Source organism: Hipposideros armiger, unplaced genomic scaffold (genome assembly GCF_001890085.2).
Source record: "Hipposideros armiger isolate ML-2016 unplaced genomic scaffold, ASM189008v1 scaffold_10, whole genome shotgun sequence".
Classification (NCBI taxonomy): Eukaryota; Metazoa; Chordata; class Mammalia; order Chiroptera; family Hipposideridae; genus Hipposideros; species Hipposideros armiger.
Window position 1 is genome coordinate 7,891,203 of NW_017731360.1, and position 58,384 is coordinate 7,949,586.

Below are 58,384 nucleotides of genomic sequence, written 5' to 3' on the forward strand. Positions count from 1 at the left end.
TCTGAGGGTTGGCTGACCTGGTCAGAGTTATCCCAGCCCTGCCACTGGCCACTGGGCGACTTTGGAAAAGTTACTCAACATCTCAGATACTCAGTTTCCCCATCTGTAAAATGGGCTGATGAAGTCCGGTCTGTGATTAGTGCCGGGCTGCAGTGGGACTCACTGAGAGTACTCACCTCGCAGCGTGGCCCTTGGCACATGGCAGGAGGGCAAATATGTCAGCTCCCCGTACCCTGCCATCTGCTTCTGGGCTTGGGGGATAAGCAGGATTTCTCCAGATGGAGAAGACATGGAAAGGCATTCCTGGTGAAGGGAACAGCCTGTGCAAAGGCCTGAGAATAACATGGAGAGCAGCACGTAGTGTTCTTGGAGTGTCGGGATGTGGAGTAAAGCTGCAGGCATGGTCTGAGGGGTAGTGGAACCCTGGATGACACCGTCCAAGAGGGTGGGATGGGGGTGCTGGCAGCCGTGGCAGGCAGAGGCGGTCTCCTGAAAAGACACCCCACCCTCCTTTGGCACCCGGCCTCTGCCTGGGGACAGAGGGCAGCCACCCGGCCTCCTGGGGCCCCACTGGCCAGGCAGGGGTAGGAAAGTCAAACAAACTAAGACATGTCAGGAACAATCATCAGGAAAGATGAGATCTGCTCGCTCCCGGCCAACACCCAGCCTTAACCACATGGACCGACTTGATGGTGAAACCCAGCACCGGAACATTGGAGTAATTTAGGAGGATCTGGCAAGGTTTTACTCTGACATCAAGAGCTGGATTTTATTAAGTCCTCTTCAAACGTCAACTGGGGGAATAAAGAGGCCAAGTCTCCTGACGAGCCTGGGCCAAAGCCCTGGCCATGGCAGATCTGGGAGAGCAGCCAGGGGCGCGCTGTGGGGGCCTGGTGTCTGGGCTAGAATCTCAGTTCTGCCCCCATGAGCTGTGTGACGTGGGGCAAGTTAACTAACCTCTCTGCCCCTCCTGGATGCAGTGAGGTTGATGACGGAGCAGTAGTGCAGATTGAAGGAGACAGTGCAGGAAGACCTCTGCTTCCTCGCGCCTGCATGTGTCCCTCTGTCTTCCATTCCTCAGGGGTCCATTCATTCCTGTTCTCTCATTCACGCCCATCCATTCAGGGTCAGTGCAGTCGCCCAGTCAGGCATGGATTTATCTGCCGTCAGTTCTCCTGCTCCTTTTCTTCAGTGTATTCATTCATTTGTGCGTCAGCCTGGCTCCACCCCCTCCATCCAGTCCTTCCCCAGCGCGTGGACAGATGCCCCGGCCCTGTGGGTGACTCTGGTCTCAGCTGTGAACAGCCACAGTCCCTCCTGTGCCCGTGAAGAGGACAGGAGACTTTAAAGAGCTTGGTGTGACTCACTGGGATCTCATGTCCCCAGGTTCCCGCTTGCCTCCCCGCCCACCGTCACTCAGGGACTGGACATTCATGGGTGGACCGTGGAGGGCAGGTCAGCGCGGCCCACCTGGAGGAGCGCCCACTGCCCTCAGGGATTCTGTGAGACCTGGGCCAGACCGCCTGCCTCGCTCTGTCCTGGGATGTCCCTTCACCTCTGGGGAGGGTGTCTGGGCACCCACGAGCTCTGGGCAGGGAAGTGCTGCCTCTTGTGCATTTGCAAAGACCAGAGGCCATCATCCGTCCTGCTACTCATGAGCCCAGCTTAATGGTGTAAGAACACAGGTGGTGAAAGTACAGAGATACAGAGAGTAATGATAAACACGGACTCATGTCCCCTGAGTCCCTCCTTCTGACCAGGAGAGAGGCACGTGGGGAGGGAAGGGCAAGGAAGGGGTCTGCAGTGCCCCAGTGCTGGTCTCAGCCAGGTGGGCTCTGCTGTCCCCGCCCCCGCCCCCTCCCCTCTACCCCCCAGCAATGAGAGAGACCATTTCAGATCCATTTTCTGTGTTACTGTGCTCTAGGGCATCTTACAGCTAAACACACAGTTGGCTTCTTTAATTAATCAATGTTCTTGTGCTTTTGTTTTTTGGGCCAAAAAGCAACAGCACATAAGGCCTCTGGAACCAAGGTTGAACCCAAAGCCTGGTGAGCATCACCAGGATTGGGCCGATTTCTCTGCTCACCTTTTCTGTTGAAATCCTGTCCTGTTCCCAGGGTGCAGGAGAGTAGGGGAGAGGAGCAGGGGCCTTAGCACCAGCCAGACCTGGGTTCAAATCCCAGCCCCACCTCTTACTGCTGTGTGATCTTGGGGAGTCCTTTCACCTCTCAGTGCCTGTGTCCCCATCTGTGCAGTGGGGATGATAATAGTGTGGCCTGTGCAGGGCTCGGGGGCCCAAGGAAGCAGGCGCTCAATACACAGAACTCACATCGTTGCTGTTAGAAGCAGCCCCTAAATCACGCATTTCTGAGGTGGTGGGGAGAAGAGAGCGTCGCTCTGGGCTTTGCAGCCCTGGCCGGGAGTGTGTTCCTTGAAAGGAGGAGGCTGCAATGTCCCCTAATAAATGGCAGCTGCTCCTCAATAGAGTCCTCGCCCCCTCTTCCTGTCTGATACGGCCTGTTTTATGTGTGACCTTTGCAGAACGCAGCCATTCCTCTGGGGGATAATAAAAAAATGAAATTTGATCAGCCTGGAAAGTTTATTCTATATAATGAATGCACGGTGTGGCTGTGTAAAAATTCGCCAAATTCTTCAGAAATTATGTTAGGAGGAGTGGGGCTGAGGTGGGAGGGGTGGGGCTGGGGGCTGGAGGCTCCTGGATAAAGGATTCATTCAAAGGTTCTTAGAATCTTAGCTCTGAATTGGGTGCAGCTTACAGAGTGTGCCTGCCTTTGCAGGGAGGGGGCTGGCATTTACTGAGCGCCTACTGTGTGCAGGGGCTGTGTTTATGCTGAACCCCATCACCCTCGCTCTGCCCCCAGGAGGGCACTGCTGCTCCCACTTTTCTGGAGGGGAGCCTGGGGCTCTGAGGGGTGAATTGACTTGTCCCAGGTCACTCAGCTTGTCAGTGGCAGGAGGGGAGGTGAGCCCAGGCCTGGCTGACCCAGAGACTCTGCTCTTTCCCTGGCCCCATGCAGGAGGGACATGGGGATTTGTACATCAGGGGAGCTGGGCCTCCAGACATTGGTGGTGGGACTTGTGCCGACCCAAATGGGGCTGAGTCCACCTTCAGTTCAGCTGACGTGGAGCATTTTCCTGTGAAGCAAAGGCTAGATCTTTTGGGGGAGGCCAGGTAAGGCAGGTCCAGCCCTCCGGGGATGTGCATCTGTGTGTGTGTGTGTGTGTGTGTGTATGGTGGGGACTCCGAGGAAGCAAGCATTGAACAGAGGCACACAGAGATACTCTGGGGATGTGCATGCTTTGGAAAGCCTCCCTGCAGAGGCAGGCTGTGGGTGTAGAAGGTACTCAGCAGAAAGGAGTGTGAAGGCATCAGGCAGGGGACCCATGTAAGCAAAGGTGTGTTCCTTTAACAACATGTATTTATTCTTATTACAGACACCGTTTTAGTTCTTTGCTTCTAACTGCCTCGTATAACAATAACGTGAGTTCTGTGTATCTCCTGCTTTGTTGGGCCCCCCAGCCCTGCACAGTGGAGAGTGTTAACATCCCCCCTGCACAGTGGGGACATAAGGCACTGAAAGGTGACAGGATGACTCCACCTGAGATGACACAGAGACGACTCCTGCCCTGAGTTCCTTGAGCTCTAGTTGGGGAGCCAGACAAGGAAACAGATTGCATTAGTCCTCTCTTGCCTTGTAACATGTTGCCCAAAACTTAGCTGTTTAAGCCAACCCACGTTGACTAGCTCATAGAATCCAGCCATGGTTTCACTGGGCCTTTGGGCTCACAGTCCCACACAGGCTGCAATCAGCATCACCCAGGACTGCGGTCTCACCTGAAGGCTTGACTGGTGAGGGACCTGGGTCCAAGCTCACGCGGTTATTGGCAGGACTCAATTTTCATGGACTGTTGACGAGAGGGCCTCAAGGCCTTGTTTTCTTGCTGACTGTTGGTGAGAGGCCACCCTCGGTGACTTGCCATGTGGGCCTCTCCAATGTGACTGCTCACTTCATCAAATCACGAAAGCCAAGAAGCCGCTATAGAGAGAATATCAGCAGGCAGATATTAGGGTCCTTTGTAGCCTAATTTCAGAAGCAATGCCTCATTGTTTTTGCCATATCCTGTTCATTAGAAACACATTACTAGGTCCTGCCCACATTCAAGGGGTGAGGGTTACACAAGGGTATGAATACAGGAAGCAGGGGCCATTAGAGACCATGTCACAAGCTACCTACCACATAGATATTTACAAAACATGAGGAGGTGGGAGCGCCACTGCTCCTTGGCTGTGTGGCTCAGGCAAGTTACATCACCTCTCTGAGCCTAGTTTCCTTATCTGTACGGTAGAGATAACGATAACCTCTGCCCCACTGGGTGGTGGTGAGGATGATGTGAGATGATGCATGTAACGGGGGCGCATGGAGCCTGGCATGTGTGACACGCCCAGGACATGTTTCTACGAGCTGCTCTGTGCAGAGGGGAAGGAGCCATTTGTTCTGCCTATAAAAGGCTTCACTAGGGAGATGAATGCTGGGCTTTGAAGGATGGATAGGAGTTCCTCAGAGGGAGAAGGAAAGTCCTGGCGGGGTGAGGGTGGGTTAGGGCCCTGGGAGCACAAGTGAACCCACTTGCCTGGAGTTTCCTGGAGGGGAGGGATGGGCAGGGTGGCAGGTGGTAAAGCTGCCGAGTAGGGAGGCATGATGGCTTGAGGCAGCTGACAGCAGGAGCCTCAGCAGGTCCCAGAGCAGTGACGCGTGTGATGTGGAGGGTGGCTATTCTGCCCGGTGACTGTCAGTATCCCACAGGGGAAGGGGGAGAACAGGAGCTGGAGCCTGTGCTTCAGGACTCATGGCAGAGCACCAGGAATCCTGGCCACAGGGCTCCGGGGAGGGCGGGAGGGCAGGGCCCAGCACACAGTAGGGCTCATCGAGTGTGAGCCCTTTTCCTTTGTTTAAGCCCCTCACTTCACATATAGGGGAACAGAAGCTCAGAGAGGGCAAGTGACTTCCTCAGGGACACACAGCAGGCCTTGCTCTGGGACCCTAGAGGCTGCCTTGGCCTTGGGGAGAAAGAAAGAGGGAGGAGGAGGGAGAGTCAAGGGAGCAGGGACAGGGGTCCGGGGGGCCTTTGGGGAACCTGTGTCAATGACAATGAGTTTACTCCCAAGGAGGAAATGAAATTAGCACAAAGGGGGAAGTCTTTGAACAGATCATTCCCTCCACCTGAACACATTCCTCCTCCCCCTCCTCCTCCCCTCATTTCCTTTTCTCCTCCTCTTCCTCTCCCTCCCTGTGGGACTAGAACATGGCCTTGGATTAGCTGGGGGCCTGCCCTTTGGAATACCCCCACCCATGTGCTGCCCACCCATTGTCCACATAGAGCTTCCTGCCACTTCTCCTCCTCCCCACCTCAGACAAATGTGAATGGAAAACTTCCTTCAGGACGGAGACCTGCTGAACCTCTGGTGTTGGGTAGCACCTCCTACCAGCCCAGGCCCTGTGTACAGTGAGCACAGCCTCTCTGAGGCGCTGAGGCACCTGGCTGTTTCCCGACAGTCCATCTTCTATTTCTGCCCCCAGACTCCCCATGTCCCCAAATCCAGGGCTGTTTTGCTATGGTGTTTACTTGGAACCCAGGGAGCAAATGTTTCTGTGCCAGAGATTCAGAGATGGGGCGCTGAGGCCCCAGCTGGAGGTCCCACAGAGCTGTTCAGTGTCAGAGCCAGAATCCAAATCCATCAACTAACTGGTTAGTTCATGTGGGAGAAACTAATTGAGGTCCTACTCTGCGCTGGATCCTGGAACTCCCCAACTTTGGTAAAACCAACGTCATCTAAGGGCACGGGACAGATGCTGGTCCCTGTGGCCTCAGTGCCCGCCATGCCAGGCCACTGCTGGCTTTCTTACTGCCACGATTTCACAGTAGCCTCAACAATGTGGGGGGAGGGGCATTAACCCACTTGGCAGAGGATGAAACTGAGGCCCAGAGAGAGACAAGGCCACCAGCTAACTAGGGTGGGGCTAATGGGCCCAGCCCTGAACTACTGGTCAGCTGTGAGGAGAAGGCGAATCCTATGGGGGGCGGGGTGGGAAAGAAAGACCCCAGGCTGGAATGTACAGGAGAAGAGGGTGAAATGGGAATTGCCGACATCTCTGCTCCTCTATCCCACCCCCTCCACGTCTGGGTGCTCACTGAGAATTGTCACTCTGCCTCAGAAACGTCCCGTGACCTAGTCCAGCTTTGGACATGGCACTGCCTCTCAGTATCTGGTGACCTTGAGCACGGCTCTGTGTCCCTCTGACAATTAGAGGTTCTCATACTGTCCACCTGAGGGGACTGGAAATTCTGTTGAGGAGCAGGTGAGAGCACACAGTAGGTGCTCAGCTCTCTCCTTCTACCCATGCATCCCGCCTGTTGCCCCTGATGGCATCTCTCTCCTCCGCAGAACCTGCCTGGGGCCACTTGCACCTTCCACCCGACCATCACACATCCTTGTACCCAATCTCCTGCCTCAGGGTCCCCTCCCATCCACCCCTACTGAGCATTCACACTACAGCACACACACACCTTGTGCTCCACTGTGAGAAATACACAGAGACAAAAGATCCCCAGCCCTTGGTGGCTTTCTTGCTTTCCGTCACAACCGGAACTCCTGCTCTTGGCATGTGATGTCCTTCCAGGTTCACCTCCACTGCTCCTCCATCCATTTTCTGCTGCTCCCTCAAAGTGCCCCTTCCTCCCAGCTCACCTCTGGGAGGGAGGAGATCACCTCATCAAGGTTGGGTTGGTTAGAGAATGTGGGCAGAGTGAAAACAGGAGCGCTACCAGGGAGCACGTCCTCCCCTCCAAGACCCAGAGCCTCCGGTCGTCCTGGTGGTGGGGGCCAGGATGGCTCCAGCCCACATCGTGGGGTCTCCCCAACTCTGCCTCCAGACTCACCCTCCCTCTCTTAGCTTGGAACCCCTCCTTTCTTCCAAATTCTTGCTTTGCCTGGTGGGGTATCTATTACTTCATGACTGGCCTCCCAGTGTCTCCCATGTTAAAGCTCCTTAAAAAGAAATCCACACCCTGGAATAATTCCTGTGTTCCAGAGGGCAGGGAAGCATTAATGACCACCAGCGCCTCCCCTGTCTTCGTGAAACCCTCAGCACTGTGATGAGGAATTAGGGCCTGATTAAAGGAAGGCAACACAATACGAGATCACATTTCCCTGTCCTCAAGAGATGACAAGCAGCAAGGGAGGATGAGGAGGAAAAGGAGAGAGAGGGGGAGTGGGGATGGGGAGAAGGAGAGACATGGAAAAAAACAGAACAGAAGGGAGGCCGCTATAGGGGTTTGCGCTGGGCGGAAGCACAGGGCTTTGGGAACTCAGCCAGGCCTCGGGGAGCCCCAGGAGGGACAGCTGGTGAGTGCGGGTGAGACCAATAAAACCTGCAGAATCAGATATTCGCTTTTCCATCTCTGATGTTCTGGACACAGTGAAATCTCCGTGCTGCCTGGCTGTAGCAGAAAGTGGATTTGTTTAGAGAAAATACAATGTGCCACCATGTCCTGGGTACAAATGGAGGTGGGTGGAGTGTGGCGGGTCACCCAGCTGCTGCTGTGCCCCTTGCAGGCTCTGAGAGCTCCAGGCTGGAGTGGTGCTTGTGGACAGCTGGGTGAGAAGTACTGGAGGCTTTCTATCAACATGGGCCCCTGGAGATGCTGACTCTGTGTTAGGCCACCTGATGGGGGATAAGGGTGAGGATGTTGGGGAGACTGTGCACCCCAGGCTGAGTGGCCACAGTCTGTCAATATCCTTGGGTCTCACCAGCTATGGATGGACAAATGAGGCATCTAAAAAGTAAACTTGAATTCTGCCAGCTCTGAGTCCCTCCTGCACCCGAGTGAACTGTAGTTCCTTGCAATCCCCTCTCTTGATTTGAGGGCCCCTTGGGTGTCTCACGTGGGCTCAAAAGCCAACCCAGAAAAAGCTACAGTCACCAGGTGGAGATACTCTGTGTTCCCTCCTGCTGTCGCTGATCTCTGCTCGGGAAGCTCCTAGAGGTGCCCATAGGCTGCCATGTCACAAGTGTCCCAGGGGGGATGATGATACCAGTGTCAATGCCAAGGGCACTGGGTCCTTACACATCCTGGGCGGCCTGTGCTCTAGTTACCAGAGTAGGGCTGGGTTTCTAATGGAAGCAGAGAAAATTTCCCCTTCCTCGCTCCATGATGAACTTTGTCTCCTGGTTCTTGTGCCATCTGCTCCTGACAATGACACTAAAGATTTCAGTGTTCTTGGCCTGCCCTTTGGGAATACATCTTGGGGGGACACGGGCAGCAAACCAGGAGAGTGTCAGGGACACAGGCTCAGCTGCTCCCCAGGATGGGCGTGATCACGCCTCAGAGTCCCTTAATGGTTCAAGCCCTGGTCAGTTGATTGCCGATCTCTTGCTAACACTCACATCTAGCTGTGTGGGTGAGTAGACAATAAATAAATCACAATTTAGTGGAGATAAGGACTTAAATGGAGGGAGTTAAATAGTTCAGAAACAATAGAGAAAAAAAGATGATTTGCAGGGACTGGGAAATGGCAGGAAGGAGGGCTCTAATCTGGGTTTTGATGGATGAATAGGAGCTTGTCAAATGGATGAAATATAGAGAAAGGCGTCTTGGAAAGAACAGAATGAACAGCAAATGCCAAATGGCAGAGGCAAGAAAAAGCATGAAGTGTCCAGGAAGGCCTGCATAGTTCAGGGGTCAGGGTGAGCCTCGGCTGAGTGGACAAGGGCCTTGAATGCCAGGTTAAGGGATCTCTGGCTCTGTCCACTCCCTAGAGCTACCCTGGCGGTAATCCCGAGTGTGGCTCGGGGTTAATTTTCACTGCCAGAAGCGGTAACCCTGAGCCACACTCGGGATTACACTGCAGTATCCCAGAGAAGTCCCTTACCTGCTCGCTGCGATCCTGTGGTGTCCTCCTGTGATCGCCGACGAGAACACCGGCCGATGACAAATTGCAGTGTTTTTGATTTGATTACATTATTGAATAAAATTATATTATTTTTTATAATTATTTATTATATTATAATGTATGATTTTGTGTTTCAAACTTTATCATACCTGTGATGCCTACTAGACTCTTGTTTGAACAGATTTAAGTGAATAATTCCTAAGAATTACAGGCCTACAATATAAGACAACAAATTTCCATGCAAAACAATGTACCGCTTTGGGTACAAAATTACTGGCATAATCAGACCGCCAGGGAGGATAGTTACCTGGGGGGGCCTCTTTCTACCCATGCCTGACTCCTGCTCTTTTACGCTCAGCTTGGGACATCTGCCCAGTTCCATCAGCCCACCTGCATGGACTGGCCAGGGTTTCTTAGGCTGAATCCAAGCCTGATTGGTCTGGCCTGGGTCAGGTGTCCAGTCCTGATCCAATCAATTAAGGCTGGAGACAGAGTGGTCCCATCCCTGGCTGAGGGTGGGGGAGACAGGAGATTGCTGAGAGCTGGGAGGGCCCCAGAAGAGGTCAGCCACAGAGAGGCCAGAGGGGGCCCCACTGAGTGAGGTGCTGAGGAGCAACCAGGAGCTGGTGGGGTGCACAGGGGGAGGGGGATGTGCCCGTAGGCCACGTGGGACTGTGCGATGGTCACCAGGGAGTTCAGGGCCATACAGATGCTGGTGTGGTGTGTCGTGTTTTTCCCTCCTCACACTAAGGAGAAAGATCCTCCTAGAAAGAGCATCATTCTCTTTTACTGCGCCCTATTTTCCCTTTGCCGTCCTTGTCCCAGCTGTAATGGTTTAATTCATGTGTCTGATGCCTTGATGGTCGTTGGGAATGTCAGTCCCAGAAAGCAGGAGCCCCATCTGTCCCCTTCCCTGCTGTCATCCCTGTGGGAGTGGGGAAGTGTTGCTGGGCCATGGAAGGTGCCCAGTTCATGTGTGGAATGAATGAATGAATGAATGAATGAATGCTAATGGGGAGCAGAAGTCTCAAAACAGAAGGAAGTAACAACCCTGATTTTATATTTTATTCAAGCAGTTGTTATAAGCATACTCATTTGCACACTTAGTACCTGCGGGGCCCTGTGCTGACAGCTTCTCACCTGTATTCTTATTTGACCTCCAACCACAACCTTCGAGGAGGTGGAGTTGCTCTCACGTTTTACAGAGGAGAGAAGGAGACCCTCATGCAAAATGCCCGGGTCACACAGCTGGTAAAGGGCAAAGCTGGCACTTGTGGCCCCGCCCTTCTGCCTCCAGGTCCCTGCTCAGAGCCACATGCCATCTGCCCTACTGCACGCAAACCCTGTGCTGGGTGCCGCGGCCTGGGGCTCACAATCAGGAAGGGCTCACAAATCAGGAAGGGCTCACAATGACTCAGGAAGATAGATGTATAAACAGTTAAAACCCAAAGGGTGTAGTTGATCAGGTGAATGCACTGGCCGGTTGCAGGGGGTGGGGTGTGGGCCTCGCTGCCCAAAGCCAGTCCCCAGGCTCTAGGTTTAAACATTAGAGTTAAGACACCATTTTACAGCTCATGCAGCTCCTACCTGGGTGTGTGCAAGAGATTGCCCTTGGGGTTTGTCCCCGATCCCGATGAGACCTTGGGCACAAGTCTCCCTTCTAGAGTATTCTAGCAGATGCCAGGGAAGCCACACTGTGGGGTGAGTCAGGGCACACACTCGACACACACAGACCTGGCCCATGTTCTAACTCTGCCTTCCCACAGGTTATGTGACGGCGGGGCACTTGTCCTTTTAGGGCCTCAGTTTCATCTTCTGTAAAATAAGGATGATAGTAATCCTGCTTCCCAGAGTGGCCGTGAGGGTTAAAAGAGACAGGAGTGGGAGCTCTTAGCACAGAGCTGGCTCATAGAGAGCATGAAGGACTATGATTTACTTCTGTCATCATCATGATGCTTGTCCGGGGGCCAGGGACAAGCCTGGTCTATCGCTGCTGCGTCCCGGGGGCCTGCACTGGCTTGGCACATAGTAGGTGCTCAGAATCCACTGCTAGTGCCGGGGGTCTCCTCTGGACAGCTGGTTGAGGCCTCCTGATGCCTCTTCTGCCAAAAGGACAGCAGCAGAACAACATAACTCACAAAGAAGGAGCGATTTTGTAGCCTTCTCAGCCTCTCTTTTCCCCGTTCAGTCCGGATCTATTTCCTTATTGACTTCAGTGACATAACCTGCCAGCTTGTCTCTGGCAGAGCTGGTGGCAAAATGACAGAGAGCCATGGTCTCGATGCCCTTTGCTTTGGCTTTTATCTGCCTGATTTCATGCAGCTGGAGACCCGGCCACCACTCAGCTGGTGAAATGATATTAAATCACAGGATGCAGGAAGGTGACAGGAGAGTACTTGTCACCCACCTGTGCCTGTCCTCTGGCTCCCTAACCCTGGGAGGGGAGGGACTGTCCTTGCCTGTCTCACTGTGTTCTGAGGACCTGGCTCCTTTCCCCAGTCCTCCTGCAGAATCACGCTGTGGCCCCGGATGCGATTTTCTCAGGATGAGAGTGGATGTGGCTGGGGGTGCTCACCCACAGCTGGTCCAGCAGCCTCTCACCATAGCAGTGCATAGAGCCCAGGGGACTAGACACAGCACAGGCAGCTGCTGGGCCAAGGCTAGTTTTCCTTTTTAATCTTCGTTAGTATTTATTTTTTATTTTGAGAGTGTCTTGTGTCTTAGCTCAGACTGCCATAACAAATAGCATAGACTGGGTAACTTAAACAACAGTAATTTGTTTCTCACAGTCTCACGGTTTTGGAGGCTGGAAGCCTGAGATCAGGATGCCAGCATGGTTGGGTTGAGCGCCAGCACTCTTGTATCTCTTATGGGCACTAACCTCCTTGTGAGGGCCCGCCCTCACGACCTTATGTAACCCTAAATATCCCTCGAAGGCCTCATCTCCAGATACCATCACTTTGGGGTTAGAGCTTCAACATATGAATTTTGGGGGACACAATTCAGTCCACTGTAGAGAATAGCACAATCTCACATGTTAAACATTCAAAGAAACCATCGGAGTGTATAAAGAGTCAAAGTGCACTGTTCCCCTCCCTTAGTCCCAAATCCATGTCCCAGATGAAACAAACCCTGGGAAAACTAATGATAATGATGGTTCATGTCTTCTGTGAAAAGCCTTTTGGCTATTTTACCTCAATTAAGCCTCACATCAACCGCACGAGGTAGACATGGTGGACACTCTTGTTTAAAGGATGGGTAAACTGAGGCTCAGAGCAATGGCATGAACCCCATAGCTCACTACTGACAGCTAGCAGACAGACTGACACCCAGGTCTGTGCACTTCCAAAGCCCCACTCTTTCCACTATGGCTTGTATTTTTCTACGCATAGTCTTAATTTTTTTTTTCTTCTCAAAATAGGAATACTTGGCACGCACTAATTTGTAATTTGCTTTTCATTTGAGAATATCTCCCCACGTAAGTTTGCTCTCTAATGGCTTCCTGGTGTTTTGTTGTGACAGACAAATCATTTATTTTAGTCAGTTCCCTTTAGATGGATTTGTATTTAGGTGGCTTTTTTTTTTCCTCTATTACAAGCAACACTGCCTGCCATTTTATTTCCCCTCATTCATTTGAAATTAGTTCTCTTATTGTTATATATTCAAGCAGGCCATATAAAGAAAAGAACGTCTGTTTCACCTTCCTCTCCAAACTTCACCCCACAGTAACCACTGATATTAGAGCTCTATGCAGCCCTATACATTTATACACACACATATATATGCATGCTTAGCTATATATGTTCTGTATGTTTTAAAACAGATAAAAAGTATCATGTATGTATTTGTGCATCTAGCTTTTTAATCATTTAACAATAGCATCCACATCTTTCTATGTCAGTACATATAGAGGGACCTCATTTGTTTTAATGAAGTAATTTATCTCAAATGTTTGGATACTTCTCCTTTCTTCCTCCCCTCCACTCTCCCTCTCCTTCTCCCTCTCCCTCTCCTTCTCCCTCTCCTTCTCTCTCTCTCCCCCTTGCTTTCATTCTTTCTTTCACCAGTCCCCATTTCCCTACGAATGGGTATTGGGGTTGTTTCCATTTTGTTCCCTAGGTAAACATCCGTACACTGTCATAAACATCCTGTGTGTATCTCACTGTGTGCACACGGGAGCATTTCTCTAGTATCGATACCTAGACCTGGAATTTGCTGGGTTGAAGGGTTTGCCAGGCCAGGTCTTGTCTGAGGCCCCAAGAGGCTTGGGAAGGTCAGGAGTGTGAGTCCCAGGTGGAAGTTTGCTGCAGGCAGCACGAGGCGAGATCTGCCCTTTACCTACTAGTGTACTGTCTGAGGCCATGTTCTTGGGCAGCTCCTGGGGGGGGGCACTGCCAGCTCTGTGCTATAGGTCTGTTTTTATACAAGGTAAGATCTCCCGGCTGTGTAGCCATTGGACAGAGTGCTGCCCATAAGCCTTTTAGCTCCTTCCCTGGAATTTTCTCCTGGAGCTATTGGGAGGAGCTTCTGATTGCCTTTGGGATTATGAGGTTGGAAACAGCTTCGGGCTGCTTTCTGTCCTCATGAGGGCATGGCTTGGGTACAGTGAGAGAAATGGAGACCACTTTGCAGAAAGAGGTGGAGACAAGCAGATATGATTGCTGAGTATGGAATCCTGATGCTGGGAGACCCTGATTCTGGCTGTTCCTCCTTCTGCCCCAAGAGCTCCCGAGCCTGTTCTCCATTCCTGGAGCCAACCATTCTTCTTCTAAAGGCCCCCGCTTCTGACCTGGAGTCTGTCACTGCAGCCCAGAGTCCTGATGGATACCGGGAGTGGGCTCATGTGGTCATGAGGACTTTGGATGGACAGGAAGTGGGTTCCCTCTGACCTGACTTGCTTCCTGACTTCAGGGTCTCCTCCTGTGGCATGCCCTTCAATATGCCCACTTTGTCTTTTAAAGCACAGGTCTGGCTTGGTCACACCCTTGCTTACCCCTCTGTAGTTGCTCCTTGCTCTTAGGGTCAAGGGCATATTCTTCAGCCTGGTGTGTGGTGTCCTGGGGGGGTGGGGCTGGCTCCTGACTGCCTCATTTCTCACTCCTCATGCCTGCAAACCTTACACTCTGGCTGGAACAATCTTCCATCAGTTCCATGGTGGCTATTCTCTCCTCCAAGCCTTGACACATCCTGTGTCCTCAGCCTGTGCACTTTTCTTCCTCTTTTCTACCTCACCCCCACCCCCAATTTCTGGATGCCTTCTCTTTCAGGCTTGAAATCAAATGCCCCTTCCTCCAGGAAACTGCTTTGCTCCCCTCCTGTGTGCTCAGCATCCTATGTCGTAAAGCATCATCCCGCTGTGTGATGATGTGGACCCTCTGGTAGGCTGGCTCTCCATGAAGACAAGCTTTGTGTCCACCAGGCACGTCACTGTGCCCCTCGCTCCTGGCACAGCGCTCAGTAAGTACCCCTGTCGTCAGTCAATGAATGAGTCCGGTCAACAGACACAGGGCAGGTTGAAACACCGCAGCTTTGGAAATAAGACAGACCCGGGATCAAAACTTGACACCGAACTAAATATGTCATGCAGGTCACTTTCTTTTCAGTACGAATGTGAACATTATTACTCACTTCTCTTGGGGAAAAGATAATGAGTGAGAGTGTTTGGCAAATCCATTATGCAAATATTAATCTTTAAAGTAATACTGCTTTGGTAAGATTCAATGTGCATAAATTGTTCTGACAAACCTGATAGTGTTTTTTTTGGATGAAAATGCAAACATCTCAGGTATAGGGCAGGGGAAAACAGAAATACACATTTAATGAAATGCTACCATGTGCCAAGCTCATATCGGGCATATCCTAGTATTGATTTTCTACGTAAAGAACTTCACAACTTTGGTTAGGTTTATTATTTATCTTAGAAAGTTTGCAAAAAAAAATTTCTATTGTTCATGGCACCTTTATCTCTGTATATTGATTTCGAGCCCAGCAAACGTGTTAAACTCTTTTATTATCTGCAGGCTCTTGTGGGTTTTCTAAAGAGGCAAGCACAGCATATGCAAATAAAGACAGTTTTTCCTCTTCCTTTCCAATCTGTATACCTTTTATTTCTTTTTTCTTGTTAAGTGCTCTAGAAACGACCTCCCATGTTGAATAGTAATGGTGTTAGCAGCCATCCTTATCTTGTTCCTCATCGTAAAGGAAAAGCTTTCAACGTTTTACCACAAAATATGTTTCCTGTAGGCTGTATTTTTTTTTGGTGGAATCTCTTTTATTCCTTTCATTCCTACTTTGCTAAGAGTTTTATCAAATGAATAGATGTCAACTTTTTTCAAATGCTTTTTCTGCAACTATTCAGATGATCACATGCTTTTAAAAGATATCTTAATGTGATGGAATTGCATTAATTTATATAGTAATACTTAAACTAACATCATATTTCCTAGGAAAAACCGAACTTGGTCATAATATATTATCTAATTTATTTGTTGCTACAATTTTCGTGATAATTTAAAAAAACCACTTTTCTCATACATTTTTGAGTGAGTATCTTTCATAATTTTCAATCTTTGGTCTGACTTTGGACTCGAAGTTTTATTTGTCTCATAAATGGAAGTATTAGTGTAAAACTGGAATAATCTCTGTCTTAAATGTTTGTGAGAACTCACTTATAAAACCACATAGGTAAAGTGTTTTATTTGTGGGAAGATGTTTACTATCACTTAATTTCATTAATGGTTACAAAATTATGGAAAATTTATAAATTTCTTTTTGGGTCAGCGTAGATAGTTCTATTTTTCTAGAAATATATTCAATTAACCTAAAATGTCAAATTTGTTAGCATAAAGTTATTCAGACAATTTCCCGTGTATTATATCTCTACAATTTCTGTAGTCATTTCCTTTTTCCATTGTTATATAAATTGCCTGTGACCTCACTCTCTATTTTTGTCCAATTTTGCCAGTCTTCTTTTTAAAAAAATTTTTTCAGAGAGCGAACTTTTGGCTTTGTCAATCCTATTATACGTAGGATTTAACCTCTCTGTGCCTCAGATTCTTCATGTGACTCTGGGAGATACAGTCCTCAAGGTAAATATAAAAAAAAAAAAGAATTTAGGAGGCCAGAGGATGGTTGGAGGTTGGCCATGGCTGTCTACCAGGGCAGCGATGGAGGAGGGTACAGGGAAGGGCAGCTTGTGCTCCTAGGTGGTGACCAGAGGGGAGAGGAATTCTCTGTGTACCGTGTAGCTGTGGCCTGAATGTTCATGTCCCCCTCAAATTCATGTGTTAAAATCTAATCCTCAATGTGATAATATCAGGAGGTGGGGGCCTTTGGAAAGTGATTAGGTTAGCAGAGTGGAACCCTCATGAATTGGATGGGTTTCCTTTTAAAAGATACCCCAGAGAGCTCCCTCACTCCTTCCACCATGTGAGGACACAGCAAGAAGATGATTGTTCATGAGCCAGGAAGCGGGCTCTCACCAGACACCAAATCTGCCGGCACTTTGACCTTGGACTCCCCAGTCCCTAGAACTGTGAGAAGTAAACGTCTGTTGATTATAAGCCACCCAGTCGATGATACTTTTTGTTATAGCAGCACCCATGGACCGAGACACACATGGAGCCACAGATATTTACTGAGCCTCTAGCAATTTTATTGGGAGCCCTTCTTGGAAGGAGGGGATCCCAGTACTGCGGAGGACTCAACAAGGAGGACATTTGGGGTTGGGATGGGGCACAAAAGGTATGCCAGAGAGAGCATACCCTTTACCAGGGAACTGCATGGTTCCTAAACATACCTACTAGTGCCGCAGGAAAAAGCTGGCATGCATGTGCCCCCCATGACCAGGACCCCCACGGCTAGGGGAGGACCACAAACAGCACCAGCCAAGTAAAAAATGGCTCCCCCTTTCCTTAAAGGGTTCCCTTCTTCTACCAGGACCCTGGAGGGGAAGGAAGAGGGGATGAGCAGACCATGCACCCCACCTCCCCCATCCCTTCCCAGCTGGGGTCCCTGATCCCTGGTGAGACCTGAGCTGAAGAGAGGGAACCTTGTTGGGCCTTAAACCTCAAAGCCGCTGTTGTGGCTGGTGGTGAGTGCAAGGTTAACACAATTGCCTGTGATGTCCTTTGGTAAACAGGGGCGCAGATGGAGCCTATTTAAATGTAACACTAGGGGAATAGATTGTTTCCTATTTCCTATCTCTGAGCTTCAGTTTCTTCCTTCATTGCCTGCCAGATCCCCCTGGTGCCAGCCAACCCCATGACACAGACCCTGTACTTACTCATGTGTGCTGGGAGCAGACCCGATCTGCCTCCCAGGAAAGCTGCAATCCAGCCTACCCATCACTAGCCTGTTGTGTGTCCTTGGGCTGGTGTCTCTCCCTCTCAGGGCCTTGGTTTCTCTATTTGTCCAATGAGGGGATTCTACTCAGTGGTCTCCCCAGCATCCCCCTTCCCCTCTCCCTAGCTTTTCGATTCTCTGATTCTCAAATGCCCATCTCGGCAGACAAACACCGCCCCCGTGGTACCACCTCACTGCAGGAAGAGGCCACTGCAGGAGCGGTGGCATTGAAAGCCTGGGCACATCGCAGTTCGTGGTTAATTATTCTGGCTTCTGTTTACTGCCTCCCCAATTCCCCAAGCAGACATCTCCATTACTAGAAGTAATTTACTTGGCACCAGCTTCCACTGTGAAGAGTGGAAGCTTCGAGACGTGCCCCCACTCTGGCCCCCACAACCTGGAGGGGGGTGAAGAGTGTCCCAGTACTTTGAGGCTCTCAGGCCTGGCCCTTTCAATTCACAGCACACCCCAACCTCTTCTGGGACTCCTCAGACTGTCTGACACTGAGCATTACCTCAGCAGCCCATGGACCTGGGCTGGTCACGCACTGGCCCTCACTCCCTGTGTGACCTCAGGCAGGACATGCACACTCCCCATGCACATCAGAGCTCAATCTTCAGCCCCAACTACTCACACCACACAGCTCTCCAGGCCCCACAGGGAAGGGGAGCTAGAAATGAAATCCACTTCGGGCTCCCTGCCTAGAAGAGGTGCAGCCTTAAGCCTTCTGGTTTTGCAAAAGTGATGGGACTTTGAGGCAAAGTCCTGGGCAACCTCAGACAAGTGCTTGTTTCTGAGCAAAGAACCCTGCCTGCGGGCAAGGCTCTGGGACAGGGTGGCCTCTCTTCGCACTCTCCCTTGGAATTTCCCTTGGCAGCTGAGACAGCACTGGTCACCTGGGTTGGAGTTTTCCTGCTGCCATTGCCCTCTGGGCCTGGCCCCGGGGGGCCCTCATGCTCCCTGGGCCCTGGATAGAACCCGGGTCTGGGGAGATGGCGCCTCGGCCAGCCCAGCATGAGCCCAGGAGAGGCCTCTGACTCACGAACCGCTGGATTTGGGTGGATTTAGTAACTGGGTTTCCAATTGATTTCCAGACAGAGGGGGCATGGAACTATAAGCTCCTAAAACAGCTTACAGCCTTGCTGCCGATCTGCACCAGGCAGTGGGCAGGATGTTATCGGCGTGACCCAGGACCCAGAAAGAAAAAGCTAATGAGGGTAAGAAAAATCCATCTGTGTGGCGTTTTTCCTGGGCCCTTGAAGATGTAGCTTCCTCTTCTGATGCACATGCGCAGCTTTGCATATGCCTTGGGGAGCTGGTAGAGAGTATGTGGGCTCCTCCCCCTCTCCCAGCTCATGGAGGAGGCTCTGGCATTGCAAAGAATTAAAGTCTGCAAAGTTCCTGGCAGGCAAAGTTCAGAACTTGGCAATCTCCAGAGACCTGGGGGCTGGCTGCCCTGGTTGTCGTCCCTACAGGCCCCAGCTGGCCCCTGTCTCTGCAGTCCCCTCCCCTCTGCTGGGCCCGTTGGTCCCACTGCAGACTCAGAACAAGGAAGGGAGGAGGGAACCTCCTTTGCTGTGAGTTTGGGAACAGGGAGCCCTGGGTGTGAAGTCTATGGGATTCTTTCACTTACTGGCCTTGGGACCTTGGGTCAGATCCTTACGCACCTCAGTTTCCCCGCCTGTGAAATGGGAAATGAGGAGATTTTCCTCCTAGGACAGCTGTGGGACGAGATGAGGTGTAAAGGGAGCAGCACACTGCTTGGCACATGGTGGGTGGCACACGGGTCCGGACATGAGGGATCCGAGGTAAAGAGCTGACTCCATTGTCTGTGTGACCTTGGACACGTGCCGCAGCATCTCTGAGCCTCAGTGTGCTCATCTGTTAAATGGGGAGGATGGAAAGCTGTCAGACATGACTGAGAGACTGTCACAGGCCAGGCACTGTTCTACATGCGTTACCACAGTCTACAAGGTCGAGATCATTGTTAGCCCCATTTTACAGGCAAGGGAACTGAGGCTCAAATAGGGGACATAACTTGCTCAAGGTCAACTAGGAAGTGGTGGAGGAAGGATTTGAACCAGGGATTCTGGCTCCAGAGCTCACATTCTTGCCTGCTTCTTGGGGTCCTGAGGGTTCCCTAAAAAAAGGGTGTGAACAGGCTCTGCACACTTGAAAGTGCTGTAGAAACGTCAGACAAGGTCACCTTCTATGGGAGAGAGAATTTGAGCCTAGCAGCTGTGGCTGTGCTCTGTACGCTGTTAAGTGTGGTGATAACCATGGCCAGCATTTCTTGAGCACCATCTAAATGCCAGGCATTGTGATAACACTTGACATTCAGCATTTCATCAAATCTGCTGTGAGGTGTAAATCATGACCCTTACCTCATAGATGAGGAAACTGAGGCTGAGTTGGTAACAGTTTGGCCAAGATCATGCAGCAAACTGGATATGAACCCAGGTCTCTCTGACTCCAGGGTCCAAGTTCTTACCTGTGAGAAAGGGCCACTACTCACATTATTTCTAAACATTAGCACACAGTTCAGGCCATTCTGCAGAGACCACCTGCTGTTTAGGGAGAAGATGGGCTGAGATCAGAGGTGGGGTGATGGGGGACCTGGAGCAATCAGGGGAGACTTCCTGGATGGGGGGGCACGACCCACTGATGGTGGAGAGATGGGCAGAACTGACTGGCCTCTGGTCCAGAGAAGGTGTTGGGGAGACCCGAGCTCAGAGAGCACATAGGGTGGGGCCAGGACGAGGGTCTACCCCAGGGTTCACATTGGGGTGCAGGTGGAGCTTCGGGGAATCACTTATGTGGCTAGAAAATGCCCAGACCACACCACAGGCTCTGATGTCCCCCGAGTGTCATTCGTGATCACATTAGCTGGTTTCTGCCTCTTTTGTTAAGGAGTTGCATGTTTTCTCATAATTCAATGTCATTATTTTATCAATTCGGTGTCTCTGACCCTATAATCAGGGGGTGAGTTGTGGCTTTTTTCCGCTGTGCTTTCACGGTTCTATTGACTTGTTCTTCCTCATTATTCAGCTAGTAATTCTTTTCATGAGCTTCTATCGATTTCCATATTGAAATATTTCTTGATGCCCTTTTAAGCAAGAATCCTGTTCCATGTGTCCTAGCATCAGAGTTAGAGCATTTTTACTTTGTACGTGTTTTCTTGTAGAAACAACATCAGTACCTCACTGGGGACGCCCGTGTACCCTTCTCCTGGGCACACTTGCTTTGTCTCTCCAGACTGTGTTTTTTTTGCCTTTTAGCATGCCATGCAATTTACTGTTGATAGCCAGGCCTGATGTGTCAGGTCAAAGGAACTCAGGTAAACCGGTGTTTATGTGAGGTTTTATATTTATCTGGCTAAGAGTTAGGCTGTGTTTATGTTCGCCATAGTTGTGCTTTCAGAGGCTAATATTTCCTCCTGTGTCCTTGTTTTTGTCACCCCTGTGGTCTTGGGCTTTCCTAGAGATTCCTTAAATAGGGCCTGAGGCCACAATTCTTTTGGCTGTACTGTTATTCCAGGCAGCAATACTGAAATGGTGGTGAGGTGTGGGGGATGGGGGCGCAGTCTACCGTCCTATGATTAGGTCTGTCTTTCAGGGAGCCTGAGTTGGGTATTTCTCTTTCCCCCAGGTAGTTAGACTCTGGTAAAATAGTTTCCCTTGAAACAGGCCTTGATAAGAAGAACAGACTGCTCTGGGCATATTTCAAAATGGTTATTCCCCCACTCCCCCACTGGAAGCAGGAGGGGCTTTTTCTTCTGTCTTCACACTGAGAACATGGGGCTCCAGGACATAAAACTTAGAAAAGTGTGAGGACCCCTTAAGACTTGGCTACCTGGAGTTTTTAAACTCTCAAGCTAGTCTACACTGAGCTCCCAGCAAATCATCACTTTACAGTTTGTGGATGGAAAAGGGACCACAGGTTAAACCTGACAAGCTCAGGAGACTGAAAATAAGATGGTGTGAACACACACACACACACATACACAAATTTTTTAACTAAGTGGGCCATGGCGGGAAGTCACATCTCCAGCTTCCTCATAAAGTTAATCTGTGCCTTTTCAGTGGGCCTGTTTGTTGTCTTTTTGTACCTAAGGTAACATATTTAATATTTTTTCCAGACCAGAGCTGGAAACTGCAAAATTCCTCATTATTATGCTTGTCTCCTGATTGCCATCTCTGTGTGCTGTAAAGAGTGAACTGTTAGCTATCCTGCACCCACGTACGTAAAAGACGTAGCTGTCTCTCCAATTTACTTTTCTCCAACCCCAGAGATCTCCCCACTTTGCTTTCTCCCACCCCCTTAATCTATCACGAATGGATTTCATGTAACCTTTCTTTGATTTTATGTATAAAATAAGCTGCAAACCGCCATTTCGCGGAGCAATTTTCTCAATCCGTTGAGACTTTGCTTCCTGGCAATTGTCGACAGTTTGGCTCAAATAAACTCTTATACGTTTTCTCTTAGGCTGGATGTTTTTCGTCAAGTTTATAGTGTTCCTACAGATGCTGCCTCAGCCATGGGCTTCTGTTCCTAGGTATCTACTTGTCATTCCAAGTTTCTGGGCACCAGTTCTTTGGTGGCCTCGATTCTCTGATGGATCTAAGAAGATAATAGTTGATTTTTAGTTTCTTCGGCTTTTTTTTTCTTACTGTGAGAATGGGAATGATAACTTCTAAGCTCTTTACAGTCATTTTCAGCATACAGATTTTGCATGTGTTTTGTTAAGGGCATAGCTAAATATTCTATTTCCTTTGGAGAGTGTAAATGTCATTGCGTTTTAAACTTCAGTTTCCACATGTTCATTGTTAGTTTCTAGAAATACCATTAATTTTGTATGTTGATCTTGTTAACCTAAAAGTAAAGAGTCAGAACGAGAGGCAACAAGTGTTTATTTGAGATCAAAGAATTGCAATTCTGGAAGATCCAGGAAGATAAGTCTAGATAGGTTTCCCCCCTCCCCTGCAGGAAAGGGGCTTAGAGTTTTTTTATGGGGAAACAAAGGGAGAAAGATGAGGTAAATGGTATTAAAGGAGACTTCATTGGTGCTAGATGAGGTACGGTTAGCTTTGTACTTCATGGAGGGGCTTGAGATTCAATCATCAGGCAAAAGGCTGGACTTGTACTTTAATTGATTGGTCAGTGATTCCATCATCGGAAAAAGTCCAATTTCCTCAGTCTTTACAAACAGAATAGTCTCGTTTTTACTGCCTTCTTGTAATATGGGCAATTTTGTCCAGTTCCGAAAGTAAAGAAAACCAAGGCACACAGGGCAGTTCCTTTGAAACGGCTACTCTATTTTAATATGGCTCTACTCATGTCGTCTTTCACGATTTTTTATCCTGTGACCTTGCTGAACTCATTATTTAGTCCTAGGAAGTTTTGTTTTGTTTTGTTTTGTAGATTCCTTGTGATTTCCTCTGAAGAGAATCATTCCATTTCCAAATAGAGAACAGTTTCATTTCAAATCTACATGCCTTTTATTTATTTTTCTTGCCTTATTGCAGTAGCTATATCGCCCAGGAATAGTAATATGAGTGGTGAGAGTGGACACGCTGACTTGTTCCTCATCTTAGGGAGCAAGCACTCAGTCTTTCACTGCTAAGTGTGATGTTAGCTGTGGAATTTTGTAGTTGCTCTTTATCAAGTTCAGGAAGTTCCCTTCTATTTCTATTTTTCTAAGAGGTTTTGCCATGAATGGGTACTAAATAATGCCAAGTTGTTTCTCTGTGTCAGTGCGTATGATCATGTGGTTTTTCTTCTTTAGCCTGTTAATATTTTGGATTATGTTGATAGAATTTTGAATGTTGAATCAGTTTGTACACCTGTGGTAAATTCCACTTGGTCATCGTGTTTAGTTCTTTTTATACATTGTTAGATATATATTTTTTTGAGGGTTTTGGGTTCATGAGAGATACTGGCCTGTCCTTTTTCTTTTTTTTCTACTCTTTGGTAACAAGCTAATGCTGGTTTTCATATATTACATTGGAAAAGGTTCTCTCCTCTTCTATTTTCTAGAAGAGATTGTGTGTAATTGGTGTTAATTCTCTTTAAAATTTGTAAAATTCTTTAATAAAACTATCTAAGCCTGGAAATTTCTTTCTGGGAAGTGTGTAAATGAACTCAGTTTTATTAATGGTTTTAGGGCTATTCTGATTACTTGTTTCATCTTGGTTGAGTTTGGTAATTTGGAATTTTCAAGGAATTGGTCCATTTCTTCTAAGTTGTCAAATTTATGAGGGTAAAGTTGTGAGTAATATTTTCTTAAATCATTTTAATGGCTGCAGGATTTGTAGTGATACCCTCTAAGTCACTCCTGGAATTGGCATTTGTCTCTTTTCTTATTTTTGTCAGTCTTGCTAGAGGTTTGTCATTTTTATGGAGTTTTTTGAAGGGTAGTTTTTTGTTTTATTGGTTTTTCTCTATTATTTTCTTATTTTCAATTTCATCAATTTTTGCTCTAATTTATATAATTCCCTTTTTCATGCTTGCTTTGGGTTTATTTTGCAGATCTTTTTCCTAGTTTCTTGAGGTAAGAGCTAAGGTTATTGATTTGAGACTTTTCCTCATTTCTAACATAAGCACTTAGAGCTATAAACTTCCCTCTCAGCACTGATTTAGCTGCATCTTATGCATTTTACTATATTGTGTTTTTGGTTTCATTTGTTCTCTGTATTTTTTTTTTTAAGATTTTTTTTAATTGGGGAATTGGGGGGATGGGAACAGTGCTGGGGAATTGGGGAAAGGGGAACAGACAAGTTGCTGTCGTTTTGTTCTTCAATCTAGTTGTGGAGGACGTTGCTTCACTGGCCCAAGTTGGCACCATCATTGCGCTCTTCTCTGGCAAGGCAAATCAGTCGCCAGCTTCTGGACGGCCACTCACTGCGGCTGCTGGCCGCTCACGCTGGCTGCTGGCTACACGGTAGCCCATGGCAACCCACTGCCACAGGGACTGCAGCCCACGCCGTCGCCGGCGACTCACGGCAGCCCAGCTCCAGGTTGAGCTGTTGTTCAGCATCTTAGCTGTGGAGGGCAGTGTCACTGGCCCTCAAATGTGGGATCCGAACCGGGGCCCTCTGGCATCCCAAGCGAGTTCTTAACCATCGCGCCACTCGGCCGGCCCTGTTCTCTGTATTTTTAAAATTACCTTCAAAAATTCCTCTGTGGCCCATGGATTATTTAGAGATATGTTGCTTAAATTCTATATGTTTAGAGATTTTCCTGTTGTCTCTCTGTTATTGATTTCTAATTGATTCAATTATTTCAGTTTTTAAAGGTGTATTGAGTTTTGTTTTATGGCCCAAATGGTCACAATATGGTCTATCTTGGTGACTGTTTCTTGGGTATTCCGATATTGTCTGATGGTGTGTTCTATGTAGGTCACTTAGATTCTGCTGTTGGTTGTATTGTTTAGATCTTCTATAGCTTTGCTCTGTAATATTATTTCATTGTTTGTAACATTTCTTTGCTGAGATTTTCTAGTTTTTCATTTGTTTCAAGAGAATTTGTATTTGATTTTTGAAACATTTTAAGAAGGCTGCTTTTAAACCCTGGTCAAGTGATTTAACATCTGATTACTTTGGTGGCTGGCATCATTTGAATGTCTTTGCTCATTTACATTGTAGTTGTCTTGGTTCTTGGTATGATGGATAATTTTTATTGTATCTTGAACATGTTGTCTACTCTGTTGGGGGAGTCTAGGCCCTATTGAAATCTTTTATTTTAGCAGCCAATCACTCTGTTGGGTTTAGCACATGGATTCTTGGCCTATTATTGTGGGGTGTGGTCCCAGTGGCAGCTTAATTATAAGAATCTCTGTGGTGCTCTTTTGATCTGCTTGGTTTATCTGATGCTGCCATAGTTCCCAGTCCCTTTTGTGGCTACCTGAGGGGGTGTCATGGGCTTCCCGAGGCATGCTGTGGTGGCTGTGCTGTGGTGGGTTCTCCCACTGGTGCTTTGGATGCCCTGATGTCTCTGGTAAGGGAGTTTAGTCTTGGGCTCATGGGCACAAAGTGTGTCATGAACTGGTACACTGAAACTGGGTCCTTTTTCTGGTTCCAGTCGCCCAACCCAATCCTAAGAATGCTTTAACATGGCTTACAAAAATAAAGCATTACACTTCCAGCTATTTTATTATTATTTTATTTTATTTATTTGTTTTTTTATTTTTTAAAGATTTTTTATTGGGGGAATTGGCAGAGGGGAACAGCGTTGGGGAATTGGGGAAGGGGAACAGACAAGTTGTTGTCCTTTTGTTCTTCAGTCTAACTGTGGAGGACGTCGCTTCATTGGCCCATGTTGGTATTATCTCTGCGTTCTTCCTGGGAGAGGCAGTCACTCACTGGCCATTGGATGACTGTTCACAGCAGCTCTTGGCAGCTCACAAAAGCTCACACCTGCTGCGGGCCAGCCCCACTGCAGCCTATGCAGTCACCAGTGACTCACGGCAGCCCAGCTCCAGGTCGAGCTGTTGTTCACCATCTTAGCTGTAGAGGGCGCAGCGTCGCTGGCCCTCATGTGGGATCCAAACCAGGGCCCTGCTCCTCAGAACTGGTGTCCCAAGCCAACTCCTAACCAATGCGCCACTACGTCGGCCCGCTTCCAGCATTTTTAATAACTCAGTGATGTTTGCAACAGGCCCCTTACTCCATTTCTAAGAATGTATCAGCGTGTACTAACCCCCATGGCTCAGGAAGGGCTGAGAGCAGGGTGTCAAAGGTCACGTTGCCTGGCAGTCAGAAGCAGGGATTGCATACGGTGGAATGAGGACATGTCTAATTGGTCACCTTAAGATGTCTGGCTATGCAAGTGTCAATATGGCTGGTTTAATTACTTCATTAATTTAACCTTTCTCTACCTCAGTTAAGAGCTTTGGAGCTTAAACCTAGATGGATAGCCCCTCTCAGCCACTCACTAGTTGCTGGGATTGTCATATACTTTAGCATCTCTGGGTCTCAGTTTCCTCATTTATGCCACAGGAGTGATGAAAGTCCCCACCTCCCGGGTTTGCTAACATGATGCTGATGTAAACTGCTGAGTGCAGCCAGGAGTTCCTGACTAAACCCGCTCAGTAACCATCAGCAATTATCACCATGATCTGGCGAGTATGGGGTAATGAGGCTGTCTGACTTAATAGTGATAATGAGACAATAATGGTCTTTCTATTAGTACCAATAATGTTGTGTTTAGAAAATAGGACTTGATCAGGGAAGCCTGGATCTGAATCTTGATTCCAGCATTTACTCACTGGGTGGGACGTGGGCAAGCTACTTACCCTCTCAAGCTTCAATTTCCTCATCTGTAAAAAGGGGACAGCGATACCTTATGAGTAGATGAGCCATGCAGAGGGCGCAGAATGTAGCAAGCCAGTGCTCAGTAAATGTTGGTTATAGTTTGCCATGAAGGCAGAAATCTCTGTGTTCTGTTAATGGCTTTATTCCTTTATCCCCAATGCCTAGGACAGAGCTTGGCACACAGTAGTGCTCTGTTCTCATGTGGGGGACCCCTAGCCAGGCTGCCGGCTCTTCTGGCCCAGGGCTGTGTTTGCTTCATGACTGTGTCTTCAGAGCTGCCTGGGAGCCTGACTCCTGCTCTGGGCAGCTGGGGAAACTTCACTGATGGTGCCAGGGGTTAAAAGTATGTCTGAGCCGCCTCCTGCTGTGCACTTACTGAGGCACTCTCTCTCTCTCTCTCTCACACACACACACACACACACACACACACAAACACACACACATACACGAGCACACGCATATTAGACATTAGACTAACAATGGTCCTTCCTGAGGTCCTTGCATCTCCATGATGTTTTGGCCTTGAGGGGGGGCAGGATCAGTGGTCAGGAAGCTGGAGGGTCCCCTTCCACCAAGGTGCTGTCTTTCTGCTGCTTGAGAATCTTAGTGCCCTTTTCCTAGAAAGCGGAAGATGCCGCTCTGGGGGCATCAGGCACCTGCCCCTCCCCCCTCCTCAGCTAGTCACTCTGCAGTGAGTGGGTTTCAGGGCCTTTCCTGGGTACAGTGTTGATGGGAGAAGGGACAGAGAACACAGGAGCTGGGGGCCTGGGGGAGACAGAAGGTGCCGGAAGGAAGAGGAGAAGGTGCTAATATCCACCTCTGCCCTCCTGCCCTCAGCATGTCTTCCTGATTACTGGGTACCTTTGGTTCAGATTTATCAGTGAGCCCTGCTGGGGATGTATTTAAGTCAGCTAAGGCTGCCATAACAGCATACCATAGACTGGGGAGCTTAAGCAACAGACATTTATCTTCTTACAGATCTGGAGGTTAGAATTCCATGATCAAGGTGCTGGCAGGGTCGTTTCTCTTGAGGCCTTGCTGCTTGGGTTGCAGATGTCCACCTTCTTGCTGTGTCCTCACATTGACTTTCCTCTGTGTGCACACCTCTGGGAGCTCTTCCTCGATCTGTAAAGACACCAGTCCTGTTAGATTATGACCCCACTCTTATGACCTCATTTAACCTTAGTTAATGAATCCTTAAAGGTCCTATTATCTCCAAATACAGTCACAGTGGGGATTAGGGCTTCAATAAATACATTTGGGGGGCAGGACACAATTAGGCATAGAACAGAGGATCACAAACCCCAATAAATGTCTATGGGGTCCCCTGAGCGCTGGTCCAATGTGACCCTTTCTTGCTCTAACCTCTCTTCCCTTCCCGTTACCTCTGAGAGCATCTGGCCCAAGCTTCTCATTTCATCCTTGGAGAAAAAGGCTCAGAGAGGGGCAGTGACCTGCCCCAGGTGATATAGCAGGTAGGGAACAGCTGTAGGAGGACAGCAGAGCCTCCTGTCTCTGGCCTGGGACTTTTCCTAATGCCAGTGGTCAGGACTGCTGGGCTGGTGGGCAGCTGGCGCTGGGGACCTGGTGTCAGTGCTGAGAAGGCCTCAGTGCATAGTGGCTGCTTTTGTCTCAAGCCTGGCTTTTATTTTTCTCTCAGTGATTTCAATTTCAGGAGCTTTTCTGTCTGTTTTTATTCTCTCGTCTTTCATTGTGCTTTCTCTTTGGGTAATCTGAGGTTTGCAGGCAGCTAACTATGACGTATACATTCAAATGTAATGCAATAAAATATAATTGAACATATTTCTTTCATGTCTGAGCAGAGGAATAATCTCCCTAGCACATCCTATTTCCTCTTTGCTCCCTCTGCTTTTTTTCCTGAGTATTTTCCTCTCCTCCCCAGAATCTCTGGGATTTGAATGTCCTTGTGGCCTCTGCTCATTGCAGATACACAAATGATCGTGAATTACAGCCCAAGTACCTGTGATCAATAGATGATATTCCTGGGACTGAGGAGAGGGCACCGCCAGTATCCATGTGGGCCTGGGAAGGCTGCCAGCCCCTGGTGGGAAGAGGAGAGGGGTATCTGCTGAGGAGAGGGGTAAGAGCTGGGAGAGTGTCTGTGGGCAAGACCGAGGGGTCTCCTGTGGGCGCCCCTGTCACATAGGCAGGGACCCTCCTGGGCAGATACACTTGTCTCTGCACATGAACTGGGAAAAGGTAGGATCTCTGTTGCTCTGGAACTGAGGCTGGATGTTGGTGATCATGACTTTCAGCCAAAGCATTCATTGTGGGTCCCCAGTGAGGGACGGGATAAGTAGGCACGCCCTGGGTGTGACCATGAATCCACCCAGGATTGTCTCCAAAGCCCCTGCTCTCCTCCCACCCCTACATGGCCTCCTGGGGACCACTGCTAGCTGAAGGTCTACTGTGTGCTCTCACACCTGTGAGCTCATTGAATCGACAGCTCTCCCTGGATATAAGCCTCATGAGGCCTGTTTTTACAGAAGAGGAACCTGAGTTCAGAGTGGGTAAGTGACTAATGACAATTCCAGACTCAGCTAAGGGCTTGAGGGTATTTGTGGGGACAAAAAGATAACACAAGAAACGTGTCTGCTTCAGAAGTGGCAGCTGTTAAAGGACAGGGCACAGTCCCACTGGATGGAGGGGAAATTGAGGCTGGGAACAGAGGAATGACTGACTTTGAGCTTTAAACCCTGAGAGGTCAAGGCTGTCCATCGCCGGCTTCCTTAGGGTGGCTCTGAGAGCAAGAGGACAGACATGGCAGGGCCTGGCCAGGGGCTCCGACCACGTCCATCTTTGCTTGCCCACTGACTCTCCTCCCTGTCAGGCAATTTGTCAGGGAAAAAATGACTTCCCAGTTTTGCCCAAAACTCACTTCTATTAAGTGAAGTAGTTAAGTAGTTGTCACCATCTCAGCCAACGCTCGTGATCATCACTTAGGCCCAGCCTGTGATGCTGGTGTGATTATCATCCCTGGGTTATAGATGGGGAAGCTGAGACGCAGAGAGGGGAAAGGGCATGCCCAATGGCACAGAGCAAGCTAGTGAAGGAACCGGGCTTTGAACTTGGGCTGTCTTGCTCAGAGCCAGTGTCTTCACCTCAACTAACGACGATATGAGAACAACAGTTTATTGGATGCCTCCACGTGCCATGAGGCACATAAGGTCTTGCTTGTAGGTGCCTGGTGCAGGGGCTGTCAACAGCTCTTAGCTACTGCAGTAACGAGCCTCTGTAAAAAAGGCCCATGGTGCCTCCTCTGTACCTGTCCTAGGGTGACAATAGCGGGAGTGCCGGTTCACACATGTGAATAATTCCTGTGTGTGCTGGGCACCCTCACTTGCATTTGCTCACTTCATTCTCACAGCCCCCCATGAGAGGGGTCTGTTCTCACCCCAATTCTACAGCTGAGGACACTGAGGCTCAGGGAGGTGACCCAGGTCGAGGGAGGGCAGATGGGGCTCCAGGATCGTCAGGTTCCAGCTGCCATGCTCTGACCCACTGCAGGGCCTGGGGGGAGCCTCACAGGCAGGTGCTCAGGTAACCCCTCCCGCCCTGCTGTCACCCGGGTCCAGGTGGTGGCTAGGGCTGACTTGTCTCCTAACCTTGTTCTCTGTCCCTCTTGAGCTCCTGGGCCCCAGAACCTGTCTGTGTGTGGGGAGATTTGCCCACTGTCCCAGCTGCCTCTCCTTCTCCAAGTCGGTGAATAAACAATAAAATTAATGGAGTCATTATTTCTTGGTCATGAATTGCAACTTCCATTCTTTGGGGAAATAGTATACACTATATATCCTTAACATGGAACATAAGCATATGATAATGATGGATAATACGTTCCACATTGATAGTTTTATTGAAATATGCAAAAGCCACTTCCAACAATTATATATCCGCAGGTACATCACAGTTTAATAACTGCACACAAGGCTCCTTGCTGGCACTGTACTGTGAGCTTGGGCACAAACTGTGAAGTGAAATGTGCAACCCAGCCCTGCTTGGGGTGGGCTGTCACCGCTGCCAGACCCTCACCTGGACTTGCGGCCATCTCTACCATTTCCAGCCTTTCTGGCCCTCTGGGCTTCCTGGAGAGGTGATCTTGGGGGTGTGGGAGGAGGTGCATGGGGGAGAGACAATAGATTTGAATTCTCTGTTTTCCAGATGATAAAGTGAGGTCCATTCCCTCAACCAATCTTTCGATCAACAGTTTACTGAGACTTACTGTGCCAGGCACAGAATTCAGCTGGTGAGGAGCATGGTGAAGACAACTAAAGTAGGTAGAGAGAGAGTCCCTTTTTCATCTTCAAAGATTACCACATTTATTACTGAATTTTGCTCTAATATCCTCTGATTCTAAGATTTGGTGAGTGTAGCTTCCTGTGACAGTGAAATGCCTCCCAACTTCTCTTAGAACAGGCAGCCAGTCCCCCAACTGGAGTCTCCCCAAAGCTTCACGTCACCTCCCTTCTTCCCTTTTAAATCCCATCCAAATCATCCAAAGCCTCTCCCTTCTCTGGGGCCCACTTCAGACTTACTGAGTTTATGGCCCTAACAAAATGTTATTGGCCGTGACAATGACAATTAGAACAATTGTGCTGGGCAAGAGACTCCCGCTAAATTTAGGACCCACACTGAATCACGGCTTTGGGGGCTGAGATGGTCACCAGCCACCCCAGCTGTGCCTGACGGTCCTCCATGTGTCAGACAGTGATGGCCACAGTAACAAAGTGACTCTGCCCCTCTCCAGCAGTGTGCCCTGTGTCACCTGGGGTCCCTTCAGGGAGCCCACCCAGGTCAGGGGTTCATTGGCTGTTTGGGTTCCCAGCTCCGCGCCCCCCGCCCCTTCCTCCTCTGAGCCTCCTGCACTCTCCCCTCCCTGCTCTCAGGGTGGCAGCTCACCGTTTATCTCTGGGGGCCTCGTCAGAGGCTGTTGTTACATCCTGGTTCCAAACCCTGATGGAGGAGACCCAATCCCTGTTAATGGCCCTGAGCCCCAGGATTGGTAGAGGGAGGCAGTGTGGCAAAGTGGTTAGGCCACTGGCTTTGGATGGCCCTGGTTCCATCTGGGTTTTGCCACTTCCTCACTGTGAGGTGGTGGGCAAGTTACCTATCTGAGCTTGGTCCCCACACATGTGAGCTGAAGATTATAAATGCATCTATCTTATGGGGTGGAGGCCAGGTTTAGATGTGTTAAGACATGTGACATGCTCAGTGAAGGATTCTGTTATTACTGTCATGTAGTGACGTCTTTGGCCCCAAGTACCCCAGGTGGGTAATTCCTGCACCTGGAAGGTGCCACCCTGCCTAGGCCTCTTGCCACTGGAGCAGGGAGCAGACAATGGCCTTAGATCTCACAGACCCTGATTCAACCTCCAGCACTCACTCACTGTGTGTCGTGGGCAGGTGGCCTAACCTCTCTGAGCCTCATCAGTTTTCCCTCTGTCACATGGCACAGTGATGCTGAGAGCACAGCGTCACTGTGAGGATTCAATGAGGACACCTCAGCAGGAAGCAGCTTCCCGAGCTCACATGACACTTGTGGGCAGCAATTGGGGGTGGGACTCTGGGCAAACCCAGGGCCTCTCTGTGCCTCGGATCCTCACCTGTAACATGGCAACTGTGACAGTCTGTGCTGTGTAGGACATTGTGGGGACTCCATGCTCTAATGTGTGTTAAATGCCTGATACATGGTGAGTCCTCAATGCACATTAACTGGCGATGTTGTTGTTGTTATTATTATCATCCAGCTTGTAGGCAAATGCCCCCGTTTTGTCTTTGTACATCAAGCCCCTGGCACAGGGTCCAGGAATAGCAAAGGCTGACACTTAATGGAGCAGGGAGAGCAGGGACTCGGGAGCGAACTGCCTGGGTTCAAGGCCCAGCTCCAACACTTCTGAACTGTGTGAGCTAGTTTCTAAACCTCTCTGAGCTTTAGTAAGTCTCGTGTTTAAAATGGGGGGATAGTAACTGTGCCTCCTTTGGAGGACTATTGAAATAATTTAGTGGACCAATGCATGCTCAGCATAGCACCTGGCATATGGCGCTGGCTTTGATTATTCCGGGCCCCATGGGAGCGTTGGCATGGACAGGGCTCTACACATCTCTCTTTCTGCCACCACTGCACTTAGAGATGGAGAAACTGAGGCCAAGAGACGCGAAATTAAACGCCTGAGAACAAGACAGTAGATGGCCATGCTAAATTATGCAGGACGGGCAATTAGAGAACAAAACGATCTCCACTAAAGGGCTAATTGGGCAGAATAGACGCCAAGTGCACCGGGAGCCTGAGATGGGGGTGGGGGAAGTGCAGCCTGGGACGGGCCGGCCTCGGCCAGGGCCCAGGTACCTCATTAATAACACTGATCTGTCCCCCTTAATGCAAGTGATGCATCCTTATGGGGAAGCTTTGGAAAGTGCAAACATTAATATAAAAGAGTATATAAATCACTATATCTCACTCCCCAAGACAGTCGTTTTTACTGTCTTCACCTTTTTTTTCTTCTCATATATAATTACATTTCCATAACTCATTTGACATTGGTGTGACTCTCAGGATATGCTAGGATATGATTAAAAAACAAACAGCCCCTCAAAATAACAAAGGTTAGAACAGCCTCCTATAAGGAGATTTTGGGTGCAATAGTATGAAGTTTTAAGACTAATAATGCCTGATATTCATGGAGTGAATGATCCTTAGGTCCTGTGTGCTGGCCGTCACGGAACCCCACAGCCAGGATCCTCTCCCGCTCCCCAGGCTCCCACCCTGGTCCTACCACCGTCACGCAGTGGCCTCCAGCCTGGTCCCCTGCCTCTGCCCTGGCCCTGCTCCTGTCACTGCAGCAGCTGGGTGGCTCTGTGGGACTCAGGGCGGAGCTGCCCCTGCTCTGCTCTGCGCCTCCCTTGGCTCCAGCCTCTCTCTGTGCACCTGGAGCCCTGCAGCCTCCTGCCCCACCCCCACCCCCACCCCAGCCCATCACCCTCATCATTCTCCTCAGACCTCCCTGGACCCTCAGCACCCACCGTCCCTTGCTTGCCTGTCCCCCAGCTGGAGCCTCCTCCCCATGTCTGCCCCACTCCCTCCCTCACCTCTTTCAGGCCTTTGCCCCAGTGTTACCTGCTCTCACAGGCCTTCTCTGATCACCTGTGTATAACTGTGACCCCTCAAACCCTCCGCTGCTCCCCTTTCCTCCTGGCTCTTCTCCCAGACTTTCACACTCTGCAGTCACCATTAATGCTCAGTGGGTCTCCTCTTTCTAGAATCAGGGCGCTCCCTGTTTCCAAGGACAGTGTGGGCTCTTTTTGGACTTTTGCTGAAAAGCGAGTGCCTTGAGTGCTGGGTACGTGTCACGTGTAAGAAGCTGTCCTAGAAATGCAGTATTGTCCCCTTACTTCTCACCACAGCCCTGTGAAGCGGGTTCTAGAAACGCCTCTATTTTTTCCCAGGAGGAAACAGGCTTGGCTTGGCTCAAGACCTTGCCTGGCTCCTCACAGCTGATGAGGGGTGGGGTCAGCATTCCCAGGGCTGGGCTCGGAGCACTGCTGGGGCCCATGCAGTTGGGATGCTGTTCTGGAGTGTTCCACAAAGGGCATGGTTATTGAGGCTTGCACGAGTTGACCTTCTCACCATACCACTGCCAGCACTGGGAATCTTGCTAATTCGATGCTGAGAAATGGTATCTCAGTGAAATTCCATCTGCATTCACTCCCTTTGATTCTGAGCTCTGAGCTGGTCCATGTTGGGGTTTCATGGACAGCAGGAGAACAGGGTACACACGGACAGCCCATGGCCCCCAGTCCTCCCCCTCTGGCCCTCCACCTGGCAGCTCTGACCACCTTGGGGCGGGTGGCCTTGATGCCTTCCTCCCCTACAACCCATTCAGTTCAAAGTACTTTCACCTCTCCTAGCTCAGGCCCTAATCAGGCCCAGGGGCCCCTGATTTCCATGACACAATCCTGGACCTGGGACTCCCCCAACCCCGGCTTACATCTCTTTGCCTAAACTACAGTAAGGATTTTTCTGTTCCTTGCAAAGAGCCCTCACTCAGATACCAAGGAAACCTGTCTATTAAATAAATAAATAAATAAATAAATAAATAAATAAATAAATAAATAAAAAGATTTAAAAAAGCACTCTTTCCAACAATGAATGCCTCTCTCTCAGAGAGGCCTCATCAAATAAGAGGCTGAGGCTTTTACAAAACTATGTGGAAATTAAACCCACAATCTGGGCACACACTTGTCTGACATGTGATAATTAACTGCCAACAATATAATTTCAGCTTGGATGTAGATATGTTTTTCATTAAAAAGTAATCAAAGATCCTGGCTTTGGGGACTCCCGTCCCATCTGTGGAGCTCAGCCCCTCTGCTGACAGCTTCAGAGTTGGCGTTGAGGGTCCACTGCTCTCTGCCAGGTTGGATTTGGACTCCAGAAGTGGTGCTAGCATGGGTCTCTGGACTTTCTGGGCCCCACAGGCTCCAGGCAATTCTCAGAAGACAGCTCACCCAGGTCCCCTCTCACTAAGGGTCCATCCTCTGGGCGCCTGGAGCCCCTGAATGTGCCAAGCAGGGACTTGGCACCAACTGCAGCTTCAGGGAGGGAGGTGGCACTCTGGTCTCTGCTGCCCCTGCCATGCCTCGTGTCCTGCAGGGGTCCTAGCCCATCCTCCATTTGACAGAGAGGGAAACTGAGGCTCAGAAAGGTGGGGTCACTTACTCAAGGCCACATAGCTCTTGAGATGTGAGCTCTGACTTGCCTGACCCCTGCGCCCCCCAACTCCCTTTCTCTAATAAACTCATTTGTTCTGTGCTTCAGTTTCATCACCTGTACAATAGGGATAATACTAGTACTCTCCTTATGATGTTGTTTGAGGATGAAATAAGTTAATACAGCACTTAGAACAGTGCTGGTACATAGTAAATAAATCCTCAGTATGTGTTAGCGATAACACTTATTATCGATATTAATATTTTCTGTAGACTGAATGTTTGTGTTTTCTCCCCTCACCTCCAGCTACCAAATTCATATGTTGAAACCCCTTTACATCCCCAATGTGAAAATATTAGGCGGTGGGGCCTTTGGGGAATGATTAGGTCATGAGAGTGGCGCCCTCGTGATCGGGATTAGTGCCTTTATAAAAGACCCGGAGAGCACCGTCGTCCCTCCTGCCATGTGGGGACAGAGAGAAGATGGCCATCTGTGAACTAGGACTTAGGCTCTCACCAGACTCCCAATCTGTCCTCTGGGCGCCCCAACCTCCAGAACTACGAGAAATAAATTTCTGTTGTTTATAAGACACCTAGTCTACAGGATTCTAAGACAATATTAATAATATCAACAACATGCTGATAGTAGTTGGCAAACTTCTTTTCTCCAACCCACAGACCAGTAGTACTCTGCCCCTTGAATCATCTCTATGAATTCCAAGCAGAATACGTAACATTAAAACCATGACTAGGCAACACTGTACTAAAAATACAGAACAGTAAGAAAAGAGAAGATCTTTAAAAAGCAGCCAGAGGGAAGACAGATGACTTACCAGGGAGTGACAAATAGACAGTAGACTCTCCCCGGCAACATCAGAGACCAGGGAGCTGGGTGCAATATATTTCCTGCTAAGTGAAATGAGCAAAATAGAATTCTAGACCCAGCTAAATTATCATTCAAAAGTGAAGGAGAAAGAAATATATTTTTAGGCAAAGACATGCTTGCGGGCTCTTGTTAAAAGAACTAAAAAAAAAAAAAATCACTCAAGAAGGTGGCCATTGAACCGAGAAGGGAGAGGATCAAACCAGCAATAGTGAGCAAAGAGATGGGTAAATTGGGGGTTTGCCACCGTAAATAAACACAGCAGCACCAGCCATGTTCATCACAGCCAATGCAGAGGCACACAGGGAAGCGTAACTGCAGGCCTGGAACGCACCACCTCCAGGTGGAAAACGGACATCAGAGGAAACACATCTAGGTTTTTGTGCTGTCCTGGGGTGGGGGAGGGGGAGGATATTGATTTACTTTAGACTGTGAAGTCAAGTGTGCTTATTATGATTTTAAGGCCAAAGAAGGAAAGAAGAGAACGGAATATGAAATTTCCAAACCAACAGAGGGAAAAGAGGGAATAAACAAAACCTGATCAATATGAATGGTGGCAGGAAGTGAGCCAAACAGAAACAGAATAAAACCGCAAAGTAAACAGAAAAATCCTTGCAGCGGAATGCACCAAGAAGGAAGGTAGAATCCGGATTCTGCCTTTCACATCTGTAAGTGTGACTTTGGGCAAATGACTGAATGACATCACTTCTCTGACCTCGATTTCTGCATCTGCAAACTGGAGATAATGGTTTTGTTAAAGGGTTATAACAGCACGTTCCATTTAAGGGCTACTAGGAGGATTAAGTGCAGCGAGCACCCAACAAGAGGGAGCTGTCATCAACATCCTCACAGTCTCTCTATGCCAGGCACAGCCCTATGTGTGTCCCATGCACCATCTCACCCCTCATCACAGCCCCATGAGGCAGGTACCACTTATTGTTGTCACTTTAATGATGAGGACACAGGCTCAGAGGAGAGAGGCTTGCCAAAGTCACACACCTGGGGGATTGGACACACACTGGAGATCTCTGACCCTGAATCTACCTGGTGGCTGAATGACTTTGGGCAGCTGACACCACCTCTCTGGTCCTTAGTTTCCTAATCTGCGCATTGTGGGCACACAGGGTGAACACGAGGCTGGGCAGAATGAAGATGTGGACCCTAGGCACCATTCCCAGCACTGGGTAACCGGTCAATAAATGCTGTTATCACCTGCGTTGTGCAGGCAAGGAGACTGAGGCTTAGACAGCCCAAGAGTTGGTGTGACCTTGCTGATCTGTGCTGACCTGTAGGCATCAGGCCCCGGCTGGAGTGTGAGCTCTAGGAAGTGGCCTTGTCTGTCTGGTTTCACTGACTTATACCCAGGGCTGACCTGGGGAATGAATGAATGAGTGAATGAATGAAGTGTCCTTGGTTCCTACTCTATACATCCATTATTCCCATAAGAATGTTCTTCATGCCCAGGAGCCACCCCAACGGGAAGCAACTCTGAGAGCCCTCATGACTGCAGGATACAAGTGAGCCTCTCATTAGGACACAGGACGTCCAGCTGTGTTTTCCTCCATCACACAATCACCATCTGTTACATTGTACACCTTCATCTCTTATGATCTGTTACCCACAGTATCACACCAACTCCACGGGAGCAGAGACTTTATTCATTGCTGGATCTTATGTGGCAGTTGCTTAATAAAGTGACATCACTTGATGTTGAGGTGACATCACCTTTCTGAGCCTCAGTTTTCTCATCTGCACAATGGGAGGATGACACCCCCCTTGCAGCTGTCGAGAGGTACAAAGAGGCTGCAGGTCCTGTCCTCAGTGCAGGGTGACACAGGCAGGGGCGAGTGGCTGCCATTCACCTCTTTACAACAAGGGACCTCGCGTAAGAAATGGATTTTTTGGACATTGCAGTGTGAGTGTCTTCTTTTCTCTTTTTCCCTTGGATGAGAAAGCTTTCTGCATCCAAGCTTTATTTTATCAGAAGAATAAGAGATAATCATACTGGCCCAAGCAGTCCTTCAGGGAAATTTCCAAACGGACAAAGAGGCGAGAGGCGTCTCTCCCAAGACAACCTCTGATTTATCCTTTGCTTAGTCAATAACAAAACTATTATCATTTTTTGATGCTTGAAATATCCCAGAAACTGCATTCCTTCAGTTACAGCAGCAGTTCTCAACCAGGGTTGATTTTTATTGGTCAGGGGACATTTGCAATATGTGAAGACATTTTGGTTGTGGTAACTTATTGGGTGTGGGGTGGGGAGTCTTGCTGCTGACATCTTGCAGGGAGAGGCCCAGTTTGCTGCTGAGCATCCTACAATGCACAGGACAGGGCCCCAGAAAAAGAATGATCGGGCCCCAAAATGTCAAAAGTGCTGAAATTGAGAAACTGATTTAAATGGGAGGACAGATGGCCTGGGAGTGAGGTGGGAGCTGGGAGTGATGTCAGTGTGCTTTGTGAGTGGATGTCTGTTTATCAAACTATCTTTTGTTTATAAAGGCAGATTATTAAACACACAATATGTGACAAGGTTAGTCCATTCCTTTAACTAACGTTCATTGAGCACCTACTGTGTGCAGGCACTGTGCTGGGTGCTGAGCGTGCACTGAGGACCAGATCGGTCCCCACCCTCAGTCTGGTGGGGGAGAAACATGCGTCAAGAGGAGGCCCTGTTACCCCACCGTGAGGGACGTGCCCTGTGCTGTGGGGGCACAATAGTGGGGTGTGACTAACTCTGACCCTGAACTAGGTTTAGAGTGAGGACTCCCCGATAACCCAGGGAGCTTGGGAATTTGGAGAACCATCTTCATTTCACAGGGCAGGTGACAGAGGCCCAGATGGGAGAGAGACTTGCCTGATGTCCTGGATCTAGGTTTTAACAAACCTGAGCTCTGTCCACAGGATAACCTGGCCTCAGGGTCTCACAGGACAATCACAGTGACAGTGCCAACCCCTTTCTTCATTCCCAGGCCACACAGCAAACTTTCCCATATCAACATTAATTACACCTCCCGGAGGGTAATTTGTACGGAGACTGTGAAAATGTGTTATTTAAATAGTGATTATTAAAATCATGCTGGGGGTTCGCTAGATAATAGGTAATTATCTGTGACCTGATTGTGCAAACAGCGTAGTCAATTCCATTTAGCTCTCCCCACTGAACCCAGAGTTAGTCTCACCAAGCAGTGCAATCTGGGGCTTCAGCTGACGTTTGTTAAAGAATATTCTTATTAAATCTAAAACGAGTCACCTTAGGAACTTCTGTGGCTGATCTGCCAAGGCCTTGGCCTCGTGTCCAGGTGGAGATACTTCCCTTGCACTTTGGGGTTCATTGCCCTTGAATTTATCCTTCCCCTCCTGCCCCACTGGGAGCATAAACATTCAAGTACCCACTCGTACGTGTTAACTGATGTGCCCTCTGTTCATTCACTCGTTCACCTCTTCCGTTTTTGTTCACTCATCGATCATTTCTTGCATTCATTTTTTTCACACACAGTTAGGCATTGATTTATTCTGTCCTTCGTTCTTTGTTTCATTCATTCTTATTTCCATTGTTTGCCCTTTCATTCAGCCTTTCATTCTTTCTTTGGTTGTCCAATTGTGCACCCACTCTATATGCAGCTATCAGTGATTTCTTCATTAATTTATCCTTTATTTCATTAATTCATTTATTCACTCATAAATATATTCACACATTCATCACCTCCTGCATGCATTTAGTCATTATTTCTTTGTTCATTTGTTTATGTGTTTATGCACTTGCTTATTCAATCATTCATTCATTCACTCATTCATTCATTCAACACGCATGTGCCACTTGTTAATAAACAATATATATTGGTACATTTGGTCCAATGTGATCCCGTAGCTGTCCCTCCAGCACAAGAAAGTTCCAGGGTCTTTTAAGGAAATTTTAATGACAGTATAACATAGTATGTGACAGGAAAAGCACACAAATCACAAGTGTATAGCTGAAGAATTTGTGCAAACAACCGCACCGGCCCCCCAGAAGCCCCTCTGTGACCTCTCCCTGTCACTGCTGTCCTGACTTCTCACAATGTGGATTACCTGTGTTTCTCTAGAGCAGCGGTTCTCAACCTGTGGGTCGCGACCCCTTTGGGGGTTGAACGACCCTTTCACAGGGGTCGCCTAAGACCATCGGAAAACAAAAAGATACTTACATTACGATTCATAACAGTAGCAAAATTACAGTTAGAGAGTAGCAATGAAAATAATTTTATGGTTGAGGGTCACCACAACATGAGGAACTGTATTAAGGGGTCGCGGCATTAGGAAGGTTGAGAACCGCTGCTCTAGAGCTTCAGGTAAATGGATTCATACTGTCTGTGCTCCCACGCATGCAGCTTCCTTTGTGTGACACTGGAGATTTATCCAAGCAACTGCATTAAACTGTGCATGTTTGTTCTTATCAATGGCTGGTGTTCCCTTGTATGAATATGCAACCATTTATCTATCCATCAACTCTAGATGGGATTTGGGTTCTCTCCCTTTTTGCAGCTGTTGTGGATAATGTTGTTATGAACCTTCTTCTGGTGACCATATGAGTGCATCCTCATGGGGCACAGATCCAGGCGTAGAGTCGCTGGGTAAAAGGTTAGCACAAGTTCAGCTCGAGTGGTGCTGACACTTTCTAAAGTGACTGGGTCAATGCGCGTGGCGTGGGGTCTCCCTTTGCCCACAGACTCGCCCTTGAGCCACTCACCCTCCCCATGGCTCCCCTTCCCCTTGTCTCTCTCAGGCCTTCTTCGCTCTGTTTGTTGTCTGAGTCTTGTCTCCCCTCTGGGGCTTCAGTGTAGGCCCCTCCACCCCTCCACCCCACCATCTTGCTGCTGACTCTTTCCGGCCTCATCCTGTCTTTCTGTTCTGAAGAGTCATCCTCAGACCACCATGGGTGATGTCCCCTGGGCCTGGTTTGACCTGTCAACCTCTCCCAGCCTGTGGGTAGACGGGGCTTAACTCTGCTGGGGAAACTCTGGGACCCAGCAGGCATGCCTCAGAGTGATCCCACCTGAGAGCCCAGAGACCTTGGGTCCCTGGCTGTTGCCAGAGGGGTTAATTCTCTGGCCGCTCTGCCCTGCCCCATAGGTCAGAGTGGGCTTAGAAGGCTCAGTGGAACACAGGAGCTGGCCCCTAGAAGTCAGGTCTGCCCTGACGGAGTAGGACCAGGAGTAGTGGGTGGGGCATAGAAGCTGAGGGTAACAAGGCATATCTTAAAGGAACAGGTCTGCCTTGTAGGTCGAGTTGAAATTTATGGAGATACCGAACTTCTAAGCTGAGAGGACTGAGAAGGCTCCTTGCTAGTTCCTCTCACCAGGATCAAAAGCTAACAGCATGAAACCTGGCTTTCCGCAACCTGAGGCTAATTTGCCCTGGGGCTACTTCTTTGGTTTGTTTTCTTAGAATTACCTCCCCTGCTTAAAAGGCACATTTTTGAAAACCTGAAGTAGCTGTTAGTTTCACACCAAAAGAAAACACGTGACCTGTCCCCTGTGTGAATGTGGCATTACATCAAGTTAAAAGGCCCATCAAATGAACACATTACAAAAAGAAAGGGTTTGATTTGGGAAAATTCAAGCTTCAATACACGTATTTTGCCCCTCAACCTTTTATATACTATATATTTTTCACCAAGAGAAGGAAAATTGTTTTTAAAGGTTTCCTTCCCCCCAAATATCTGAATGCGTGTAATTTAAGCTTGTGCCGAACAAGTGAAATGCTAGCCTTTTATCACTTATATAATCCTGCCCTCTTGTTCTTCTCCAAAGCAAGAGACTTCTCCCTGCAATCTCTTTGTCGCCTTTTCAATCTCCTGTGAGAGTCTGAATTCAGGTAAGGGCAGGCAGCTGAGCGATTTCATTTTAGATTTCTCAGCACCTTCCATATACCAATCATCACAGCTGCTACCTCCTGAGGGCCTACTGTGTGCCAAGTGCTGTGTTGGTGTTTTTAAAATTCCTCCTCTCCAACCCTCATGATCTCACTCCCATTGGGTCCACCATCACCCACAGCCCGGATGATTCGGCCCATCCCTCTCCCTGACTCCATTCTTGCCCCTTGTGGTTCCTTCTTCACTGAGCACCAGGAAGAGAGCCTTTAAAAATGCCGGTGCAGCTACTTCTCTCCTCTGCTCACACTCTCCATGGCTCCCACCTTTCTCAGGATAGAGCCAGAGCCCTTCACTGACCCCCAGGACCCCCATGACTTTCCCCCCCCCGCCCCACCCACTCTGCCCCAGCCACCTGGGCCTCCTTGCTGACCCTCAAGTGTGCTGAGCTTGTGCTCACCTCCGACCTCTTTACTTGTGTTTCTGTGGCCTCGGACTCTCTCCCCAGGTCCGCTCATGGCTCACACACAGCCTTAAGTCTAACCGGCCTGTGCTCAAATGAGTGCTTCCCATGGCGGCCCTTCCTGGCCACCCATATATAAAATTGCACCCCAACTTCCTGAACCTACTTCGCACCCCTCCTTTCTGACTAATTTATCTCCTTTCACTTACCACTATGTGACGTCGTCTATGTATCTTATTTACTTACCTAGTTTATCGGCTGCCTTCACAAGAATGTAAGCTCTCTATATAGGTAATGATTTTGATCTTTTTGTTTACGTCTACGTACCATCCTCCTAGAACGTTGACTAAGACATAAATACTTATTGTATGAACGAACAAAAGATTCACATTTGCTGGGATCAGGGGAATATAGACAAGAACCAAGTATAGATAAAGAATATAATGTAATCTCTAACAGTGATAGGTGTTAAGAACAAAGTAAGCAGGACTGTGTGATTACTATAGGTTGGGGTCCAGGAGAGCCTCTTGGAGGAGGTGGCGTTTGAGCTGAGACTTGATTTGACAGACCAGGCAACAGACCCAGCGAGGGGATGACTTGCCCAAGGCCATGCAGATGGTAAGTTGCAGAGCAGGTATTGAAGCCATAGGGAGGGTATGCCCAGGTCCCTAGGGAGCTCTCCGGAACCAACCCCCAAATGGACAGAGTCCTGCAGCCTGCAGTGCCCTGTGCTGAACTTGCCTCAGCCTTCTGCCCACCATGTTGTGGTCATTACGCCACATGGTTCCCCTCCCCATGGAGCTCAGAGCATCATCCATTGGGATCAACAGGGCCTCATCCATTGGGATCAACAGGGCCTCATCCATCCTTGTATCCCCAGGACCAGTCACAGGGCCTGTGTACAATGGGGCCTCTGAGAAGTTCTTTGAATGGATGGAGTGTGTTTATTTCTAGGCAGGCGAGGGTATGCTGCAGCACAGACATAGAGGAATGTCCAGCTGTAGGAGGTTCTGGAAAAGTGAAGCCCAGGGTGGGCAGGGAGTCTCCAAGGTCATTTGCTGGATCTGGGCCAAAGGTGGGACTTGAACCCAGGCCTCCTGCTGTGGGCCTCTCTGACACAGCCTGCTGAGGAGGAGGCCTGGGAACCCTGGGCGCCCTGAAGGGAATCCAGGTGACTCAGCGGTGGGACTTCTGCAGCCACTGGTTGCAAATGCCATAAAGATGAGGCTCTGCATCTGAAGTTTTGGGTCCCCTCAACCTGGAAAGACACATGCACACCCTTAAAATGGAAAAGAGCCAGATTAACTTCCAGCTCATGACTTTTTTTTTCAAACACGGAAGAGCTGAGGTCAAGGAGCAACAACTGGCCCAAATCTGTGCAGAGACAGGTGCCTACTGGGAGGAAGGAGATGGACAGGTGCCTGCTGGGAGGAAGGAGAGGCTGAATGAGGCTGCCTGGGCAGCGTGAAGCCCACTGACGTTGGCTCAGACATGGGGCAGTTGCCAACAATTCTGCCCAGACCTTTCTCGCCTGTTTGTCTTATGAAACAAAAGCCTTCATCTAAGTGGAAAATGGAACAAGAACACCTGCTCTTACGGCTTTGGTGACAACCCAGTTCATTTGGGGGAAGGGACGGGGAGAATCCTCCTTCCTGGGCAGGGGCAGAAATACTCACTGGGCCAGAACTACACAGGGGGAGGGGCAGGAGAACTGAGAAGGCTTCACCCTGAGATGTAGGGAAATGGGGCCTAAGACTGGGGCTTAATCAGAATAGCAGACAATACCCCCCACCCCCAACCCTGCCCCCAGTATCCCCACTGCCAAGCTAACGAACTTCACATAACTAGTAAGACCAGAATGATGCTGGGAGAGGAACAGGAGAGGGAGAGAGGGTGCAAAGAGACACTCTCTGAGGCCCATGCGAAGGGAAGGTCTAAGCGTAGTTTCAAACAGACATAGCTCTGGAAAACCATTCTCCACCTAAACACAAGGAATTTGAAGGCTGTGGTGCACTGAGGGCAACCATAGCGATACAGAATCTTGAACCCAGGTCAACTCCTGACTAAATTAACTCTGACTCCATCACTAAAAGCCTAGACCAGGGGTCGGCAAACTTTTGAGACGGAAGAGCCAATCCTGTCCCTCACAACAATTTAAAAATTATTCGAGAGCCATCAGTATATTTTTACATAACCACCGTTATGTGAATAATACCCTTTAAAAATTTTATAAATGAAACTATGATAGTTTTATTTTCATTTTCAATTTTACTTTGGAGCCACACGTATGTACCCAAAGAGCCACATGTGGCTCGCGAGCTGCAGTTTGCCGACCCCTGGCCTAGCAGAAGGAAAGTTGTGCCGATTTCCAGGCATAAAACAATTCAATTTTCCTCAGTCTCAATTGTCTCGGCCGAGAAGTCCAGCTTTCTGCAAAAATAGCTATGATTAATATGTGACAGGACAACATGCAACATCAGACAGGTAATTTCAGCAGAGAAGTGGACACTAGCAGAGAAACTCAAGTGGAAGTGCATGGTGCAGGATGCCGGTGCTATAAGGCTGAGCCCCACACAGCCGTGAAGTGACACAGGCAGGCCAGCCTGTCCCCGAGCTGTGTGAGCACATCTTTGTGGCCTCGGCCACTGCACGCGACCTCTTTCATGTTCTGGGCTCTTGGGCTGCTCAATTGCAAACATTCTTTCCTCTCATTACACACTGGTCCTTGGCCCTTTCATATCCTTGGCTTTTGGGGTATGGGTGGGGGGAGGGGGAGGACACATCAGAGAGCCAAGTGAGGATTTCCTGCCTGTTTCTTCCCCTAAGAAAGAGGCAGCTCCACATGATTTAATTTAAGCACAGCCTATATCTGAGGAAGAAGAAGTTGGTTAAATTCATTTTCTTAATCAACTCTTTCAAGGCCAACATTAATCTATTCATCAGCTGAACTCATCAGGAGGAAACATGCTTCTTCAGGAGTTTTCTAACTGAAAATAAATGCCTCATTAAATTAAACATATTAACCTGAGCACGGTATTGATGTCAGACAGACTAATGAATGTCATTACAGGGAACGCACAACAGTCCTCAGAGGGACCCCACCAGCCACTAAGAACTCTCTGCCAATGTGCTCAGCTTTTGTGGGATGTAGAATCATCAAAGACAGGGAGGGAGCAGAAGAAAAAAGGCCGAGGGAAGCGGGCTGATCCTGGTACCCTGGGTGTCTCTGTGCATGTTGCTCCTAATTAATTCTGGTCTCTTTGATGCTTGAGAAAGGGCACATGGCCGCCCTCATGTGATGCGATTCACTGTTGCATCTGAGAGGCGAGAGCTGGTTTTTGCCTCTAATATATGAGGAGAGGTCAGGCCTGGGTATCAGGAAACCTAGGTTCTAGTTAGAGTTCTTGTTTGCCACATGGTAGGACTGGGAATAGTTCCCAGGTTTTCTCCATGTATCAATGGACTTGATCTAGTTTCCTTTAATCTGTATTGAGTCAAACACTTTCTCATATGTTATTTTATCGAATGTCCCCCAGAAACCCACTTAGACATATGTTTTTGCCTCAGAATTATAGAAGAGGTAAACCAAGGCTCAGTGAAATAATCTGACTTCCTTTGCTAGATCCTTGGGACAGGCAGAAGCAGGCAGTGGGGCCCTGCCCTGGGAAAGTCATCAGTGGAAAACGGCCTGTTTTCCACCTTTGCACGACAATGTATTTATTGGGTTGTCGGAAAAGTCATGATGCACTTTTGCAACGAAAAACACAGAAAAAATACGTCATGAATTTTCCAACAACCCAATACAAGGGAAGATAACACTCATGCTTGGTCAGAAAAGTGTGACACAAAGCGCTAACGGGAGAAGAGCTGTTGGACCTGGAGAAGAAAAATCCCGATACAGACAAAGGAAATATCTTGAAATACAAAAAGCTTTTACATAGAAGAGAGTGTACATGATTAATCTGGGCTGAAGGAAGACAGTATCAATAGTCAAAGCTCTCCAGAGATAGTAGGGGCTACCTTAAGAGATGATAAGCTCCCCATCCTTACAGGTGCACAAGTAGTAATTAGATGCTGCTTGCTGAAGGTCATAATATCAGGATGACCTGAATTAGAATGACAGCTGTTGTGTTTTGTTTTGTTTTTAGGACAATCTGATTTACCTATCTCACCCCCAGTTTCCTCATTTGTAAAATGGGGGAAATAATGCTATCTATCTCATTGGATTATTGCGAGAATCAAATGAAATAATATATGTAACACATGACACACAGGCCTACCTGAAAGCTGATGGTTTTACTATTGATGTTTTATTTTTATTTAGCAGATTCAATATCAAATGAGGCCTTGGACATTTGCCCACTTCCAGAACTCAGCATCTATAGAAAAGACATCTCTATTAATGCTCTGAAAATTAGGGGAGTGTGCACATTATGAATTTATTGCTTCTTAGCTCAAATTTCACTCTTTTTTGCTCTGCATTGTGATCCTGAAGTTGGACCCTGTAAACGGTTCTCCTATACCAGTTGGTGCAATGTCAGACCTTGTCAGTAGGGGGTGCTGGGGAGACATTGCAAGTCTTGTAAAAGAGGATGGATTGAAAGTGAGAGGATGGAAAAAGATATTCCATGCCGATAGTAACCAAAAGAGAACAGCGGTGGGTGTACTTATATCAAACCAAATGGGCTTTAAATAAAAAAAGGTTACAAGACACAAACAAGGACATTATATATTAATAGAGTGTTTAATATAGCAAGAAGGTATAATCATCATAAACATTTAATGCATCTAATGGCGGACCATCAAAATACAGTAGGTCCTTGAATAACATTGTTTTATTCAACGTTTTATATATATATAAAATGTCCTTATAATGTTAATGGGGAAAAAAACTGGTTCCTAGCTAGGGCTACTCTCTGTGTGGAGTTTGACCATTCTCCCCATGTCTGCATGGGTTTTCCCTGGGTAGTCCATTCTCCTTCCACATTCCAAAGATGTGCACGTTAGGCTAATTGGCGTGTCTAAATTGTCCCAGTCTGAGTGAACATGGGTGTGTATATGAATGCACCTTGCTATGAAATGGCATCCTGTCCAGGGTTGGTTCTGCCTTGCACTTTGAGCTACTGGCTCCCCATGACCTTGAACTGGAATAAGTGGGGTGGAAAATAATTATTTTACTTGTTTTTATTAATCATTCTTAAATGTATGTATATCTCACATTTATTTCACTGTTTAATTTAGAAGTGTTTCAGGTCTTTATTTACAAGTTTAATTATTTTTTTGTGTGTGACCAGAAATATGCCATAGGGAATTAACTCTTATTTATATCAATTAGCCTATGGTAAACTTGGTTTTATTATATGTCATTTTGCTTAAAATCACAGTCACCAAGAGCCTATCAATGACATTAAATGAGGACTTACTGTATATGAAGCAAAAACTGACAGAATTGAAGGAAGAAATAGTTCTACAATAATAGTTGGAGACTTCAATACCCCATTTTCAATAATGGATAGAACAACCAGACAGAAGATAAGTAAGGAAATAGAGAACTCAAACAACACAATAGATCAACTAGATTTAATAGACATATACAAGTATGAAGCACTCTACCCAACAACAATAGCATATACATACTTCTCAAGTGCACCTGGAATATTTTCCAGGACAGATCATACGTTAGGCCACAAATTAAGCCTCAATAGATTTAAAAAGACATATCATACAAAGAATATTCTCTAACTGCAACTCATGAAGTTAGAAATCAATAATAGAAGTAAAACTGGAAAATTCACAAATTTGTGGTAATTAAAGAATGCACTGTTAAACAATCAATGAATCCAAGGAAAAAAATCACAAGGAAAATTAGAAAATACTTAGAGATGAAAGAAAACGGAAACACAATATACTCAAACTTATGGGACCAGTGAAAGTGGTGCTAAGAGGAAAATTTATAACTATAAATAGCTAAAATAATCTTGAAAAAGAAGAACAAAGATGGAGGACTCATATATTCTGTTTTAAACACCTGAAATCTATGTAACTTTGCTAACAATTGTAACCCCAATAAACTTTAATTTAAAAAAAAAACAAACTACAAAGCTACCATTATCAAAATGGTGGTACTGGCACAAATAGTGGAATATTATTTATCCTTAAAAGGGTAGGCAATTTCTTACATATGCTACAACATGGATGAACCTTGAGGACATTATGCTAAGTAAGATAAGCCAATCCTAAAAAGACAAATACTGTAGGAATCCAACTTATGTAAGTGCTTGAAGTAGTCAAATTCACAGAGACAGAAGGTAGAATGGTGGTTGCCAGGGGTTAGGGAGAGAGAGAAATGAGCAGTTACTGTTTAGTGGGTATCAGCTTTCTAAGATGAAAAGAGCTATGGAGACGGATGGTGGTGATGATTGCACAACATTATGAATGTATTTAATATCACTGCACTGTACACTTAAAAATGGTTACGATGGTAAATTTTATGTGTACTTGTATTTTACTATAATAAAAAAAAATTGAGACCCAAAAGAGATGGGATTTCTCATGTAGGTTCATCCCCCCCATGGAATGATGGCCAGTGGCATCAGAGTGACTCTGCGACCCACCTTTCTGTGAGTTTTCTTTTTTTTTTTCTTTCTAAAAGATTTTTATTGGGGAATTGGGGGGATGGGAATAGTGCTGGGGAACGGGGGGAAGGGGGAACATACAAGTTGCTGTCATTTTTGTTCTTCAATCTAGTTGTGGAGGATGTTGCTTCACTGGCCCAAGTTGGCACCGTCATTGCGCTCTTCCCTGGTGAGGCAGATCAGTCGCCGGCTTCTGGACGGCCGCTCACTGCGGCTGCTGGCCACTCACGCTGGCTGCTGGCCGCTCACGCTGGCTGCTGGCTACACACGGTAGCCCATGGCAACCCACTGCCAAAGGGGCTGCAGCCTATGCCGTCGCCGTCGCCGTCGCCGGCGACTCACGGCAGCCCAGCTCCAGGTTGAGCTGTTGTTCAGCACCTTAGCTGCAGAGGGCAGTGTCACTGGCCCTCATATGTGGGATCCGAACCGGGGCCCTCTAGCATCCCAGGCGAGTTCTTAACCATCGCGCCACTCGGCCGGCCCCTCTGTGAGTTTTCTTAAAACCCAGTGGGTAGCTTCCTACTACTAGCTTTGGCCAACTGACTGGACCAATTCTAGCCCATGGTGAACTTCTTCATCCACTGGGCTGCAGTCATACCATTTTCAACAATGACTGAATCTTGGCCTTGGAAGATGAGGCCCTCTTCTAAGACTGTTCCCTCCTGGAACACTTTGCTTCAGCCCCAGAGGTAGCAGTTGCTATTCCCTACATTTTATATGTCTATATTGTTTAAAAATGTTATTTTACTCCTTTTAGTAGTCAGTCATCTTTTACTTAATAATTACTTATATTGAATTTTATCAGTTCAAATTACATTGGTGATTTCTGTCTTCTGAATTGACCCCAATTGGTGGTGTTTGCCAATCTCTGTGGTGTAAATACTCCCACCATGGTGAGTGTCAAACTCCCAATGCCATGTCATCAAACTCAAAATTTGGAAGAGATGTGGAGCAATGAGCCATCATATATTGTTTCCATCATACAGCTACAATATGAGTAAATAATCTCAAAAGCCTACACAATGGTAAAACATAAAAACGTAATTAGGATTTGAATGTTTATTGCCTTTGTCTTTAATATAACTTATTTCGTTGTGAGATGATGTAATTTCGTTTTTAATTGTGGCTGTGTTAACCAACTGACTGACAGAATTTCTGAAAATATAACATCGGCTCCAAGAGCTGGTTTGAGCCAACTCCAGTACACCGCGGCCCCCTCTCCTCCAGTCCCCTCGTCCCTGTTTCTTTCTTTTTTTCTTTCTTTATTTTTAAGCTGAGCCATCGTACCACCTGTTGGCAGCTCAGCTCGGGCCGGGAATTGAACCAGTGACCCTGTTGCTCAGAGCTCGCACTCTTGAGTGAGCTCTTAACCAGCTGAGCCGCTCGGCCGGCCCCTGTCCCTGTTTCTTGATCCTGCAATTATGGAAACAGAAAGTTGCCTCGTTTCTCAGGCCCATGAAAGAGCCCAGTGCAGAGGCCACGCATTTGGTCCCTACCTCACTTGATCGTCTCTCTTAGTGCAGTACTTGACACTCAGCTTGCTTTTGAATTCCATTATTATCAGAAATAATGATTACATTTCCAGGGTAAATACTGCTTTAGCAAACTGAATCACTCGGAGGGTGGGTGGGCAGAGAGCATCCCTGCTCAGGCTCTATCTGAGTATCACAGTTAACGTGTCACAACAAGTAGCGCTTGGCCTTAACGAAGGCCACCACAGGGAGGACCCTGGGCTCTGAGGGCCTCTCTGGAAGACCCCATTTGGGATCTTACAGGTGGTCACCTGACCCCTTTGCCCTCTTGTAACCTCTGGCGATGAGGACACAGGGAATCACTCTCTACCTGTCCTAGCCTCCCTCTCAGTGCTCCTATCTGCCTCCAGAAAGGTCTCTAATGGATGGGAATCTCCTACCCTGCCTCCTGGTCCACAGTGGAGAAGAGTGCTGAGGTGGCATTTTGGTGTCTTCCCTCTCCACTGCCCAAGCTGTGGGGAATGACTGATGTTCACTTGAAGGGGCCGTGGGACAAGCAGCTGCTCACCGCCACATGCACAGCCTTTGGGAGCAGACACACACACACCTTTTAGGGCTGAGACCTCAGAGCCTCCTCAGCCTGCTGCACAGGGCTGATGTGTTGGCTGATGAGTTCTCAGTCATCATCGTTGGACTCCAAAATGAACTTGAACTTCAGTATGGAAGACTCCTAACGACTGATGTGAATTCTGCTCCAGGGTTCCCTGCAGAGAAGCCCAGTTCATCTCCTTCTGGTCTTTGTCTAAAGGCCCCGCCTCTAACCACTGACCGCTTAGCACTTATTAATGGATCTAATTTCTTGGAATTGATCTTCTCATGTAGAATATACTTGGGAGAAATAAAATAACCATCAAAGAACCTAAAATGGATTACCCTCTTATCAAGAGAATAACAATCCACTCGAGGCATGAACTACAAAGGAAATAAAGGTCTGTTATGCATTGATCGGGAGGGTGAGGCGAGGGACTCCGTGTGCCGCTGAACGCATCTTGGGTCATTTTTTCTGCTGTGTGAGGCGGCATGTTTCTGCTCCATTCTCCACCCCAGCTCTGCCCCTACTGGAGAGAGTGTCTGAATCATTCTTCTCCCCTCTCTGGGGGTGGGTGGTGATGGCTTTGCCCTAAAGAGGAGAGAGGGGAGGTGTCCTACTCTCTCCTCAACCTTACCGGCCTCCCCTCTCCCATCCTCTGCCTCCTCTCTCACAGGCCCCATCAGCTGAAGCACAAGCCCCAGAGACTCTGGACATTACAGGAGGGGAGACTTTCTCACAGGGAAGGGATGGCCAGGGGAGGCAGACAAGGGCTCTGGGAGAGCAGGCAGGGCTTCGGAAAGGGCTGCAGTGCCAGAATGACCGGCCAGGTTGTATAGTGAGGAGTGGATCCGAATGGTTTCAGCTGGTGATCGGGGCCCGGGCCCCCCACCGACAGTGGGTTGCATGGTGAATACCAGACCCTGCCAGTGGCCAGGCGCAAGCTGCCCTTATATTCCCTGTCCTGGGTGACACACAGAGACCTGAGCCGGGACCAGAGAGAGAAGACAGAGCCCCATTTATGGAGCTTCTCCCAGGAGCTGATGCGTTGGACCCATGATCCCACTTAAATTTAATCTCACTCCAGGGAAAACAGGTGGGACTGTGCCAGTTTTCAGAGGAGAAGGCTGAGGGTGAGATGGAGTGATGGACACAAGACCTGCAGAATGAGTGTAATGGAAGAAGAGCTGGGAGGGGAGGCTGAGACCCCAGGACTTCTGAGAGTTGGGTGCACCCATCCTGGGGTCTCATGCAGGTGCAGTTCTGATCCGGGGGACTGAGGTGGCAGATAGCGACAGAGAGGTCTTGTCCACATGATTATTTAATAAATGCATGAAGGTTCTACTGTGAGCTGAGCACTGGGGAAACAGTCTCTGACCTTGGTGAACTTAGAAGTAACTGAACATATAAATAAATGTTCGAGTTTATAGAGGGGAAAACTTAAGTTCCAAAGACGAGAAATAGTATCTATTACTTACTGGTAAGGAAACTAGGATTCAGAAAGGATGACTTAAGCTTCACATCTAGTAAGTGGCAAAGTGAGGTGCAGAGCCAAGCAGTCTGCACCCCTGACGCTGGGCTCTGCTGTCACGTGGGCAGCCCATGCACCCCATTGTCCACCAGGCCCTGCTCTAGGGGGAGTGTTTAGGTGAAATGAGATTTTCCCTGTCCTTGTTCCTTGATCTCTTCCCTAGGGGTGAGGTGGAATAGCCCCGGCTGGGCCCAGTTCTAGGGCTGGTCTTAGTAAGGGTCGGGCCCGTGAAGCTGGGCCAAGAGACAATTCTATCCAAAGATCCAGAGTAGGGCATGATGCTTGGGCTGGAGAATCCTTTCCCGATATAGTTCAGAAGGGCCTGAGCACCTGAGCTCTGGGGAGACCAAACCCTGGTTGGAGATGGACCATCCAAGGCAATCAGGCCCAGGTCAGGCCTGGCAGCTCCAGGCCACATCCAGGGAAGACTTCCCAAGAGCTGTCCCAAAGCTCAGCAGTGTCCCCTGCTGCTCGTTTTTTTGTGGGCCTGGCAGTGCCCAGGTTAGGCTGGAGCTGGCTGTATCACAAAGGCCACAAGGTCACCATGATGTTGTCTTTCCATAGCCTGCAGCTGCCGTTGCCCACCCATCACCTCTGTGGCACCAGCCTCAAGCTCATCAACAGGCACTGCCTCCTGGTTACAGTTACCAGGATTTCAAGCCAAGTGTTTAATATAAAATCTTACAATAATGAAAGAATGAAGTCCTCTTGTATTGGTCAGATGGTTCTGGGAAGGTCTCAGGGAGGAGTTGAGCATTGAGTTCACCCCTGATTTCAGGCTTGGGGAAGAAAATGGCGCAGGAAAGGTGCTCCAGCCAGGGTATGTCAAGGGCGAGGTCTGTGCAAAAGGCAGGGAGGAGAGTGGCCTACGGAAGGAGGTGAGATCCTAGCCTAAGTGAACGGTTTTAAAAGGCTGCTAACTTAGGGGAACGGAGGAGGTGAAATCAGCATTTATGGTTGCTGATTATACGAATGTTCTTAATTAGCCCATTTAACCCTCAGAATTCTCCTGAGGGGAATCAGGGTTGGCTGGCTGCATTTCTCCATCCTTCTAGCAACAAAGCCAACTTTTGTTTTGGGGCACCCTAGTCACAGTCCACGGGGGAGGCTGGACCCGCACCTCAGGGGTGGGCCGTGTGACATAAGCTTCGAGGAATCCATGTTGGCTCACCCTTCCAGCCCAGTAATTGGCACAGATGTGTGAACGAACTAGAGCCAATAAAATGACATGAGACCTTTGCTGGGACGTCTGAGAAAGAACTCTTGCAATTCTTTACCAGTAAATTTGAGCCTGGAAATCTGTAGTCTGAGTTGTTGCCGATAGGCCACACGTAGCCTAAGAATGAAGGCAGCCTGTGGAGAAGAGAGGAAGAAAACACAGGCCTTGATGACATCACTGGGGCCCCCATGAAGCCAAGACCGAAACCAAGTTTAACCCTTAAGGTTTTATTGAGAGCCAATGAATTCCTTTCATGCTTACGATAGTCTCTGACCTGTGAAATAGAAAAGAATATAAGTGATAATAAAATATGTATAATATGTAATAGAAAAGAACCATAACTGTTACACAAATTCATGTATAGACACTCAAGTAGAGAGAAGGTATAGGATAAGGAGGCCCATTATTCCGTTGTTCATTTTCTTCCTTCTCCCTGCAGACGGGCTTATCTGCTTACTTGAGACCCACCATGGCCACTCCAAAATGGTAGCCTCTACCTCTGAGCTGATTTTCCAGATTCGATTTAAACTAATTGATTTTGTCTCTTTGTCCTTAACTGAAGATTCCCAAAGAAGAAGATCGATTTGACCAGCTGCCATGAGACATCCACTTCCATCGTGTTAAGAAGCTATGGGCTGGCTGGCCGAGTGGCTCAGTTGGTTAAGAGCACGAGCTCTGAGCAACAGGGTCACCGGTTTGATTCCCACTTGGGCCAGTGATGCTGCGCCTGAGCTGAGCTGCTGCTGAGCTGCCAACAGGTGGCAGGATGGCTCAGCTCGTGAGAGCACATGCTCCTAACAACAAGGTTGCCAGTAGGACTCCCACATGGGATGATGGGCTATGCCCACCCGTAACTAAGATGTCACAGGGCACCTTGAGCTGAGTGGGTGCGAGCTGCTAATGGGCAGCCTAATGGCGACTGGACTTGGAGCTGAGCTAGCTGTGCCCTCCACAAATAAGACTGAAGGATAATAACTTGTCTGTTCCACTTCCCCAATTCACCAACACTGTTCCCCTTCCCCAATTCCCCAATAAAATCTTTAAAAAAAAAAAGAAGCTATAGGAGCTGGGGGATGGGGGAGGCTTAATAGGCTTTGGGCTGAACAAAGGAGAGATATGTAGGAAAAAAATAATTAGCAATTATTAAGTGAATGTGAATTGCAGTCCCTGTTTTCTAGATGAGAAAACTAATGTCCAAAGAAGTAAAGTGGCTTGCCCAAGATCATACGGCTGGTAAATTATAGAATCTGGATTCATAGGTAATTCTGCTGGACTCCAAATTCCATGGTTTTTCCACACTTCCAACCTTACAAGTTTTTCTTTGGCTGTCTTCCATTCCCTCCTTCCATTTGCTCACTTCCTGCCAGCCAACCAGGGCAGGAAACAGGAAAGCCAGCTTCTTTGAGACAAGGGGCCACCCACTCAGGGCTGGCAAGGAGGAAGGCCATCTTGATCCCCTCAGTACTGAGGGCGTCTCTAGTTTCCCACACAGCTTCCCTTTCAGAAACAGGCCCGGGCCATCAGTAGGCCCCAATCCCACACTCAATACTCAATGCAAACATGAGCTGAATTAAAATTTCATGACCGCATTGCTTTTACCCAAACCATTATCTGATTGTGAACATATTTGCCTGAGTCCATCGGTCCAATCACTGAAATTTTTATCTGAAGCCTTTCAACCTCCACTAATCAGTTTGGATAACAAGCTCTCTTGTCATTGCCACAAAGTCCAAAGTGGGGCAGGCCCCCTGCAGACCCAGCAGGTCAGGTCTTGGCTGTTTATTGTTCTGTGTGGTTCCCCATCCCCCACACTGCCCTCACATCCCAATTCTTTGCCTTCCATCTGACCAGTGGCCTTTCAGCTCAAACCCTCCCTCAGAGATAAGTCAACATCCGGGACCCACAGTGCTGAGTCAGCAGTGCTCACAGTCACTGCGTGATGCCGGGTCTAGCAGGGACAGGGCTGCTCACTTCATTAGTGACTGAGGATAATGCGCCCTCGCCCTTGGAGATGCCATTATAGGGTGGTTTCTGCAGCTTCCTCTGTGGGAGGGAAGAAGATGGAGAGAAGGGGCAGCCGGAGATGAACCTGACTCACGCCCTTGGGGGAGAAGCTGAAATAGCAGATTTATACTCGTCTCAGCTTGGAGCCTTAGATGCTGAAAGGGAGGCAGCCATTAGGCTTTATCTCCTGTGTCAGGAACCTCAGGTCAACCTGGCTTGTGCTCAGAAGAGATTTACAGGTTTATACAAACCAGGGAAACTCAGAAACAGGGCGGCCTTCAGGAACAGGTTGACCCCGGGGCCCACATGATGACACTTTTTCTTTCTTCATTTTTTAGCATCTATTCCTCATGCAAGACACCTCTCAGGCCCTCCTTCCTGGTGGCCAGATATTTTCCAGTCAGGCTGAAGTCTAGCAGAGAAGAGAGAAATTCTCTTCCTCACAGTCGATCAAGGTCATTGGCTCTAGGAGATACACTCTACACCTGTACTGAAAGCACAGAGCGTTGGGATGTGCTGACTGGCTTAGGCTAATCAGAGTCCATCCTATGAGTGAGGTTAACCCCACGCAAGACACATGGGTTGAGAGTGGGGGTGGGTACAGCTTTATCAGTAAAAGAATAAAATGAAACTAAAGCATAAACATCCATAGATGTCCTCTAGCGAGTTTGGGATGGAGGGCAATAAAAGAAAACATATTAACAAAAACAAAATTAAGAGGGGAGAAAACACAAATACTTATGCATTACGGCTGATCCCATCTCATTTTCTCAATAATCCAATGATACTGGAGTTACTATTATCCTAGGGATAGAATCCCCGCCTTTTAGAGTTGGAATGGGCTCCCAACCCCTCAGTCCAACCCCCTTACTTTCACGGGCAAGGCAATAGAGAGCCAGAGGTTTTAAGTGACTGTCTCAAGGTCATACAACTCAGGGGAAGATGGTGGAGTAGAAGTACCAGGAATCTATCTCCCCACCGAGGCAAAAATTTTATTGGCAGAATCTGTCTGGTGCAACTATTTTGGAAGTCTTGAGTCTATTAGAAGGCTTGCAACTTCCTCCAGGAGAAGGCTTGGTCAGTAAATCATGGTTAGTGTTTGTTACTTTCAGCTCTTAGCTTGGCAGCAGTGCACATGTTCTTGGAGCAGCTTGTACACAGCTTGTGGGGAAAAGGGTGGGCAATAAGGAATCTGTTCTCCAAATATCAGGATCTGTGCCCCAACCCCCAATTACTGTTTCTGACTGTGGAGGTGCAGACACAGATGTAAGTAGCCACTGTTGCAACTCTCACTGCCGGTATTGCAAGACCCTCTCTCCATCCCCCAGCTGAAGTGACTTCCAGGCTTGGTGCATGTTTTCTCCCTTAAGTTTTCTCTTTTTCCCTTTTTGGGAGCCAGGCATTTAAAGACTAGGACATTTAAAAACAATACATATACAAGGGAATTTAGATAGTCACTGTATGTGTTCAAGGGAAGGTACAGACTCAGACAAGACCTGAGAAGACCTTAAGTTTATATCTCAGGCTGTCCCCTGGCACAGAGACAGCCTATGATGATGATGATGATGATGATGATAGTGATAATAATAATAATAATAATAATAATAATAATAATAATAATAATACAGCAGATGCTGGAGAAGGGAGGAAAAATCTGATTTCTAGAGTTGCCATATTATAAAACCCAAATGTCTAGTTTTCAACAATAACAACAACAAAAATTACAAAATATACTAAAAACAGAAACTGTCCTTGAGAAAGACTAGAAGACAGATGTACTCAACAAAGACTTTTAAATAACTGTCTAAAAGGTGATCAGAGAATGAAAGGCTGATGTGAGTAAAGTCAAGAAAATAATGTACTAATACAATGGAAATATCAATAAAGAAGCAGAAAACATAAAAAGAAATTCTGGAGGTGGAAGAGTAATAATTGAAATGAAAATTTCACTAGAGGGATTCAAAAGCAAAATTGAGCAGGCAGAAGAAACAATTGGTGAATCTGAAGACAGGACAATGGAAATTACCTAATCTGAGGAACAGAAGGAACCAAGGTTAAAGAAAAGTGAGCAGAACCTACGGGACCTAAGAGATGTCATCAAGAGAACCAACATACACATTATTACAGTATTATTGTAACTTTTGTTCTTTTGTTTGTAGCTTCATTTTTTGTTTTCTATTACACATAATTTAAGAGAATCATTAAATGCATTAAAAATCATTAGTTTATGTTTTTGGACACACAACGTATAAAGAGGTAGTTTTTTTTTGTTTATTTGTTTTTTAAAGATTTGTATTGGGGAATTGGGGGATGGGAACAGTGCTGGGGAATTGGGGGAAGGGGAACAGACAAGTTGCTGTCGTTTTGTTCTTCAGTCTAGTTGTGGAG

General features: G+C 48.0%; 1 long non-coding RNA gene across 1 annotated transcript; it reads left to right on the plus strand.

Annotated features, from left to right (window-relative positions):
• The first annotated feature begins 14,036 nt into the window (after positions 1–14,036).
• Positions 14,037–37,959, plus strand: LOC109392086 (uncharacterized). Its single transcript, XR_002125995.1, has 3 exons — positions 14,037–14,431; positions 28,576–28,729; positions 36,699–37,959. It is a non-coding gene; the product is annotated as an uncharacterized LOC109392086 (long non-coding RNA).
• Positions 37,960–58,384: the final 20,425 nt, after the last annotated feature.